The sequence below is a fragment of the Erythrolamprus reginae genome, chromosome Z (assembly GCF_031021105.1).
Source record: "Erythrolamprus reginae isolate rEryReg1 chromosome Z, rEryReg1.hap1, whole genome shotgun sequence".
NCBI classification, from domain to species: domain Eukaryota; kingdom Metazoa; phylum Chordata; class Lepidosauria; order Squamata; family Dipsadidae; genus Erythrolamprus; species Erythrolamprus reginae.
The window spans coordinates 4,154,861-4,226,949 of NC_091963.1; the positions used below are offsets into that span (position 1 = coordinate 4,154,861).

The following is a 72,089-nucleotide window of genomic DNA, read 5'->3' on the forward strand; positions in this document are numbered from 1 at the left end:
GGACCGTCATAAGTTGCCAAGTGTGTGAATTCAGATCACATGACTATTGTGATGCTATGACAGTGATAAGCGTAAAAAATAACATTAAGTCATTATTTTTCGGTGCTGTGGTTACAGTGGGCATAATTCAAGGACTGCCTGTACTACAGTTCATTTATTTATTATTTATTAATTTAATTTATATGCCGGCCAAATCCCTAAGAACTCTGAGCGGCAAATTTGTTTGTTTGTTTGTTTGTTTGTCCGTGACCACATAAATAATGGGTTTTCCTGAGACTGAATAGTAAATTCATTTGTAATTTGAGGATCAGAGCAGGCTACTTGAATTGCATCTGCATGAACAGTTTGTATTTTTCCATGACAAGCAAACTAAGACATGACAACGAGTGTTAAATTTGTATGCCGCCTCAAGTCTTCGGAGAAGGGCAGCATACAAATCCAATCCAATCCAATCAATAGAAACATAGAAACATAGAAGATTGGTGGCAGAAAAAACTCCTGGTCCATCTACTCTGCCCTTATACTATTTCCTGTATTTTATCTTAGAATGGATGGATGTTTATCCCAGGCATGTTTAAATTTAGTTCCTGTGGATTTACCAACCATGTCTGCTGGACGTTTGTTCCAAGCGTCTACTACTCTTTCAGTCAAATAATATTTTCTCACGTTACTTCTAATCTTTCCCCCAACTAACATCATATTGTTCCCCTTGTTCTTGTGCTCACTTTCCTATTAAAAACACTTCCCTCCTGAACCTTATTGAACCCTTTAACATATTTAAATGTTTTGATCGTGTCCCCCCTTTTCCTTCTGTCCCCCAGACTATACAGATGGAGTCCATGAAGTCTTTCCTGATAAGTTTTATGCTTAAGACCTTCCACCATTTTTGTAGCCTGTCTTTGGACGCATTCAATTTTGTCAATATCTTTTTGATCGATCAATCAATCAATCAATCAATCAATGCACTGATGTATATCTCCAAATGCTTTAAAACAATGCATGTGCTACGAACCAAACGTGTGCTATTTTTATTTTATTTTGTGGAATTTTTATTTTATTTTATTTGTTTTGTCAAGTATGTACAGTGGTACCTCAAAATACGAACCCCTCGTCTTACGAACAACTCGTGATACGAACCCGGGGTTCAGAAAAATTTTGCCTCTTCTTACGAACTTTTTTCGAGTTACGAACTGGCGTTCGGAGACTGCTGGGAAGCCGCCCGGCTGTTTTAAAAGGTGACAGCCGGGCGGCGGGGCTTCCCAGAAGCCTCCCGAACGCCGGTTCGTAACTCGAATAAAGTTCGTAAGAAGAGGCAAAATTTTGCTGAACCCCGGGTTCGGTTCGGGAGGTTGCTGGGAAGCCCCCCAGGCCGGCTGCGACCTTTTAAAACACCCGCGCCGCTTCCCAACTGTCTCCCGAAGCCGAACGCTAAAGCCGAACTTCCGCGTTCGGCTTCGGGAGATAGCTGGGAAGCGGCGCGGCTGTTTTAAAAGGTTGCAGCCGGCCTGGGGTGCTGGCAAGCCCCCCAGGCCGTCTGTCACCTTTTAAAACAGCCGCGCGGCTTCCCAGCAGTCGCCGAAAGCCGTTTTTTTGCGGGGGGGGGTTTTTTTTGGTTGCACGGATTAATTGACTTTACATTGTTTCCTATGGGAAACAATGTTTCGTCTTACGAACCTTTCGTCTTACGAACCTCCTCCTTGCACCAATTAAGTTCGTATCATGAGGTATTACTGTATTTGTAATATACACAGATATAACATTGTTTATATACTGTACATAAGATGGGTACTGATAAGAAGGAACGATTGGACAGGGGACGGTAGGCACACTGGTGCACTTAGCACGCCCATTACTGACCTCTTAGGAATCCGGTAAGGTCAACAGTGGATACTTTAAGGGTAAAGTTTTGGGGATTTGGTGATGAAACCACAGAGTCAGGTAGTGAGTTCCAGGCATTATCAGGTTTGGGGTGGTTCACTTTGAATTTGTATCTGTTGTGCGCTTATATATTGTTGTGGCTGAAGTAGTCGTTGACATGTAGGATGTTGTAGCAGATAATTTTATGAGCTATATTTAGGTCATGCCAAAGTTCTAAACTTTCTAAGCCCAGGATTTCAAGTCCAGATTCCTAAGGGGTCAGTAAGGGGCGTGCATAAGTGCCTCCCATCCCCAGTCCTATTGTCTCTCCTATATCTTCTATATCTTTTCTTCTATTCCTATATCTCTCCTTCTATTCTTTCATTGATATATTCTACTACGAGTATATCCTCTGTAACTTTCATTGGACAAAATAAATAAATAAAATAAATAAATATTACTGGAGCAGAAGCTACATAGGATTAGCTTAACAACTCTTGAAGCCTTTTTGGCAATATTGTTGCAGTGGACTTTGGTGCTTAGGTCATTTGATATTAGTAGTCCAAGTTCTTTGACAGAGTGAGGGTCATCTGCAAGGTCTTGTTTATTCAGCTTGTATTTGGTGTTCTGATTCTTTTTGCCAATTTGCAGGACAGAGCACTTGTTGATTGAGATTTGGAGTTGCCAGATGTTTGACCATTCTGACAAAGAGTCAAGATCTTTTTGAAGGGTAGCAGTGTTGTCAGTGGTTTTGAAGAGTTTTACATCATCGATTAAGAGAATGCAATCTCTTGTAATGTGATCACAAGGGTCATTTATATAGAGTATAAAGAGTGTTGGTCAAGTATGCTGCCTTGGAGTACACCATTGTTAACAGGAATGGGATTAGATAGGACACTCCCTATTTTCACCACTTGTTGTCTGTTGACAGGAACATAGTTATCCAGTCATGTAGGAGTCTAGGATTTCAGTTTCAGAAATACAGTAATTTATCATGAAACACTGAGTCGAAGGCTTTACAGAAGTTTATGTAAATTGCATCTATTGTTTTGCCTGGGTCAAGTTTTGAAGTTCATATGTTTTGCAATGTATAGTTGTAGATTGCAGGATAACTTTTTCCTGAAATAGATTTGTTTGTTTGAAAGTAGGTTGTTAGTTTCTATGCAGAGGGTAATGGATTGGTTTATGATTGATTCCATGACTTTGCACAAGAAGCAGCATAGAGAGATTGGTCTATAGTTTTCGACTAGACTGGGATCTCCCTTTTTGAAGATGGGGATGACTATGGCTAGTGACCATAGTTTGGTAGGGAACTGATCCCATAGGGTTTTTCAAAGATTATGCTTAGTGGTTCAGCTACGGCTGTAGAGAGCTTTTTTAGGAAGTATGCACATAGTCCATGAGGTCCAATTGACAGATTGACAGAGAAAGTTTTAGGCTGCGCAATGGTTTTTCAACATTGTCTTCATGAAGTCTATTTGTGTTCAATCGTTGTGAGTATTTGTGGTACATCTAGGGAATTATGTGCATGAGCCGTTGCTGTTTACAAAGACTGAATCAAATAATGTGTTGAAGAGGTTAGCTTTGACTCTTTCATTGTAGCATTCTTTGTTCTTGGGTCCTTTTAATGGTGGAGGGGTCTCATGAGCTTGAGTTTGTAATTTACAAAGTTGTAGAAGGGACGGTTGGATTTTGTGCACAGAAAGTTTTCCTCTTGTTTGGTGTGATACTTGGAGCATTCCATTTTTATTTAGTGACATATTTTTGTAGCAGTTATTGAAGTTAGTTATATAGCCTGCTTTTTTTTTTCGCCAGAGGGATTTTTTAAAATTGTAGTTTCCTTATTGATAAGGGTAGTTTTGTTTTTCTTGGTTATGGCAGTTATTAGTGGTACATGTAGTCTGATAGTTCTTTTGACTTCAAGCAAGAAGATGTTGTACAGGTCATTAGCAGTGTTATAGCCAAGAATAGAGTTTTCCAGACAAGAGTTGAAAGGTCGGTGTCTATGAGTTCATAATTAGCTTTGTACTTGGATGTCCCCTTATTAAGGTGATTCTTGCAATGGTGAAGTCTAATCAACAAAGAAGATTAGGTGGCTGAGGGCTAAAACACGTAGAACAATTGCAAGATTTGGGTATGGCAAGTCTAACAAAGAGAAGGATTAAGGGTTAAATGACATCAGCCTTCCAATATTAGAAGGGCTGCCACAGAGAAAAGGGAGTCAAGCTCTTTTCCAAAGCACCTGAAGGCTGGACAAGAAGCAATGGATGGAAACTAATCAAGGAGAGAAGCAACATGCAACTAAGGAGGAATTTTAATAATTAGTCTAGTTGCAGCTCCCTGATGCTCAAAATATACGTTACAACTGCCAATGTGCAACATCTCCACCACATGATTTATTGAGGTTTTTGACCCATCTATTTTTTTTCGGAGTTCAAAATGTTTTTGTTGCATGTAAAAATGAAAATCTGTATTCTCTGCAGCAGTTTATTGATTTTATAAATGTAACACATTATAGATTTTTTATACATATGAAGGTAAAAAAAATAATATATGTAGTCCTATTTTCATTTTAAATGTCAAAAGTGTTTTGTGACTCCCAGTGTTTTCTTTTTGGTAGGAGATGGATCCAAATGGCTCTTTGAGTGTTTAAGGTTGCTGACCCCTGGTCTAGTAGAATGGCTTCCTTTGTGGATGTTCCATCCCTGGTGGCCTTTAAGAAGAGATCAGACAGTCATTTGTCTGAAATGGTAGAAGGTCTCCTGCTTGAGTGGAGGGTTGGACCAGAAGACCTCCAGGGTCCCTTCCAGCTCTATTCTGATTGAGAACAATTAATCAGTAGAATAGTTGTGGTACACCATCACTTGGAAGTTTTCAATGATAGTTTTCAAGCATTTGACTGGGATGGTATACTATAAAAAGTCTCCTGCTTTTATAAGGGGTTGACTAGAAGATCTCTAAGGTTCCTTCTGGCCTCTAAAGTTCCACTTCAAAACTGGTATGTGAAACCACAACCCCACGCTGAAGGCTCACCTTTCTGGGTGTGGTATGGCTTGTGGTTTTTTTTCATGTAACTGCTACAACTGCAATCTTGTAGGCCAATGTCCTAGGGTTAATATAGGGCAAACATTTCTACCTTGTATATTTATCTGACATTGCATGGAATTGTGGAGTCTTTACATGGCATGGAATTCTGGGCATGCCAGCAGCCATGCTTCCAATTTTGTTTCAATGGTTTCTAGGGTTGTTTGTTGGGTCTTTGTGGTTGCTTCTAAGGTATGGGTCCTGTCAGACATAGCAATGAAGTTGTCTAGTTTTGTTGAGCAGGATGGGCATGTGTAGAAAAATGAAGGAGTTTTTTGGAGAAAGTTGTTTACCTGCTTGGTTATTTTTAGGCAGGAGTGGTGAGCAGATTTGATGCAAATGTGGCATTTCTTGGAAGCATCATGTTCGCTGATGGTAACATTGCATTTATATAGCATGTGCTGGGGTCACTTAGGGTCTTTGGTTTGGGGTTGTTTTTGGAGTTTTTGCCTGGTATGGTTGTTGATTACTTTGTATTTTATTTATTTATTTATTGGATTTGTATGCCGCCCCTCTCCATGGACTCAGGGCAGCTAACAACAGTGATAAAAACAGCATGTGACAATCCAATATTAAACAACTAAAAACCCTTGTTATAAAACCAATCATACATAGAAACATACCATGCCTAAATTGTAGAAGCCTAGGGGGAAAGAATATCTCAGTTCCCCCATGCCTGACGGCAGAGGTGGGTTTTTAGGAGCTTACGAAAGACAAGGAGGGCGGTGGAGGCTATTTTAATCTCTGGGGGGAGTTGGTTCCAAAGGGCCGGGGCCTCCACAGAGAAGGCTCTTCCCCTGGGTCCCGCCAAACGACATTGTTTAGTTGACTGGACCCGGAGAAGGCCCACTCTGTGGGACCTAACTTGTGGCTGGGATTCGTGCGGCAGAAGGCGGTCCTGGAGATAATCTGGCCCGGTGCCATGAAGGGCTTTATAGGTCATAACCAACACTTTGAATTGTGACCGGAAACTGATCGGCAACCAGTGCAGACTGCAGAGTGTTGGTGTGACATGGGCATATTTTGGGAAGCCCATGATTGCTCTCGCAGCTGCATTCTGCACGATCTGGAGTTTCCGAACACTCTTCAAAGGTAGCCCCATGTAGAGAGCGTTACAGTAGTCAAGCCTCGAGGTGATGAGGGCATGAGTGACTGTGAGCAGTGACTCCCGGTCCAGGTAGGGCCGCAACTGGTGCACCAGGCGAACCTGGGCAAACGCCCCCCTCCCCACAGCTGAAAGATGTTTTTGATACCCAATACAATAAGTTCTGTCCAATAAGTATGTAAAAATGAATAAAATTACTCAATGTGTGAATCGTTAATATTACTTAACCAATCCAGTAGCCAATAGAATTACTATTGCAGTTAATTAGTGTATAATTAATTGATAATATGTAAACAATCATATGATAAATCAGATTTATCAAATTATCCAGTAATATAATCAATCTGTAACTGATCATTTGACTGGGATGGTATACTATATACACTCTCCTGCTTTGACAGGGGGTTGGAATAGAAGATTTCTGAGGTTCCTTCTGGGTTCTAAAGTTATACTTCAAAGGTGATATGTGAAACCACAACTCGACCCTGATTTCCAAGAACAAAAGGTTCACCTTTCTGGGTGTGGTGTGGCTTGTGGTTTTTCCACACAGTTGCTGCAACAGCAATCTTGTAGGTCAATGTCCTAGGGTTAATATAGGGCAAACATTTCTACCTTGTCTATTTATCTTATATTGCATGGAATTGTGGAGTCTTTGTAATAATACCAGTACAGGCAATCCTCAACTTACAACTACCACTGAGCCCAAAGTTTCTGTTGCTAAGTGAGATAGTTGGTTGAGTGAATTTTGCCCCATTTTACCACCTTTCTTAGCAGATTTTTTTAAAAAAACAGATTAACAGAGTTGGAAGTTGAGCAGAGTTGCCCAAGCAGAAAACCCTATATCTGCCATAACAACAAAAACAACAACAATAATAACAATAACAACTACTACAACTAACCTTAACACAATGTGGATTGAATATAAAAAAGCTTTTGACTCACTTCCACACAGTTGAATCATCAAGTGCATAGACACCATTGGGATCTGCAAAACTGTTGGTGTTTTCATTGAAAACATGAAACATGAAGCACTGGAGAATTGAACTATTAGTTGGAAATGAAAACTGCAAATTTGTCAACATCAAAAGAGGAAATTTCCAAGAGATTCATTGTCGCATTGCTTTTCATCATTGCCATGATTCTGTTATTAACAATTTTGCAAAAAAACATATTTACTATCAAATATCCAAGAAATGCAATCAGTTTTCACATCTGCTATACATGGATGACCTGAAGCTGTATGGAAAAATTGAAAATGAAATCCACTCTCTGACCAAAACTGTCCGAATCTTTAGCATGGATATCAGCATGGTTTGGACAAATGTGCCTAGGGTTAATATAGGGCAAACATTTCTAACTTGTATATTTATCTTAGCACTGAAGAAGGGCAAAATCACTGAAAGCATGGATATAAACATGCCTAATGGTCAAGCCATAAATTATCATCAGCCAGAGGTCTATATATACCTGGGCATACTACAATTGGACAACATCAAACATGGGCATGTGAAAAATGTGATCAGCAAAGAATACACACAAAGAGAAAAATTCTCAAAAGCGAGCTCAGTGGAGGCAATACCATCAAGGCCATAAACCCATGGGTTATGGCCGTCATAAGATACACCGCTGGCATAATGAAATGGACATAGGCTGCACTGGACAATTTGGACAGAAAAACAAGAAAACTCATGGCCATTCACTATTCACTTCACCCTCGTAGTGATTCAACAGACTATATCTGCCCAGAAAATCTGATGGCAGAGGACTTTTACAAATAAAACAAACAATAGTACAAGAACATGCTTTGGCAGAATACGTCAAAGAAAGTGAAGAACCTGCATTGATTGAAGTAAACAACCAGAAGCTTCTGAAAGCACAGCAGACAAAGAATCAATAGAAGAAAACTGCAACAGAAACCAGAGCCAACAGCTGGCACAATAAAGCTTTGCATGGGCTGTTCCTCTACAAGATTGAAGGAAAAGTTGATAAGGAGAAGACCTGGTTATGGCTCACTAATGGAACACTGAAGGAGGAGACAGGATTCTTGCAGCCCAGGAGCAAGCAATTAGAACAAATGCAATCAAGGCCAGGATCGAAAAATCAGCTGATGACTCAAAATGCAGACTTTGAAAGGAAGCTGATGAAAAAAAATGAGAAGTCCAACTCTGTGGGACCTAACCAATCACTGAGATTCAGGTGGCAGAATGCAGAGAGTACATTGTAATGTATGATTTTATGAACAACAGTTAAATGAATGAATGAATGAATGAATGAATGAATGAATGAATGAATGAACGAGCAAACAAATAAATAAACAAGCAAAGACAAGACATAAAGGTGAGTTTAAGGTGTGACTTTTCTCCACTGATAGCAGATAGCAATTTGTACCAGCAGCCCAGGGACGTCTCCATATCAGTGAATTTACAGAAGTTGCAAATCTAGTTCTACAGCTCAGTTTTTTTCCCTTCCCTCTCAGCCTAAATCTCTCACAACACAAGAATTTCACCCTCCTTACTGTTTTATCGGAAGGTTGGAAGTTGCAATATCAACTTGTGAAGTGCACTTGCAAGAATCTATACCATTCTTGGTTCATCTTCAGTGGTGTTTTTGTTTTTGTTATGTCCTGAGAAGCTGGGAAGTTTTCACTCCGACCAAGAACTCAAGCAGGTAAATTCTGATTGGCTCCTGAGTTAAAGGTTTCCCTATTTAAACCCCTGTCTATAGCAGGACCTCGCAGATGTTTGCTCGCTATGACCAATAAAGAGCTGAAATCACTAAACTGTCTCCTGCCTCTTCAGTAGAAGGACTTAACATCTGGCGACAAGGATGGGATGCTGAATGAAATTTTGAACTAATTTCAAAGTCCCAGGGGATTGGGTGGCATATAAACAAACAAATAAACCAAGGCAGTCCAGCTCAGCTGGAAGGAAGCGACGAACTACGAGGGACCAAATTCAAAAGCTGAACAAAAGAAATAAATCCTCGCCATGTCGCTTTACCATCCACCGACCCAGTGATGGGCTACCAAAATTTTTACTACGACACTGTGGGCATGGCTTATGGATTTTCTTTCAACTTCTTTGGGTGGAGCTCCATTTACGCTACCGCACTGCGTCCCCTCACATCCAGGCAGTACCCCACCCAGTAATGGGCAGCCAAAAATTTTACTGCCACACTGTGGGTGTGGCTTATTTTGTGGGTGTGGCTTAATGGTCATGTGACTGGGTAGGAGTGGCTTGCCAGTCATGTGAACTGGTGGGAGTGACTTGAACGATAATCATCATTCAAGTGAACTGTTAAGTCCTTGACTTACAACCTTACCAGTGTCGCTCGTTGGGGTGACAATTTGCTTCGCGTTTCCCATGCTCTTCTTCCTGGGTTGACCCCCCACCTCAGGCTGGGTAGCTAGGTGAACGGGTGCTGCCAGAAGCATAAATTCTGCCAGCGCCACTTCCACCCAAGCCTTCTGCTTGCAGCTCAGGCGTGAAGTGGCCGCGTGAGGCTGGAGGGGAGCCAGGCAGGAGAGAGGGAAGATCGTCCGAGGCCAGGAAGGAGGAAAGAGGACGAAAGCAAGGAGCGCAGACGCAGCAGCAGAGGGGGAAAGGAGAGCTGAGCCAAGACCAGCAATCCAGGAAGTGACAGCTGCCAATCAGCTGGAGCTGCACATGCATCTTCATTTCCGCTGGTGGAACTGTGTTCCACCCCATCCTGCCTGCTGCCCACCGTTGAGTCCACCCCTGCAGTGACCCCATTTGATGCAGAAAACGAGACCTGGGGCAACTAAATGGCAAGATTTTGTTGCTTGCTGGGGGCAAATGATGTGAAAGATCTTCCCAACAACTGGAAAAGAGACACGCTTCTCAGCCATTGCGGGCCAACGTTTTTCAATAGGACTGTCGCTTTAATGGAGCCCAAAACAATAAAAAAAGTCACTTGGATGAAATTTCAAGAGGAGCTCCAGAGGCACTATGATCCGGCACCGTCAAAATTTGTAAGCCGGTAGGAGTTCATCAAACGCCTGCAACAAAATGGCGAAGGCATAAACGGTTTCCTGGCTGAATTGAGAAAAGCCGCAACGCAATGTGAGTTTCAAAACCTCGATGAAGCGTTACTTTTCCAGCTCGTTAGAGCGGTGTGAGACAACATAGCGGTGGAAGAAACCAGGGCAGCTGAAACATCTAACAAGGTGGTTAAAGCATTGCACCGGAAGCACCCCGGAGTCCTAACAAGGGGGATGCCAAAGTGTATGCGATCCAAAGTGGTAAAAGTAAGACTGTGGCAGAACCACGTGACCATGGAGAAGATGAGGAAGAGGTGTTCCAGTTGAACCAGAAAAGAGAGGCGTGAAAAGCAGGGCCAGGAGTTTGCGGCGGTTGTGGGGGACACCACCCCGGAGGAAACGGCAAATGTTGTGATGCTGTGTGCCGATTTCTTTGTTAACTTTAATTTCCTGCTTTTCCGTCAAGGAACTTGTGGCAACGTAGCGTGAAGCATTGATCTCCATTCCAAAGCGTTGAAAATGAAGAAGTATTTTTAATGCCACAAAGATTCATGCTTTCCATATACAGTGGAACCTCGACATACGAGCAGCTCTACTTACGAGCTACTCGAGATAAGAGCTGGGAGGGGAGCAACATTTTTGTTCGCCTCCCGAGCTCACATTCGGGATATGAGCGCCAAGGAGCTGTCTCCTGAAGCCGAACGCTAACTTCCGCGTTCGGCTTCAGGAGACAGCTCCTTGGCGCTCATATCCCGCGTGTTTTAAAAGGTTGCAGCCGGCCTGGGGGGCTCGGGGGGGTGCTGGCAAGCCCCCCAGGCCGGCTGCAACCTTTTAAAACACGCCCGCCGCTTCGCAGCTGTCTCCTGAAGCCGAACGCTAACTTTCGCGTTCGGCGGCAGCGGTTTTTTTTTGTTGTTGCACGGATTAATTGACTTTACATTGTTTCCTATGGGAAACAATGTTTCGTCATACTAGCGTTCCGACTTACGAGCCTCCTTCCGGAACCAATTAGTCTCGTAAGTCGGGGTTCTACTGTACTGTATATATATAAAAACAATTTACTTAACAACGGAGGCAAGAAAGCAGTAAAGGGATGCAAAAAAAATTTCCTACCATACTGTGGCCGTGGCTTATTTTGTGGGTGTGGCTTGCCAGCCATGTAATCAGGCAGGGGTGGCTTGATGATCATGTGATCAGTGAGTTTAAAGGTCATGAGACTGGTTTAAAGGTGGCCAACTTGACGTCACTCACGTCAAACGGTAGGGCATCTCAAAGAGATACAATTTCCCTATCTATTTACTATTACCGAACACCCCAAATATACTATTTAATTCTTTGTATATATGCCGTAAGAAAAACCTATAGAGGATAGGGCCTAAATATATTATGTACCATATATTTTAGATAGAAAAGTGAACTTTTAAACCTTGGCATGCATAACCAGTTAGGAAATTGTACAAGACAGTGAAAAACAGGTTTATTAAGAAAAAGACTGCTGACAGTGTAGGTTTCGGGCCAAAGAACTTTCATAGAGGAAGAAAACAAGTATGATCCATGGTTCCGAGGAAAATGAAGCAATAGGAAGCTGGGCTTGAATAACATGCCCAAATATAGACAATAGAAAAAGGGTGGTCGATGTCATATTCAATACAATGGTACCTCGGTTCTCGAACGCCTTGGTTTTCGTACATTTCGGATACCGAACAAAATTTTCGGCAAAAATTTGCTTTGGTATCCAAACAAAAATTCAGATACTGAACAGCCACAGAAAATTTTATTATCCGAAATGATCGATGTCTATGCCTCCTGCATGTTACACCCCCTCTCTGCAACATGGGGTGGGGGCTTAGTCCAATGAGTCCCAGGGCGACTTGGCAAAGCAGCTGCCACAAGATCTGAATGGACAGGGTGAGACGGAATGGGAGTCGGAATCCAACACGCCCGTTCTGGCCGCCCGCTTAACAGCCTCCCAGTCTCTTTAGTCTAACCGTTCCAAGCTGCAGGAAGGGTGGGGGTGGCTGCAATACTGGCAGCTTCAGGGGGCTCCTTTCCTCAGTGCTTCGTCTTGTTACCTGCAGGCAGCTGCACCAACTTTCTCCTTCCCGGCGGCAGCGGTGGCGACGGTGGCGGCTTCCCTTCGAGGAGCAGCAGCGCTTGGAACATCACGTGATGAAGGGAAGCCGCCGGAGCCATCTCAGCAGTTGCCGCCACTCCAGAGGCTTCCCTTCATTATGTGACTTCCCGGCACTGCTGCTCTTCGAAAGGAAGCCACCGCCGCTGCCGCCGGGAAGGAGAAAGTTGGTGCAGCTGTCTACAGGTAACAAGACGAAGCACTGAGGAAAGGAGCCCCCCGAAGCTGCCGGTATTGCAGCCACCCCCACCCTTCCTACAGCTTGGAGCGGTAGAGCTCCTCAGATTTTTATCCCATAGGAAATAAAGAAAATAGATTTAATTGGTTCCCAGCGAGTCAACAGGGGCTGGGAAGCAATTCAATCCATTTCCATTATTTCCTATGGGATAAATTAATTCGGTACTCGACCAAATCGGTTCTCGACCACACTTCTGGAACGAATTGCGGTCGAGAACCGAGGTACCACTGTACTATAAATATATCATTGTACTCATTTGTAGGGTATCGCAGTTTTAGCTTGCGATCCCATATATGTATACATATCTGGTTAATAGACATACTTTTTGTCTACTGTTTTTTCCCCCTAAATAAATTTTTGATTATTATAACAGAGCCCTGTTTGGTTCTTGGATTTTTCTACCATATGCCATGTGTATATGCATATTACACCCAGGCACACCAAAATATACATTATTTACTACGTGAGCTGTATGTGTATGTACACACACACGCACGCACACACGCACAGCTCTTCTAAAATTACACACATTCAACCTCATTTACTGCAATAGGAAAAACACACCCAGAGCCCAGAAGGGGGAAAAAGAAAAAAAAAATCAAAATTTTTCTACCGGTTCTGCATGACTGTACAGTGATACCTTGTCTTACAAACTTAATTGGTTCCGGGATGAGGTTCTTAAGGTGAAAAGTTTGTAAGACGAAACAATTTTTCCCATAGGAATCAATGGAAAAGCGATTAATGCGTGCAAGCCCCAAATTCACCCCTTTTGCCAGCCGAAGCGCCCGTTTTTGCGCTGTTGGGATTTCTCTGAGGCTCCCCTCCATGGGAAAGCCCACCTCTGTGCGATACTGCAGGGGAATCCCAACATCGCAAAAACGAGCACTTCGCTGGCAATGGAAGTCCAGAGGTGGGGTTTCCCAGCGAAGGGAGTTTTAGTGAAATCGCAGCATCGCAAAAACACCGAAGTCCTTGAAACCCCACCTCGGGACCTCTGTGTTTTTGCAATGCTGCGATTTCACTGAGGCTCCCCTCGCTGGGAATCCCCACCTCTGGACTTCCTTTGCCAGCGAAGCACCCATTTTTGCGCTGCTGGGATTCCCCTGCAGCATCACAAAAACACGGAAGTCCGGAGGTGGGGTTTCCCATGGAGGGGAGCCTCAGGGGAATCCCAGCAGCACTAAAACTGGTGCTTCACTGGCTATGGAAGTCCGGAGGCGGGGCATCCCAGCGGTGGTGGTGGGTTTGTAAGGTGAAAATAGTTTGTAAGAAGAGGCAAAAAAATCTTAAACCCCGGGTTTGTATCTCGAAAAGTTTGTATGATGAGACGTTTGTAAGACGAGGTATCACTGTATCTGTAGGAGCCCATCTCTGCAAGAAAGAGCTAAGTGTGAATGGAGCTAAACGTGATAAATATCTCACTTAACAGCCAAAATGTTGGTTCCAGCTGTGGTCATAAATCAGGACAACCTGTATCAGCAAAACTTAATGGCACTCCCAGTTAATCCCTGACATTAAAGAAGCCTGAACTGACTTCACAACATATTTCCTAAGTACTTTGTTGAAATACAAAGCAACTTCATTAAAAGATTAATTGCCTCAACCAGTAGTTAGCAATCATGACCCGAAGGAAGTTTTCTTATTTCATGATTCATTGAAGCTACCCAGCTGATAGGGCTCCAGGCGTTTTTTTTGGATGATAAAATTATCTCTGCCTTTATGTAAAACGTGTTGTGTAGAGCACAATCACGGTTAATTATAGTCAGCAGAATTTAATTCACACACAACTGAAGCTTCTTTTAATGTTATCCTGATTTAGTAACATGTTCAATAAGTTAGTTGGGGGAAAGATCAAAAGCAACATGAGAAAATATTATTTCACTGAAAGAGTAGTAGATCCTTGGAACAAACTTCCAGCAGACGGGGTTGGTAAATCCACAGGAACTGAATTTAAACATGCCTGGGATAAACATAGATCCATCCTAAGATAAAATACAGAAAATAGTATAAGGGCAGACTAGATGGACCAGGAGGTCTTTTTCTGCCGTCAGACATGTTTCTATGTTAGTTTGTTTATTTATTTATTTATTTATTATTTAGATTTGTATGCCGCCCCTCTCCGCGGACTCCGCGGACTAGTTATTTTTCGATGTTTTAGCTGAGGATAGGATGGAATCTGATAGGAATGGGATAAGGTGGGATGGAATAGGGTAGAGTAAGGTAATGATAGTGTAGTGTTGAATAGGCCTTGAAAGCTTAGAACCACGATGCCTTAAACATGATCTAAGTATTGCCCACAAGATCATATGCTGCAATGTCCTGCCTGTCGGCGACTACTTCAGCTTCAACCGCAACAACACAAGAGCACACAGCAGATTCAAGCTTAATATTAACCGCTCCAAACTTGACTGTAAAAAATACGACTTTAGTAATCGAGTTGTTGAAGCGTGGAACTCATTACCGGACTCCGTAGTATCATCCCCTAACCCCCAACACTTTACCCTTAGACTATCCACGGTTGACCTCTCCAGATTCCTAAGAGGTCAGTAAGGGGCTTATATAAGCGCACTAGAGTGCCTTCCGTCCCCTGTCCTATAGTCTCTCCTATATCTCATATATCTTCTCTACTATATCTCTGTAAGCTTCATTGTATATTATTCTGTATTGGACAAAATAAATGAATGAATAAATGAATGAATGAATGAATGAATGAATGAATGAATGAATGAATGAATGAACAGAATGGAACAGAGCAGAGCAAGAATGGGCTTGAAGAAGTTGGAATGGAATGGAGTGAGAATAGAACAGGACAGGATAGGATTCAAAGAGACCTTAGAGATAGTAACTGTGAGAGGGATCTTGGAGTCTTAGTGGACAACCATTTAAATATGAGCCAGCCGTGTGCAGCAGCTGCCAAAAAAAAGCCAACACAGTTCTAAGCTGCATTAACAGAGGGATAGAATCAAGATCATGCAAAGTGATAATACCACTTTATAAGGCCACACTTGGAATACAACATTCAGTTTTGATCGCCATGATGCAAAAAATATGTTGAGACTCTGTAAAAAGTGCAGAGAAGAGCGACAAAGAGGATTAGGGGACTGGAGGTTAAAACATATGAAGAACGTTTGCAAGAACTGGGCATGGCTAGTTTAATGAAAAGAAGGACCTGGGGAGACATGATAGCAGTCTTCCAGTATCTCAGGGGTTGCCACAAAGAAGAGGGAGTCAGGCTATTCTCCAAAGCACCTGAGGGTAGAAGAAGAAGCAATGGATGGAAATTAAACAAGGAAAGAAGCAACTTAGAACTAAGGAGAAATTTACTGACTGTTAGAACAATTAATCAGTGGAACAGCTTGCCTGCAGAAGCTGTGAATGCTCCAACACTGGAAGTTTTTAAGAAGATGTTGGATGACCATCTGTCTGAAGTAGTGGAGGGTTTCCTGCCTGGGCAGGGGGTTGGACTAGAAGACCTCCAAGGTCCCTTTTATTATATTTATTTATTTATTGGATTTGTATGCCGCCCCTCTCTGTGGACTCGGGGCGGCTAACAACAGTGATAAAAACAATATGTAGCAATCCAATAATAAAACAACTAAAAACCCTTATTATAAAAACCAGACATACATACTGACATACCATGCATAAACTGTAGAGGCCCAGGGGGAAAGAACATCTCAGTTCCCCCATGCCTGACGGCAGAGGTGGGTTTTAAGGAGCTTACGAAAGGCGAGGAGGGTGGGGGCAATTCTGATCTCTGGAGGGAGTTGGTTCCAGAGGGTCGGGGTCGCCACAGAGAAGGCTCTTCCCCTGGGTCCCGCCAAACGACATTGTTTAGTTGACGGGACCCGGAGAAGGCTCCCTTCCAACTCTATTGTTGTTGTTATTATTATTATTATTGGTTTTCTAGTTCAACCCTTTGCTCGAGTATTAATTTTAACTCTATTAGCGGCAGTATTCCCGATTGCGTCATTACATCATCTCAATGTTTTTATTTTTGTTTCTTAAATCCGCTAATGATGTTTGTTTAAAAAACAGCTACCTGTAGGTTAAGTATGGATCTCTCTTCATTTTGCTTTGTAATGTAATTACACTCCTTTAAGACTCATTTTCTAGCCTGTATTTAATGCGCAGTAATTGAAAAAAATAGATTTAATTCTTTTTTAAGTCAGTTTTGAGTTTTGGCAACTGCTTAAGTCCCTGCAATTTTAAGGGCAACAATTTTTGGAAGTGGTTTTAGCATTTAGCATTTTGTATCTAAGGCAGGACTAAATTAATCAAACTGTTTAGTGGAGACCGGAACAGGCAGTTTCTGCAGCTTTGATTAAAAACAAAGAGAAATCCCTGCAATATTTCTAGGCTCCTTAATAAATCCATAAACTCTATACTGTTTACAGGAGATTTAGATTTACAACTATTCATTCGTGACTGTTTGAAGTTACAATGGCTATGAAAAAAGTGGCTTATGCCCATTTTTCACATAGCAACATCTGGGATCATGTGATCGAAATTCAGAGCGTTGGCTACTGGCATGTACTTATGGCAGTTGCAATAACCCACGGTCACGGGATCCTCTTTTGTGACCTCCTGATCACCAAAGCCAATGGGGCAGTCCAATTCACTTTACAACCACGTCAATTAGCCACTGCAGGGATTCATTTAACAAGTGTGCCAAGGAAAATGGAGCCCAACTCACCCAAGCCCTGTCTTGCATAGCAACGGAAAAAATGGGTTGTAGGTTGAGGATATCCTCTTCATAAGTATTCTGAAACCATCTAATGTGACCTTAAAAGCCATGAGTGAAATGCTTTGAAGTGATTAAAAACCAGAAGTTTCTATCTTTCCAATCATTTATTAATCCACTCCCAAGTGAGAATCTAATCTATCTATCTATCTATCTATCTATCTATCTATCTATCTATCTATCTATCTATTTTTCTATCTATCTATCTATCTATTTTTCTATCTATCTATCATCCATCCATCTATCATCTATTTATCTACCTACCTGCCTATCATCTTTCTCTCTCTCATCTATCTATCTATCTATCTATCTATCTATCTATCTATTTTTCTATCTATCTATCTATCTATCCATCCATCTATCTCTTCTTTCTTTCTCTTCTTTCCTTTCCTTTCCTTCTTTACTTCTATCTCCTTCCTACTTCTCCTTTTCTATCGTCTTCCTTCCTCCCTCCCTCCCTCCTATCCTTCCTTCCATCCTTCCTTCTAGACATCCATCCATCTACCTACCTATCATCTATCAATCAATCAATCAATCAATCAATCATCTATCTATACAGTATTCTTTCTTTCTTTCTTTTTCTTTCTTTCCTTCCTTCTTTCTCTTCCCTCCTTCCTTTCTTTTCCTTTCTTTCTTCTCCTTCACTTCTATCTCCTTCCTACTTTTCTTTTCCTCCCACCCTCCTGCTCTCCCTCCCTCCTTCCCTCCCTTCTTTCCCTCCTATTTCTAAAGCCGCACAATTCAGCAAACGTTTCCGGGTGGATCACAATTGAAAAATATATATTACAATAAAAAAAATTTAAACATTTTATTTTATTTTATTTATTTTATTAATAGAGTTGAAAGGGACCGTTAGGTCATCGAGTCCAACCCCCTGCCTGAGCAGGAAACCCTACAGCACCCCAGCCCAATGGAAGTCCAATCTCCTCTTGAAGGTGTCCAGAGTTGGGGAGTTCACCACCTCCCCTGGCAGGCAGTTCCATTGGTTGATCGCTCTGACCATCAGGAAGTTCTTCCTTATTTCCAGGTTGAATCTCTCCTTGGTCAGCTTCCAACCGTTGTTCCTCGTCCGGCCCTCTGGTGCCCTGGGGAATAAAGAGACCCCCTCCTCACCGTGGCAACCCCTCAAGTATCTGTAAACTGCTATCATGTCCCCTCTAGACCTTCTTTTTCCTAGGCTGTCCATGCCCAGTTCTCTCAATCTCTCTTCGTAAGTCTTGGTTTCAAGTCCCCTAATCATTTTGGTTGCTCTTTTTTGCACCTTCTCCAGAGTTTCGATGTCTTTTTTGTAGTGAGGTGACCAAAATTGGATGCAGTACTCCAGGTGGGGTCTGACCAGGGCATAGTAGAGTGGTATTAGTACTTCCCTGGTCTTGGAGCGTATTCCTCTGTTGATGCAGCTTTAAAAACATTAAAACAATGTTTTTGGAAAAACAGCAACCCCTCCCCCCCCCCCCAAAACAACAACAACAACAACATTCGTTTAGCGGTCTTCCACCCAGTCTCACCTAAACTTAGCTTTGCAAAATCAACGTAGGCCTCTCCCTGTTAGGACGCCGGCAGCCTTGCCTCCAAACTTCCAACCCTCCCAGAATCCCCTCCCCTGCCTTGCGTTGAGACTAGCGCCCTCTGGAGGGAAAGTAGGTCTTAGCGGCCTGGACTCCAATCCGGGCTGCTTTCGCCTCTGTGGCTCCCCGCCCAATCCCAGCGCAGCAGCACCTGCAGGGACGCCCCCTCCCCCTCCCTCCCTTTCTTGCCAGGCGAGCCCGGGCTTCTCCCTGGCGACGGTTGCCACGGCGACCGCGTCCATAGCAACGCGCCCTGCCTCCGCAGCGCCTTAGCCGGGGAGTTGCTCCGCCCCGGGGCTGTCCGGCCAAAGGAGGAGGGCGCCGGACCCGGAGGCGGCTGTGGGTGAGTGGGGCTGCCGCGGTGGGCAGAGAGCGGTGGGTTTCCGCGCACCCCGTTAGGGGGTTTCTGGCGGGGGCAACACATCCGAAGTCCTCCCCCACACTTCCCCTTGGGATCCTCTCCGAGCCTGTTCTGTTTCTTTCAAAGTTGCAAAAGGGGGAATCCCCCCAGAGACACGCGCCTCCCCCCCCCCATTCCGCGCTTTCAACTCCGCTCTCGAAACCCCCTCTCCCACGCCCCCAGGTCTGTGCCAAGTTCTCCCCAAAGTATCGAAGGCGCGAAGATCTCGGGATGTCAAAGCGAAGTTGGAGCCAGGCGGGAAAGGAGCGATTGAACCAACTTTCGGTTTCAAGGTGCCTTGCGTGAGTCTGAGAAAGGTAAGACCACGAGAGTAGGGCGGCCCCGGCTGGGAATCTTGAGAGAGAAGGGGAGGGGGAGGGAGAAGGAGAGGACGGATAGACGACATAGTAGGATAGATAAAATAGATAAGAGAGAGAGAGAGAGATCACAGAGGGGTAGGTAGATAGACAGATAGATGTAGATGGACGGACGGACAGACACAGATATCTAGATGGTAGGTATTTAGTAGGTAGATAGATGGGTTGGTGGGTGGGTAGGTATGTAGGTAGATTAGAGAGAGAGAGAGAGAGAAGGTAGGTAGGTAGATTAGATATATAGGTAAGTAGATAGGTAGGTAGATAATGAATGGGTGGATAGAGAGAGAGAGAGAGAGATTAGGTAGGTAGGTAGATTAGATATATAAGTAAGTAGATAGGTAGGTAGATAATGAATGGGTGGATAGAGAGAGAGAGAGAGATTAGGTAGGTAGGTAGATTAGATATATAGGTAAGTAGTTAGGTAGGTAGATAATGAATGGGTGGATAGATAGATAGATAGATAGATAGATAGATAGATAGATAGATAAGATTAGATAGATAGATAGGTAGGTAGGTAGGTAGGTAGGTAGATGGGTAGGTAGGTAGGTAGATAGATAGGATAGATAGATAGATAGATAGATAGATAGATAGATAGATAGATAGATAGATAGATAGATGATAGATAGATAGATAGATAGATAGATAGATAGATAGATAGATAGATAGATAGATTTGTTTGTTGATTTGTTTGTTTGTTTGTTTGTTCGTTCGTTCGTTCGTCCGTCCATCCATTCATTCATTCATTCATTCATTCATTCATTCATTTATTTATTTATTTATTTATTACATTTGTATGCTGCCCCTCTCCGAAGACTCGGGGCAGCTAACAACAATTAAAAAAAGACAGTGTAAACAAATCTAATATAGATAGATATAACAATGATAGATTAATTGAGATACACAAAGAGAAAGTAGAGTGGGGGGGAGAAGACAGATTAGGAGGATGGACATAGAGGGAGATGAAAGTAGATCATAGAGAGATAGAGAGAATGATGTATGAGAGAGGGAGATGGGACAGAAATAGATGATACCTGTAGATAGTGGAGGGAGAGAGAGACAGTAGAGATGGGGGATGGAGGGATAGATAAATAAATAGGGGATGGGGGAGAGAGAAAGTAGCTAAAAAGAGGGATGGGTAGAGGGATGAATACTATAATAGAGACAGATGGATGGGTGGATGGATGGATTCAAGAAAACAACCAAACTCAGAGAGATTCTGGCTAGGGAATTCTGGGAGTCGAAGTCTGTCTTAAAGTCCTTAAAGGCTGAAAACCACCACTGTTGTTGCTTTGCCCTGTAAATTTGGATTTACTGTATTTATTTATTTTCCTGACAGAGCAACTACCCGAAGATCTTTGGACGTCTTGATTTCCCTTTCCAAAGGTCGCCATGGAGGCTGACGAAGCTGTCAACGAAAACCTAAAAATGCAGTTCAAGGCTCTCCAGGAGCAGCAACAGAAACGGATGAAAAACATGATGGAGAAGAGGAAGGAATTTCAACACAGCCCAAAACAGGACAACAAGGAGAATCAAGACAAGGCCTTCGGGATCCCAGAGGGTCTCGGCTTTTCGCTCTTGCCACACGAGGCGTCCGATTCAGACATGGATACGAAGTAAGGGGGGGAACTGGTTGAATTCACATGGCTGAGATTTTTCACGCTTTTGCAGGGAAACAAACCAGCATTTCATTCTGGTTTCCTACAAAACAAAACAAACCCAAACCCATTTCAGTCCCTTAACCATTGCCACAAAAATGTTGTAAAATCAAGGGAGTCTTATGGATGCCTTGATGTACGACCTACACAATGAAAATTTCGGCCTAAATCTTAATCTTAATTAATTTCAATCATATTACCTAGATCATTGTTTCCCAAACTTTTGACATAGGTGTACCCCTTCTATAATTTTCCTAACACTTAGTACCCCTCGTCAAAAAAAAGTATGTATTTTAATAACAATCAAAATCTGACCTCATTCGCTTAAGAACCATGTAGTGGTTTACTTAACAACGGTGGCATGAAAGGTCATAAAATGAGGAAAGACTCATTTAACAGCCGGTAGACTTAGTAATGGATGTTTTGGGCTCAGTTATGGTCGTAAGTCAAGGACTAACTAATTAAAGGGGAAGAAATGCAAAAGTCTATGCTGCCCAAATCCCTCCCTCCTTCCTTCCTTCCTTCCTTCCTTTTTTCTTTCTTTCTTTCTTTCTTTCTGTCTGTCTGTCTGTCTGTCTGACTGTCTGTCTGTCTGTCTGTCCTCGGCCCTTCTGCTCTGGGGATGAGTTGCAACCACAGACTAGATCAAGCTGCCTGTTTCTCTTCTAGATTGCTGGAAACCGAAAACGAGCAGCTGCAGCACCAACTCCGGGAGCTGATGGATGAGAACGGACGTTTGTACAAACTCTTGAAGGAAAGAGATTTGGAAATAAAGCAGCTCCACAAGAAGATTGAGGAGGAACGGCTGGCTCTGTTGGGTGAGCAAAAGGCCTGATGAAATAAATCCTCCCCCCTCCATCACTTCTGCAATTCCCTTTTCCCAGAATGCTTTGCTTGCCTGCCTGCCTTCTTTCTTTCTTCCATTTTTTCTCTTTCTTTTCTCTTTCTTTTTCTTTCTCTCTCTCTCTCTTTCTTTCTTTCTTTCTTTCTATGTGTTCCTTTTTCTTTTTCTTCCTTGTTTCTTTTTCTTTTTTTCCTTCTTCCTGTTTCTTTTTCTTTCTCTTTATTTTTCTTTCTTTCTCTTTCTTTACTTCTTTCTTCTTTCTGTTTCTTTTTCTTTCTTTCTTTTTTCTTTCTGTTTCCTTCCATCCTTCTCCTTCTTTCTTTCTTTCTTTCTTTCTCTCTTTCCTTCTGTTTCCTTTTTTTTTTCCCTTTCTTTCTTTTTCTCTTTTTCAAGGACTTTAGTATAGGGAACGGTTTTAGAAACTTCATCGAAGTGTAGATTGGCCCAGCAAAATCCTTTTCTTTTTTTCCTGGTGTGAAAGAGAACAATTATCATTTATTGAAGAGCCGTGGTGTCACAGTGGTTAAGAGCGCAGCACTGCAGGCTACTTTTGCTAACTGCTAGCTGTAGTTCAGCAGTTCAAATCTCACCAGCAGCTCAAGGTTGACTCAACCTTCCATCCTTCCGAGGGGGTCAAATGAGGACCTGGATCTTTGGGGACGTTATGTTGATTCTGTAAACTGCTTAGAGAGGGCTGTAAAAGTACTGTGAAGCGAGTCAAAATGCTATTGCTATTGCTATTCCTATCACAGAAGGTGGGAAATTGAGGCAGTTTAGTATAGAAATGAAGGCACTAGCCTGGAAACCAGGTGATGGTGAGTCCTAGTTCCTCATTAGTCGTGATAGCTGGCTGGATGACTTGGGACCAATTAGCAGAAGACAGTGAATTTTAGCCCCACCTTAGCCAGCTTAGTAATTTTGGGCAAATCCCTAGGCAACGGTGAGTTCTAGTTCCGCCTTAGCCATGAAACCTGGCTGGGTGAGTTTGGGCCGATCCCTCTCTCTCAGTCCATCCCATTTCAAAGGGTGGTTGTTGTGGAAAAATAGAAGGAACAAGGATTATTATTATTATTATTATTATTATTATTATTAATTAGATTTGTATGCCGCCCCTTTCCACAGACTCGGGGTGGCTCACAACATCAAAACAATACAAATCCAATGATAAAACGATTTAAAACCCTTAATATAAAAACAACCATACATCTCATACAAACTATACATAAAATGGAAACAGCCCAGGGGAATCAATTTCCCCATGCCTGACGACAGAGGTGAGTTTTAAGGAGTTTGCGAAAGGCAAGGAAGGTGGGGACAGTCCTAATCTCTGGGGGGAGTTGATTCCAGAGGGTTGGGGCTGCCACAGAGAAGGCTCTTCCCCTGGGTCCCGCCAGACGGAGAAGGCCAACTCTGTGGGACCTAACCGATTGCTGGGATTCGTGCGACAGAAAGCGGTCCCGGAGATATTCTGGTCCAATTATGTATGTTTGCTTCCATGAGTTGCTTAAAATAGTAATACAGGTGGGATAAATCTAAATAATAATAAATAATAATAATAATAATAATAATAATAATAATAATATATTAGATTTGTATGCCGCCCCTCTCCGAAGACTCAGGGCGGCTCGCAACAACGATAAAAACAATATTATAATGGCACAAATCTAATATTAAAAAACTAAAAACCCTATCATAATTAATAACAATACCTATATAAATTGCAGCCTCCTCCTCCTTGTCCTCCTCTCTGCAAATCCCTTCTGGCACTGATGATGTTCTCTAGTTGGGTCGTGAAATGCCTGAAAGAAAATAACAAAACTCAAGAGACCACCGAGCACTCCTCAGTCCAATCCTAAGCTATACATGTATCTCTGGAGACACCCAGTTTTTTTTCTTTTCAGCTACCATTTCCTCTCCCCCCCCCTCACTTGTTTTTTTAATTTTATTTTTAGGGACCGCTGGTTTAGCAGGGGATGTCGCAGCTTCTAAAATTGTGGAACTGGCCAAGCAGAACCGGCACATCACGGCTGAGATGGAAAGGGAGAAAACCCGAACAAAGCAGCTAAACAACCGGGTCAAACAACTGGAAAAAGATGTGAGTGTTAGCACAGGATTCGGATAATGTCATGGCTTAAGGATTGGTAGCTTTAGATCAGTCACCAGGAACCTGGGAGTTCTAGTCTCCTTTGGGCATGAAAACTGCTTGGGTGACTTTGGGCCGATCACTAGGAGACTCTGAGTTTTAGTTCTGAGTTAGACATGAAAGCCAGCTGGGTGATTTGGGCCAATCACCAGGAGACAGGGAGTTCTAGTTCCGCCTTAAGCATGAAAGCTGGCTGGGTGACTTTGGGCCAATCACTAGAAGACTGTGAGTTCTAGTTCTACATTAGACATGAAAGCTGGCTGGGTGACTTTGGGCCAATCACTAGGAGACTGTGAGTTCTAGTTCTGCATTAGACATGAAAGCTGGCTGGGTGACTTTGGGCCAATCACTAGGAGACTGTGAGTTCTAGTTCTGCATTAGACATGAAAGCTGGCTGGGTGACTTTGAGCCGATCACTAAGATACTGTGAATTCTAGTTCTGCATTAGACATGAAAGCTGGCTAGGTGATTTGGGCCAACCACCAGGAGACAGGGAGTTCTAGTTCCGCCTTAGGCATGGAAGCTGGCTGGGTGACTTTTGGCCAATTACTAGGACACTGGGAATTCTAATCCCCTTTTAGGCCAACTAGGTTGGGACCAACACATCTCACAGGGTTGTTATTACAGGGAAAATAATAGGAGGAAGGGTGTTTAATCATGTTCACCACCTTGAGCTAAGATTCATCCATCTATCAAAAAAAGGTGTGATAAAAAAATCTAACAACAACAGCAATAAATAAGCAAATTATCCCAACTCTTTAAAAATAGCTTGATTAAGTTTCAGAAAAATAACAAAACACAAATTTACATAAAGGTAAAGGGAAGAAAAAGGAAACGTTAAAAAGTGACAAAAATACACTTTGGCATTCATATCATAGTAGAGGCTCCAAATATAAATATATTTTATTTATCTCTAAAGATATTTTATCTATCAGCCAGCCAGACAACCACCAATTGTTTCTAAAAGAGATTTCCACCCCTTTTTTAAGATTTTATGTTTGTGACAATGGCTTAATTTTAATTTAGTTGGTTGAGGGAAAACATAACCAAACTCTGGGCGCGATACTTTTTTTTTTTCACTTGCCTTTAGAAGTTGTGCTTGCTCCACCACTGGAGGTTTTTAAGAAGATATTGGAAAGTTACTTTCCTGGAATGGCCACCTCCTGTTTGAGTAGGGGGGCTGAGCTAGATAACCTCCAAGATCCCTTCCAACTCCGTTATTCTGTAGTCTTATCTCTCTTCATTTAGCATTTTGTACATAAGCCGTATTATTATTTTTTTCAGCTACAAATGTCAACCGCCAAGTTGCAATCACACGGTGATAGCCCAGCTTTCCGTAAAAAGACAGAAAGCACTATGGTAAGAGTTAAGCTCCATAAAATTGTTCTTTTAAGATACATTTTTTCTCAATTTAACTTCCCTTGTTTGCAAAGCCTTCTCTGTTTATCTTTCGTGGGATGACTGTGTTTAATAAGAATAGAATAGAATAGAATAGAATAGAATTCTTTATTGGCCAAGTGTGACTGGACACACAAGGAATTTGTCTTGTCTAATTTGTCTAATTGATCGAATGTTTAGGTTCTTCCATCGGTGCAAAATGGTGAGGGGAGCTTGGAGAGAAACATTTTTTCAATACAAGTTTTATTAAAACTTTTAGAAAGAACAAAGGAGGAGGGGAAGGGTGAAGGAGAAGGTCCTTGGTGCTTTCTGAGCTTGGTTGGTTTATTGCAGGTATTTCATGACCCAACTAGGTAACATCATCAGTATTATGGCAAATACATGAACTTGTGCATTTCAAATGTTAAGGCCAAGTCTACCAAACCTGTTAGTACTGTGTCGAAACAGTTGGGTTGGTAACATACTGTATAAACAACCAACAATGTATGGTTGTATGGATTGATGTAATATTTATGCATGGTATGTTTGTGTGTGTGCTTGTTAGTAAATGGGGTTCTTTTTAAACTTTTTAAAATATTTTAAATTTATTTGGATTTGTTACGATTTGTTATATTTTGCTGTGAGCCGCCCCGAGTCCGCAGAGAGGGGCGGCATACAAATCTAAATAATAAATAAATAAATAAATAAATAAATAAATAAATAAATAAATAAATAAATAAATAAATAAATAAATAAATAAATAGCTTTAAAATGTATGCTGTTTCTGATTGGCTGTAGTATTGCACGTTGCCATAAGAGGGAGCTAGAGACCCTGGCTTATTCTCTCTGTTGTTTCATTCTGATTGACTCTTTGACTTTGTAGTGATCTCTGTGTTATGCTCTGTTATTCTCTCTAATATTCTGATGTGTTTGTAAACTGTAATATCTTTGCTGAATGTATATGACAAAGACAATATGGTAGGAAGATTATTGTACTTCTAGAGATTGACTGAGTTGAACGTGTATGACCTGGACTGTTTATTTGGACTGTTCTGTTTCTTAAAAGTAAACACCGCATGCATTTTAACGTATCTCTGAGGGGGAATGGATATTTACTCATATCTACTGCAATACCCCGTTTCTACGTGCATATCCTTGATAACAAAAGGGTTGCTCTGCATACACCTTAAAACAGCCATTCAAAGACAGTTGGGTTGGTAACATACTGTATAAACAACCAACAATGTATGGTTGTATGGAATGATGTAATATAGCTTTAAAATGTATGCTGTTTCTGATTGGCTGTAGTATTGCAAGTTGCCATAAGAGGGAGCTAGAGACCATGGCTATGTTGAAAAAAAATCAGACATTGGACCAGTGTGAGCTTTTGATGGACACTCAGACACAATGTGGTGGATATTTTGTCGAGGAGCACATAGTCACACAAGGGTAAAGCCAAGACCCCACTTTGGTTGGATGTAGCTCTGTGACAGTGTGGTGGTCTTTTATGTATAGTGCAACTCCACCTCCTTTCTTGTGTGACGTATTTTCTTGAAAAGTTTCTGTCCCTTTAACTGCATGTTCCAGACGTTGTGTTTCGTCCCACCAGGTTTCCGTTATATTATTATTATTATTATTATTATTATTATTATTATTATTATTTATTATTTATTGGATTTGAATGCCGCCCCTCTCCGCAGACTCGGGGCAGCTGACAACAATGATAAAAAACAACATGTAACAATCCAATTTAATAAAACAACTAAAAACCCTTATTATAAAAACCAAACATACACACAAGCATACCATACATAACTTGTAATGGCCTAGGGGGAAGGAATATCCTAACTCCCCCATGCCTGGCGACAAAGGTGGGTCTTGAGTAATTTGCGAAAGACAAGAAGGGTGAGGGCAATTCTAATCTCTGGGGGGAGTTGATTCCAGAGGGCCGGGGCTGCCACAGAGAAGGCTCCTCCCCTGGGGCCCGCCAAATGACATTGTTTGGTCGATGAGACCTGGAGAAGGCCAACTCTGTGGGACCTGATCGGCTGCTGGGATTCGTGCGGTAGAAGGCGGTTCCGGATGTATTCTGGCCCAATTCCATGTAGGGCTTTAAAGGTCATTACCAACACTTTGAATTGTGACCGGAAACCGATCGGCAGCCAGTGCATTAGTATTAGTATAACAATTACATCGTATTCACCCTCATGCATTAGTACAGTATTTCTGGTTCGTCCTGTTTGTTCCCCAAGCTTTGTGCATTTGTGTGTCTGATTCTGGGTGGACATTTTTTATCCTCCAGTAGATTTGTAGGCGTCACTTGCTCTCCCTCCTTATTTTGTTCGTTATTCAGTCTCTTAGATTGGCCACCTACCCTCTTTCAGTCCAAGTTTAAAGCCCTCCTGATAAGTTGGGCTAGTCGATTTCCTAGGGGGACACGATCGAAACACTTAAATACGTTAAAGGGTTAAAGAAGGTTCAGGAGGGAAGTGTTTTTAATAGGAAAATGAACGCAATTATAAGGGGGCACAATCTGAAGTTAGTTGGGGGAAAGATCAGAAGCAACGTGAAAAAATGTTATTTTACTGAAAGAGTAGTAGATGCTTGGAACAAACCTCCAGCAGATGTGATTGGTAAATCCACAGGAACGGAATTTAAACATGCCTGGGAGAAACATAGATCCATTCTAAGATAAAATACAGGAAATAGTATAAGGGCAGACTACATGGACCATGAGGTCTTTTTCTGCAGTCAATCATCCATGTTTTTGTGTTTGTATGAAAAAGAATAGGAGGAGAAGGAGGAGGAATAGGAAGAAGACTGTGAGGTCGCTGCATGGTCTCTACGCTTGGTAGTTTTCTTACAGGCCTTTCATTAACCAACGAGGCAACGCCATCAGTGTGAAATGGCTTGCAAAACGCAGAGTTGGATTTCTTTAGGTATTTGGGTGATGTGATGCCACTCTTTTAGGCTCTCTTGGTTTCCTCGAAAATGATGCTGGTAACTAACACCTGCCTTTTGTTTTCTGTTCTTCTCTGACCACCACAACAATTGTCTAAAACAGAGCCCGGAAGTGAAAGCTTTGCAGGACAAATTGTCTGCCGTGAATCTCAAAGCGTCTGAATATCGCAACCAGCTACAGTCCACAAAGCAGGAACTTAAAATGACGCAAAAGGTAGGGTGAATGTTTATGTGCTTGTGGGTGGGTGTGAGATATGGGCAAGAGTGGCCCAAGGGTCAAATTTCCATCTGGTTTTGCTTTTCTCCCCCTCATTTTCAGCTTCTCAGCCACGAAGTGGGTGAAGACGTCAGTGTACCAAACCTTTTGTCCAATCCCGGGAGCTGGCGGGGACGGGCCCAGCAAATTCTTGTCCTGCAAGGCAGAGTGAGTCCATGTTTTCAAGTGTATTTCCATTGGCAGGTTCTGCGAACAATGGTTGCCCTAACCTTAACCCAGGAGTCTCAAACTCTGCCACTTTAAGACTTGTGGACTTCAATTCCCAGAATTCCTTCCATGTCAACCAGGTACAGTCCCAGCTAGGCTGCCTGAGGAATTCTGGGAGTTGAAGTCCACAAATCTTAAAGTGACTGAGTTTGGAGACTCCTGCCCTAACATCATCGACTTTAAGCTGCGTGGACTTCAACTCCCAGAATTCCTCAGGCAGCCTAGCTGTACCGGGTTGACATGGAAGGGATTTGTAGCCCGCAGTGGCTGGCTTTGCTGGTGGCACCCCATAAAACCACAGCATAAGAGAATGTGTGAACCAGGCTCAAATATTTATTAGGTATTTTAGCTCGCCTTTATTGATTTGTAAGTAACCCTAGCAGTGAAGGGCAGGAAAAAATTTTACTGCCACACTGTGGGCATGGGTTATTTTGTGGGTGTGGCTTGCCGGCCATGTGAGCAGGTGGGAGTGGCTTGACGATCATGTGACCGGAGTTGGGGTCTTAAAGGTCATGTGACTGGCTTAAAGGTGACCAACTTGACGTCACTCAGGTCAAGGGTTTGGGTTAGGGTGCCTGGCCTCTCCTCGCCTCAGAGACAATTTCCCTAATTTACTATTACTGAACATCCAAAATATACTTCTTTGTATATATGCCACACAAAAATATACATTTTCTACTACATAAACTTTATGTGTAGAATTACACACATTCAACCTCATTTACTATGGATTTACCTACCATGTCTGCTGGAAGTTTGTTCCAAGCATCTACTACTCTTTCAGTAAAATAATATTTTCTCACGTTGCTTTTGATCTTTCCCCCAACTAACTTCAGATTGTGTCCCCTTGTTCTTGTGTTCACTTTCCTATTAAAAACGCTTCCCTCCTGGACCTTATTTAACCCTTTAACGTATCTAAATGTTTCGATCATGTCCCCCCTTTTCCTTCTGTCCTCCAGACTATACAGATTGAGTTCATTCAGTCTTTCCTGATACGTTTTATGCTTGAGACCTTCCACCATTCTTGTAGCCCGTCTTTGGACCCGTTCAATTTTGTCAATCTCTTTTTGTAAGTGAGGTCTCCAGAACTGAACACAGTATTATTCCAAGTGGGGTCTCACCAGCGGTCTATACAGCGGGATCACAATCTCCCTCTTCCTGCTTGTTATACCTCTAGCTTTGCAGCCAAGCATCCTACTTGCTTTCCCTACCGCCTGACTGCACTGTTCACCCATTTTGATACTTTGCAGAGAAGCAAAAAACATGGGGCTACCGGACAACTGGTTCATGGGCGCAGCAGGCCTGGGTCGCTACCAGTTCTAGCACCCCAGACCGCCAAGTTACTGCCAGTTCTATAGAACAGATCCAAGCTTGGAGTAACCCACCTCTGGTCCAAAATCCCCCAGTTGGTTTTCATACTTTCATACAGGATTAGAACTCACTGTTTACCGGTGAAACACATAGTCGGCTTTCATGCCTAATGTGGGGCTAGAACTCGTAGCCTTCTGGTGATTGGCCTGTCACCAGCCAGTTTCTGTGCCTAAGGCTTGACCAAAAATCTCCAACTCCTGGTGATCGGCCCAAAGTCGCCCAGCAGGTGGGGGTTGCAATTTACCGCCATTATCGGTGCTGATGTGCACGTAGCTCCGTGTGACCAAGGGGCGTGCACATATGACTGGTATGCGCAGGCGTGCATCAGAGCAAGATTTGGCATCTGCACATGCGCAGGGAGCAAATTTCGCAAGGAGACGCATGGGTGCGCGAGATTTCGGTGATTTTTTTTCTTGCATGGAAGCAAACAAATCACCGAAAATCATGTGCACATGTTCTCTTGCAAGATTTTGTTTCCTGCGCATGTGCAAAAGCCAAATTTTGCTCCGACACATGTGCCCACCCGCTGGCCACCTGGAACTGGACACACGGCTTAAGGTAGGACTAGAACTGACCGCTTCTCGAGGATTGGCGGGAAGGAATTCTTCAAAGCTTATTAACTAGGACTGTTGGATATTCCAACGCGGGTTTTCTATATCCTCTAATGAAGAAATAATGCGTACCCTATAAATCAGTTTTAGGCCTTCTGCTTTTACAGGTACGGGACTTAGAAACCCAACTGAATTGTCACAAAAGCAAATTACCGGAGAATGATTCCAACGAAGACCCGTTAAGCTTTGCCGACCCCAGGAAGTCCTCAGCCCAAGTGAAGAACCAGCTGCGAATTCGAACCTTGGAAAGGGAGAAGAAAGAAGCTTTGGAAGTAAGGGGCTGTTTTCTGCATGAATCTAGGAAAGGTAGCATTTCTCAGAGTATGAGACGCACCTCAGTTTTCGAGGAGGAAAATGGGGTGGGGGGACAGAGGGAAATCTGCCTACCAGGTGTTCATCTGGCTAGTTTGGTCAGTTTCGGCACATTATTTTATCCCTTGATTTGGGCTGGGGAAAAAAACTTTTTTCAGAGGGTGTAGGAATGAAAAGAAGCCTGCAAAGACTTTGGGCTGGAAAAAACTATTTTATTTTATTTTATTTTACTTTATTTTACTTTACTTTACTTTACTTTACTTTACTTTACTTTACTTTACTTTACTTTACTTTACTTTACTTTACTTTACTTTACTTTACTTTACTTTACTTTACTTTTTTACTTTACTTTTTTACTTTACTTTACTTTCCTTCACTTTACTTTTTACTTTACTTTACTTTACTACTTTACTTTACTTTACTTCACTTCACTTCACTTTACTTTACTTTTTTACTTTACTTTTCTTTACTTTTTACTTTACTTTACTTTTTACTTTACTTTACTTTACTTTACTTTACTTTACTTTACTTTACTTTACTTTACTTTACTTTACTCATTTATTAGATTTGTATGCCACCCCTCTCAATAGACTCGGGGCGGCTAACAACAATAATGAAACAATATGTAACAAATCTAATATTTAAATTAATTTAAAAGACCCTTATTTAAGAAACCAAACATACACACAGCCATACCATGCATAAATTTTATAGGCCTAGGGGGAAGGGAATATCTCAATTCCCCCATGCCTGACGACAGAGGTGGGTTTTAAGGAGCTTACGAAAGGCGGAGGGAGTAGGAATAGAAAAAATGCTGCAAGCCAGGAAGATTAATCACATTTTTTGCACTAATACATAACTATAATACCTCCGGGACCGTCTTCTGCCGCACGAATCCCACCGGCCGATAAGGTCCCACGGAGTTGGCCTTCTCTGGGTCCCGTTGACTAAACAATGTTGTCTGACGGGCCCCAGGGGAAGAGCCTTCTCTGTGGCGGCCCCGGCCCTCTGGAATCAACTCCCCTCAGGGATTAGAACTGCCCCCACTCTCCTTGTCTTTCGCAAACTACTTAAGACCCACCTAGATCGCCAGGCATGGGGGAATTGAGACATCTCCCCCAGGCTTATATAGTTTTATAGCATTTTTTCTATTTGTATGCTTGTGTTGTATGGTTTTTAAAAGATGGGTTTTTAGATGCTTTCTTTTAAATATTAGATTTGTTACATTGTCACATTGTTATTATTATTGTTGTGAGCCGCCCCGAGTCTGCGGCATACAAATCTAATAAATTATTATTAATTATTATTATTACAATAGAGAGCAATTGCAGAGTAAACCTAACAGTGAGTAGCTATTAACAGTGAGCATCCAGACAAAGAGAAACAGAGAGGGTGACTCAGAGAAATAAGCGATAAACTCTAGCTCCCTCTTGTGGCAGTCTGCAACGCCTGCAGCCAATATATTGCCAACCTAACAGTTATGGACAAAGCTAACAGGGGGTGTAGCAGAAAATAATTGAGAAGCATTGATCTAAGGCGTCGTGGGTCATCACAAAAATAATTTTGGGGTCCTTTAATCCTCGCTCTTAGCGCCCCCTTCTTCTCTTTCCCGATGGCAGAAGCTCATGAACCAGTACCAAGTCCTTCAAAAGGATCACGAGGACGTGAAGAAGAAGCTGGATGGGTCCAAAGCCAGGAACAAGGTCTTGTCCAACGAGGTGAAGACCCTGAAGGAGCAGATTTCGACGCTGATGGAGAAAGGGAAGCACGACAACGAACTGGTGGACGCGCTCGTGGTACGATCTGGTCGAGAGGCCCAGGCCGGGCTGGTAGAGGTAGTCCTAGGCTTACAGGCCGCAAACTGAGCCCCAGATTTAAATGCGGCAGTTGGTAAGTGAGCTTTGCCCCGCTTTACGACCTTTCCTGCCACAGGTTGTTAAGTGAATCACTGCAGTTGTTAAGTTAGTAGCCTGGTTGTTAAGTGAATCTGGCCTCCAGGTAGATTTTGTTTGTCGGAAGGTCACAAGAGTGGATCATGTGGCCTTGGGAGACTGTGACCGTCATAATTATGAGTCAATTGCCTAGGGCTGTGATGGCAAAACTTTGGCACTCGTGCTACAGGTGGCACATGGAGCCACATCTGCTGGCACAACTAGCATTGCACATGTGGGCACCCACCAACTGGCGGTTGGCTCCCATGGAGGCTCTGGGAGGGCTTTTTTGGCCGCCGGAAGGCCTCCAGAGGGCATGGGGAAGGATGAAAAATGGGCCTACCTATCCCCCTGGAAGTCAGGAAATGAGAGAATGGGGGCAGTGGAGAGGTATTGAATATGGGTGTGGGCATGTGATGGTGTGCAATAGCGCACACTTGCACTATTTTGGCACCGTCACTGGCCTAGGGTCTGAATTTTGACCACAGGGAAGCCTTAGTGGTCCTAACTGTAGAAAATGTTCTTAAGTCATTTTTTTCAAGGCAGTTGTAACTTGTGCGGTCATTAAATGAACTGTTGTAAATCGAGGAGTTCTGACCAGTTCTGGCGAACCTTTAAAGGAAATTTTGAGTAGTTCGGAGAACCGCTAAATACCACCTCTAACTGGCTCTTTCCTCCATCTATTTCCTGCCTCCCGAGTCCCAGGGGATTGGGAGGGATTGGGAATTTTGCAGTGGCCTTCCCCTGCCACGCCCACCAAGCCACGCCCACAGAATCAGTTGTCAAGGTTCCGATTTATTTCGAGAGCCATTCTACACAGGGGAACGTGATTCTGAGCTTCCCACCCAGTTGAACGTTCACCCTTGTTTTCCCCCAACCCCAAACTTGTCACATTCGCCACTCAGATTGTGCCAGCGTTGCATGTCATCCCTCTGCTTCCGCCCAGGTGGTTGGGCATAGGATGGCCTTGAACCTCTCAAAAGAATGCTTTGTGGCTGCATCTGTTCCTTCAAATCACCCCTCCCGAATTCCCATCAACATCAGGCCTTCTACAGATAGTGTGGCAAGCTGTTGATTTATCACCAACGTCTACACCGGCTTGACCCCAGTAGTAAAAAAATTTGAATCCCACCCCTCCGGAGATTAGAACTGCCCCCACCCTCCTTGTCTGACTTCAGGTCCCAGAATTCCCTAGCCACCGTACATGGACTTCAACTCCCAGAATTCCTCATTCAGCATGCACGGACTTCAAATAGCAGAGTCATTGAATGAACAAATGAAATTAATAAAATTCCCAGAATTGCCCAGCTAGTATGTGTGAACTTCAACTCCCAGAATGTCCTAGCCAGCATACTGGTGGTGCAAGTACCGCCTTCTGCTGCATGAATCCCAGCGACCAGTTAGGTCCCACAGAGTGGGCCTTCTCCGGGTCCCGTCAACTAAACAATGTCGCTTGGCAGGACCCAGGGGAAGAGCCTTCTTTGTGGTGGCCCCGACCCTCTGGAACCAACTCACCCCAGAGATTAGAATTGTCCCCACCCTCCTCGCCTTTCGTAAGCTCCTTAAAACCCACCTCTGCTGCCAGGCATGGGGGAACTGAGATACTCTTTCCCCCTAGGCCTTTACAATTGTATGCATGGTATGTCTGTATGTATGTTTGGTTTTTATATTAATGGGTTTTTAACTGTTTTTAGTATTGGATTATTATTATATGCTGTTTTATTACTGCTGTTAGCCGCCCCAAGTCTCCGGGGAGGGGCGGCATATAAATCCAATAAATGAATGAATGAATGAATGAATAAATACATGAATGAATGAATGAATGAATGAATGAATAAATACATGAATGAATGAATGAATAAATGAATGAATGAATGAATGAATGAATGAATGAATGAATGAATGAATGAATGAATGAATGAATGAATGAATGAATGCTGGATGAGGATTATGCGCAGAGCGTCTGTAATGATGTCCAGCTGGGTGGGCGAAGCCTCCCACTGCCGCTGCTACCGATACCCCTAAACAGGGGTGAACCAGTAGAAACCCATCACTTGACCTTCTGACAGGAACCAACCACGTTACTAACTTAACAACTGTAGTGATTCACTTAACCGTGGCATGAAAGTTTGCAAAATGAGACAAAACTCACTTGTGTCTCACCTAGCAACAGAAATATGGGACACAGCTGTGGTTGTGAGTCAAGGCTTATTTGATTATTTGTTATTGGAATTGCTGTTAATTGTAGCACTGCTAACATCAAACTTAACTTAACTTTTAAGTCCATTTAAAACATAAAACATAGAAAAATAGGGTTGGAAGCGACCTCGGAGACCTTCTCGTCCATGGGGGGTCAACCTGAAGGTCTGGGGACCAGATCTGGCCCATGGGGTACTTTGATCTGGCCCGTGGGCAGGGGTGGGCTACTGCTATGGTGGGGGGCAATGCAGTGGGGTAGCGAAAATGGAGCTCCACCCCAGAGCACCCAATTTGCACTGAAAGATGTTGAAAGAAAATGCAGGGTGTCCTGCATAAGCCACACCCACAGTGTGGTAGTAAAAATTTTGGTTGCCCTTTACTGCCCGGGGGTACTTAGATCTGGCCCAGCGGGGTATTTATATCTGGCCTGCAGGGTACTTATATCTGGCCCATAGGGTACTTCAATTTGGCCCATGGGGTACTTTGATCTGGCCTGCAGGGTACTTCGATCTGGCCTGCAGGGTACTTCGATCTGGCCTGCAGGGTACTTCGATCTGGCCTGCAGGGTACTTCGATCTGGCCTGCAGTGTACTTCGATCTGGCCTGCAGGGTACTTCGATCTGGCCTGCAGGGTACTTCGATCTGGCCTGCAGGGTACTTCGATCTGGCCTGCAGGGTACTTCGATCTGGCCCGCGGGGTACTTCAATCTGGCCTGCAGGGTACTTCGATCTGGCCTGCAGGGTACTTCGATCTGGCCTGCAGGGTACTTCGATCTGGCCTGCAGTGTACTTCGATCTGGCCTGCAGGGTACTTCGATCTGGCCTGCAGGGTACTTCGATCTGGCCTGCAGGGTACTTCGATCTGGCCTGCAGTGTACTTCGATCTGGCCTGCAGGGTACTTCGATCTGGCCCGTGGGGTACTTCGATCTGGCCTGCGGGGTACTTCGATCTGGCCTGCGGCATATGTAGCAGCGAATTATGTTTGCTGATCCCAGTAAAGCGGCTTTTTGCAATTGACAGATGGAGATTTTGTCAATTCCGATGGTTTTCAAATGTCCGCTGAGATCCTTTGGCACTGCGCCCAGCCTGCCAAGTACCACTGGGACCACTTTCACTGGCTTATGCCAGAGTCGTTGCAGCTCGATTTTTAGATCTTCGTATTTCACTAATCTCTCTAGCTGCTTCTCCTCAATTCTGCTGTCCCCTGGGATTGCGATGTCGATGATCCATACTTTCTTTTTCTCCACAATCAGGATGTCTGGTGTGTTATGCTTCAGAATTCGGTCAGTCTGAAGTCGGAAGTCCCGCAGTAGTTTTGCTTGCTCATTTTCGACCACTTTTTCGGGCTTATGATCCCACCAGTTCTTTGCCACTGGTAAATGGTAGTTCCGGCACAAGTTCCAGTGGATCATCTATGCCACAGCATCATGTCTATGCTTGTAGTCAGTCTGTGCGATCTTTTTGCAGCAGCTGAGTATGTGATCGATTGTTTCATCTGTTTCTTTACAGAGTCTGCACTTTGGATCGTCTGTTGATTTTTCAATTCTGGCTTTGACAGCATTTGTTCTAATGACCTGTTCTTGTGCCGCCAGTATTAGTCCTTCTGTCTCCTTTTTGAGTGTTCCACTTGTAAGCCATGACCAGGTCTTTTCTTTATCTACTTTGCCTTCAATCTTCTCCAAGAACTGGCCATGCAATGCTTTGTTCCACCAACTGTCCATACGACATTGAGTTACAGTTTTTCTATACTGGTCCTTGGTTTGCTTCACCTTGAGAAGCTTCCTATTGTTGACCTCCATCCACGCTGACTCCTTGCTCTCATTCACATAGTCAGCTAATGCGTGCTTCTCTTCTTTCACTGTCTGCTTCACTTGCAAAAGTCCTCTGCCGCCTATTTTGCTTGGTAAATACAGCCTGTCTACGTCACTGGGAGGGTTATTATTATTATTAACTTTTCATGAGAAGGGGAAAAAAAACCGTCCCATGTTTTTCTTTTCCCATCAGAGCCAGCAGAAAGAAATGCAGGGCATCTTAAAAAACCTGAGCCAGCAAGAGGACAGGAACGTGGAAAGCGAGAAGACTCTGGAGAAGAAGCTGAACGTCGAGATCCAGAAGCAAAGCTGCCTCATCGAGCAGCTCAAGCAGATGGTGGCCGAGCGAGAGGCTCAGGTGAAGGACCTGGAAGAAATGGTCAGGCAGCTGAGGTTGCAGGTGAGGCGTCTCGGAGGCGAGAAGCGTGGGGAAACTGCCCAAAAGGACAGCAATTAGATAAGTGGGGCTTAAGCCCTGTGCAAGAAAACAGCTTGAGAAAAGATCTCCTTGAATTCATCAAATGTTCAACTCAATATTAGGGCAAGACTCACTTTGAGAGTCAGTTTGGTGAGGTGGTTAAGAGGCTGGTCTAGAAACCAGGAGGTGGTGAATTCTAGCCCTGCCTTAGGCATGAAAGCTAGCAGGATAACTTTGGGCCAATCATGAGTAGACAGGGAGTTCTAGTCCTTCCTTAGACATGAAAGCCAACTGGGTGGCATGGCGCCAATCCCTGTTCTGTTGGGCTCTCTGGTAGACTCCTCCCAAAAATTCACAGGTACAAATTTCAGACACACACACATTTGAAAATTCAAAACAATGTTCTTTATAATGAAAATTCACTTAAACCAAGCCCTCTTTTGGTATAGCAAAGAGCCCTCGTCTCCAAACAAACTGGTAATTGGTACAAGTCCCTTATCAGTTCTGTGATACTTAGCTTGCAGCTGTGAGGCAATTCACAGTCCTTCTTCTTTCACAAAGTGAAACACACTTTGCTCAGGTTTAGTTTCAAAGCGGGGAAAAATCAGCACACAAAAGGTCAAAGTCAGTAAAGCAGTCACGAAACACAAGGATCAGATAATCCTCCACAATGGCCAAACCCACAGGCTGCTATTTATAGCAGCCTCACTAATCACCCCAGCCCCACCCAACCACAGGTGGCCTCATTTTCTTTGATAATAATCTCTCAGTTGTTGCTGCCTATGCATCGCTCTCCGCATGCGTGGCTGTATCATTAACTCTTGTTCTGAATCCAAGGAGGAGCTAGATAATTGATCTCCTTCTGAGCTGTCTGCCCCACTCTCCTCCTCCCTGTCACTCATGTCTTCTTGGTCAGAGGAGCCTTCATCAGCAGATTCCACCGGGGGCAAAACAGGCCTGCAGCATGTGGATGTCTCCCCCACATCCACCATCCTTGGGGCAGGAGCTGGGCCAGAGCTAACCACAACAATCCCCAGGAGGCGATGAATTCTAGTTCCACAGGCATAAAAGCCAGCTGAGTGTCTTCGGGCACTCCCACCACACAGGGTTATTGTTGTGGAGAAAATAGGAGGAGGAAGGAGCATATATTTGAGTTACTTGTTAAGCAATAAAGTCGGGCTTAGAGTCTAATAAATCCATAAATAAAAGAGAAACCCGGACGTTCAAAAATCTGTTGGCTGATTTCTCGTAGCAGCGCACCGTTCCCCTCCAAGAAGAAAGTGGATTAGATTCGGGTTCCTCGCTGTCTGCAGAGTCTTTGGAAGAGGACAATCAGAATTTAGCCTCCCAGAAGGAAGAATATAGCAGGAATGACAGCGCCGTACGGTAGGGAAGGCGACATTCCGAATCCCCAGTTAAATTAAATTATTTTAAAATGCGTCTCCTTTCATTCTGATCCTCAGTCATGATCTTGATTCCATTTGGGGAACCTCTGTGTGTGTGTGTGTGTGTTTTGTGTCGAATCACCCTGGTGTATTGAAGGAACATCACAGCTCCTTTTTTGCCTCTCGGCCCAACCCAGGGCCATTTCCAAGGCAGTCGATTTATTCATTACAAAATCCTCGTGAACTGTCCAATCAAACTCACATACCTACCACTCAATCACAATTTGTCCATGTCCAGTCAATGAAGCAGTGGAAGTGATGTGCTGGTGTCAACAGACTCAAACTCAACCCGGATAAGACGGAGTGGCTGTGGGTCCTGCCTCCCAAGGACAATTCCATCTGTCCTTCCATTACCCTGGGGGGGGGGGATTATTGACCCCCTCAGAGAGGGTCTGCAACATGGGCGTCCTCCTCGATCCACAGCTCACATTAGAGAAGCATCTTTCAGCTGTGGGGAGGGGGGCGTTTGCCCAGGTTCGCCTGGTGCACCAGTTGCGGCCCTATTTGGACCGGGAGTCACTGCTCACAGTCACTCATGCCCTCATCACCTCGAGGCTCAACTACTGTAATGCTCTCTACATGGGGCTACCTTTGAAGAGTGTTCGGAAACTTCAGATCATGCAGAACGCGGCCGGGAGAGCCATCGTGGGCTTCTCTAAATATGCCCATGTTACACCAACACTCCGCAGTCTGCATTGGTTGCCGATCAGTTTCCGGTCACAATTCAAAGTGTGGGTCATGACCTATAAAGCCCTTCATGGCATCGGGCCAGATTATCTCAGGGACCGCCTTCTGCCACACGAATCCCAGCAACCGATTAGGTCCCACAGAGTGGATCTTCTCCAGATCCTGTCAACTAAACAATGTCGTCTGGTGGGACCCAGGGGAAGAGCCTTCTGTGTGGTGGCTCCGACCCTCTGGAACCAGCTCCCCCCAGAGATTAGGATTGCCCCCACCCTCCTTGCCTTTCAGAAACTCCTTAAAACCCACCTCTGCCGTCAGGCATGGGGGAATTGAAACATCTCCCCCTTGCCCATGTAGTTTTTGTGTATGATTCGATTGTGTGCTTGTTTTTTATATATTGGGGTTTCTTTTTTGGATTTTTTAACTTAAAACTATAATTTAGATTGCGAAATATTAGATTTGTTACTATGTATTGTTTACCATTGTTGTGAGCCGCGTCAAGTCTACAGAGAGGGGCGGCATATAAATCTAATAAATCTAATCTAATCTTATTAGATGTTAGCATTCACGGCCCCCAGGCCTGCCAGGTTTTCATGGCCTTTCTGGAGGCCAGTAGGTGGGGAGCAATACAGACATCAGGGGGGGTAGTTGGTTCCATAGAGACAGGGCAGCCACAGAGAAGGCCCTTCCCCAAGGGTATGCCAACCTGCATTGCTTAGTCAACGGGACCTGGGGAAGGCCGATTCTGTGCGATTTGATTGGTCTCCAGAAGCTATGCGGCAGGAGGCGGTCCAGTAAATAGCCTGGTCCTAAGTCATGTAGGGCTTTATAGTCATAACCAACATCTTTAATTGTGACCGGCAACCTAGTGCAGCAGGTAAAGGGGATTTTCCTGCCTGTTATCCATTCCTGAAGCTCATCACAGACTGAGAGGGAAGGATGGCGGGCAGGAAAATTCCTCATTTTCCTGCCGTTGGTGACAAGGAGTCGCTGAAGGGGGGAGGGGACGATGAGTCGCTCAGCAATGTAAATGATGTTGAGAGGGTCAACCCGCCAAGTCAGATGAACCGCCCCCTCCACCAAGCCACGCCCACCAAGCCACGCCCACAGAAGCTGGTAGGGGAACATTTTGAATTTCACCAGTGGTTTAGATGCAGAAGTGAAAAAAAAAATGTGACAGGTGTTCTGTGTGTTCCAGGACGGTGTCGAAGATGGGACACACCCTTGTGGAATCTGCGACGACGTTACCGCCAGCAACTCCTGGCAGGTTGGTGCAAAATTTACGTGTTGGGTGGCAATGCCTGCATCATTTTTCCTTTCTTTTCCAGAGAAGTCTGCGGGCGGCCTTAATTTATTTATTTGTCCAATGGATTTTGTGAAAGGGTTAGGACAGTGATAGAAACATAGAAGACTGACGGCAGAAAAAGACCTCATGGTCCATCTAGTCTGCCCTTATACTATTTTCTGTATTTTATCTTAGGATGGAGATATGTTTATCCCAGGCATGTTTAAATTCAGTTCCTGTGGATTTATCAACCACGTCTGCTGGAAGTTTGTTCCAAGCATCTACTACTCTTTCAGTAAAATAACATTTTCTCATGTTGCTTTTGATCTTTCCCCCAACTAACTTCAGATTGTGTCGCCTTGTTCTTGTATTCACTTTCCTATTAAAAACACTTCCCTCCTGAACCTTATTTAACCCTTTAACATATTTAAATGTTTCGATCATGTCCCCCCTTTTCCTTCTGTCCTCCAGACTATACAGGTTGAGTTCATGAAGTCTTTCCTGATACGTTTTATGCTTAAGACCTTCCACCATTCTTGTAGCCCGTCTTTGGACCCGTTCAATTTTGTCAATATCTTTTTGTAGGTGAGGTCTCCAGAACTGAACACAGTATTCCAAATGGGGCCTCACCAGCGCTCTATATAGCGGGATCACAATCTCCCTCTTCCTGCTTGTTATACCTCTAGCTATGCAGCCAAGCATCCTACTTGCTTTTCCTACTGCCTGACTGCACTGTTCACCCATTTTGAGACTGTGAGAAATCACTACCCCTAAATCCTGCGATGGTGAACAGAATTGGAAGAGACCTTGGAGGTCTTCTAGTCCAACTCCCTAGTCAAGCAGGAGACCTTACACCAGTGATGGCGAACATTTTTTCCCTTGGGTGCCGAAAGAGCATGTGTGTGTGCTATTGCACAGGCGTGAGTGCTCACACCAATAACTCTGTCCTAAGCCAACTCTATGGTATGGCTACCTAAAACCATAGACCCATAAGGCTAGAAGGGCTCTTGGAGGTCTTCTAATACAACTCCCTGGCCAAAGTCCTTAGACCAGTGATGGCGAACCTTTTTTTCCTCGGGTGCCGTAAGAACGTGTGTGTGTACGATTGCACATGTGCAAGTGCCCACACCCATAATTCAGTGCCTGGGGAGGACGGAAACAGCTTCCCCCACCCCCCGGAGGCCCACTGGAGGTCGGAAATGGCCTCCTTCCCAACTTCTGGTGGGCCCAGTAGGTTTGTGTTTCACCTTCCCCAGGCTCCAAAGGCCCTCCCCTATCCCTCTGGAGGCTCCCTGGAAGCCAAAAATGCACTCCCAGAGCCTCTGTGTGAGCTAAAAATCAGCTATCCGTCACACACATGCATGTTGGAGCTGAGTTACGGCAATGGCTTGCGTTCCAGCAGATGTGGCTCCATGTTCCACCTGTGGCACCCGGGCCATAGGTTCGCCATCACTTGGTTGGGATGAAGAGACCATCAGAAACCTAGGAAAGGAACTAAAAAGGCCCCATTGCTAGCAATTAACCCCTAGAGAAGCAACAGAAAGATTTAAAACCAGATCAACAGCTTCCCATCAGCACGGTCAATGGAGGAATCCAGATTCACCTAACGACTGTGCAACTTTCGTCATATGTCAAGGACTGCCTCTTACGGATAAAACACTGATTTGGCTTTTGATCTTCCTCAGGCTTCTTGAAAAGCTAAGCATCCATCCACCCATCCATCCATCTATCTTTATCTATCTATCTATCTATCTATCTATCTATCTATCTATCTATCTATCTATCTTTATCTATCTATCTGTCTGTCTGTCTGTCTGTCTGTCTGTCTGTCTGTCTGTCTGTCTAATCTATCTATCTATCTATCTATCTAATCTCTGTCTCTCTCTCTCTCTCTCTCTCTAATATACCTACCTACCTACCTACCTATCATCCATCCATCTATCTCATCTATCTATCTATCTATCTATCTATCTATCTTTATCTATCTATCTGTCTGTCTGTCTGTCTGTCTGTCTGTCTAATCTATCTATCTATCTATCTATCTAATCTCTGTCTCTCTCTCTCTCTCTCTCTCTAATATACCTACCTACCTACCTACCTATCATCCATCCATCCATCTATCTCATCTATCTCATCTATCTATCTATCTATCTTTATCTATCTGTCTGTCTGTCTGTCTGTCTGTCTGTCTGTCTAATCTATCTATCTATCTATCTAATCTCTGTGTCTCTCTCTCTCTCTCTCTCTCTCTAATATACCTACCTACCTACCTATCATCCATCCATCCATCTATCTCATCTATCTCATCTATCTATCTATCTATCTATCTATCTATCTATCTATCTATCTATCTATCTATCTATCTTTATCTATCTATCTATCTATCTATCTATCTTTATCTATCTATCTATCTATCTGTCTGTCTGTCTGTCTGTCTGTCTAATCTATCTATCTATCTATCTAATCTCTGTCTCTCTCTCTCTCTCTCTCTCTCTAATATACCTACCTACCTATCATCCATCCATCCATCTATCTCATCTATCTCATCTATCTATCTATCTATCTATCTATCTATCTATCTATCTATCTATCAATATGCTGACTCTCTATAAACAGCTATAATGCTATTGGTATTACTTTTGCAACATGGACCACCACGGATGCCGTAAATTGGGCTTTCGGCTTTTGATTACTTTGCCAAAATCCGTTTCATTTTCGGACCACAGCCAAACCAAGCCGGTCTTCTTTCTGTTTTAGGGTGACAGACCGGAACGAGTTTGGTCTCAAGAACCTGCAAGCGCAGATCACCGAATACAAGACTCTGTGTAAAGCCGCGGAAGTGGAACGCGACCGTTTGATAGAGCTGGTCACCATCCTACAGAAAAGGTATCAGCGGGCGCAAAAATCCCCTGGATTTTCTTGAAACTCAAGAGTCAAAGATGAGCGACAAAGATGATCAGGGGACGGGAGGATACAACGTACTATGTATACAGTTCAGGGCAGGTTCCTTACCTTTTTCTACCGGTGCGCTGTGTACGCCTTGTGATGTTTTGTGCATGCATGTGCATCCCTAGCATGATTTTGCTTCTGTGCATGCGCAGAGAGAGAATTTTCCTTCTGCACATGCTCAGAGTCCAGTGTTCCCTCTAATTTTTTTTTGGGGTGGGTGGAAAAGTATAGTGTCTGAGCGGCAGTCCCTTCGGGACTGGGCGGCACAGAAATAATAAATAAATAAATAAACAAACAAACAAACAAATAAAAAACCCACCCTGTTTTGCCTCAGAGAATTTCAAAATAAAATACTGTCCTGTGTGTCTATAACAGTGAGCTCATAATAAGGCAACTCTATCAATATCAAAATGCCACTTAAATAGTTGAGCTAGTTTCAAACTAGATTTTGATTTTCTTTCTCTCTTCCTTACTCCCATTCTTTTTCTTTCTCTTTTCCTTCCTCTCTTTTTTCTATCTGTTTCTCTCTCTTCCTCTCTCTCTCCTTCCCTCTCACTCTTTCCCTCTCGGCTTCTGGGCAGGTTTGGAAAACTCTGAGTTGATGATGATTTTTAAGTGAGCGATTGCTCACTGCTCAGCTTAGAGGGAACTATGGCTCAGACAGCCAAAAATCAGAGAAAATCATATTAACAAAGATGGCAGTACACACAGACCGGCAAAGACAGACCAGAGCCGTTACGCCAGAATTGTACAATTGGTGGGCTGCTAACGGTGCAGCGTATCGGACCGTTGCGGTAGGAACCCACCACTAGAACAATTGCAGGAGTGACATGATAGCAGTCTATCGGTGGGGCTGCTACAAAGAAGAGGGACTCAAGCTATTCTCCAAAGTACTTGTGGCAGAAGAAGAAGAGGAAGGGAAACTTATCAGAATGGGATCACTAAAATAGCAGCCAGCCGTGTGCGGCAGCTACCAAAAAAAGGCAACAAAGTTCTAGGCTGCATTAACAGAGGGACAGAATCAAAATCACGCGAAGTGTTAATACCACTTTATAGGGCCTTTTTGGTAAGGCCACACTTGGAAAATTGCATCAGGTTTTGATTGACGTATTTTTATTCATTTATAAAATAAATAAATAAATAAATAAATAAATAAATAAATAAATAAATAAGTTAAAAATTATTTATATTTATTTCTCTATTTTTTTATAATTTATATATTTTTTAAAAATTCTATAATTTCTAATCAATTTATTAAAAATAAATTGGTTAACGATTATAGGAATTGGTCAAGACTTTTTTTAAAAAAACAACATCCCTGTTAATCCAACCCTGTCTTTTGAACCCTTAAAGTTATTTATTTTTATTTCTTTTTTTTATATAAATTCTATATTTAAAATAATTTCTAGCCAATTTATTAAAAATTATAGAAATTGGTTAAGATTTTTTTTTAAAGAAACATCCCTGTCAATCCAAACTTGCCTCTTGAACTCTGAAAATTATTTATTTTTATTTCTATATTTTTTTTATAAATTACATTTTTAAAATAATTTCCAACCAATTTATTAAATATAAATTGGTTAAGAATTATAGAAATTGATTAAGATTATTTTTTTTAAAAAGCATCCCTGTCAATCCAACCCTGCCTCTTGAACCCTGAAAATTATTTATTTTTTATTTCTATATTTTTTTAATAAATTATATATTTAAAATAATTTCAATAATTTCTAATCAATTTATTAAAATTAATTGGTTAAAAATTATAGAAATTGGTTAAAATTATTTTTTAAAAAAAACAACGTCCCTGTCAATCCAACCCTGCCTCTTGGACTTCTTAGTGGTCTCCCATCCACCTATGCCCAAAGCCAGTACAGTGTTCCCTCAATTTTCGCGGGGGATGCGTTCCGAGACCGCCCGCGAAAGTCGAATTTCCGCGAAGTAGAGATGCGGAAGTAAATACACTATTTTTGGCTATGAACAGTATCCCAAGCCTCCCCTTAACACTTTAAACCCCTATATTGCAATTTCCCATTCCCTTAGCAACCATTTAGATCATTACTCACCATTTGTTTATTTAGTAAAGTTTATTTTAAAAAATGTTTTTTAAAGGCAGACGAAAGTTTGGCCATGACATATGACGTCATCGGGCGGGAAAAACCGTGGTATAGGGGGGGAAACTGTGAAGTATTTTTTAATTAATATTTTTGAAAAACCGTGGTATAGACGTTCCGCGAAGTTCGAACCCGCGAAAATTGAGGGAACACTGTATCTACATCTTTGGAGAAACACTGACAATCCTCTCTTGGCTGTTGAGTGGTTGCCATTCATGGAGTTACAGGTGTGTCTGCCGTTCTGACGATGCGTACATGCATTGTTTGTGTCTCCAGGGTGGACGAGAGCATCACGAAAGTTTGGGAAGCGGAGAAGAAATTTCACGAACAACAACACAAGTACGTCGCTCTTGAGCAGCAGTTTGCAAAGCTGAAAATGGAATCCGGGAAGACAGTCGCGGCCCCCAAGGTTCATCTTAAGGCTAAAGCAGGTATATCTTAACTGTTCAAAAGTTATGACTAATTTCCCCAGAAGAACTTGCGAAGCCATTTCGAAGTTCCAATGGCCCCTCCCCTTTCCCTCATGGTCACATGACCAATATGGGGCACTTGGCCACCACCCTTCATTGATGGCTATTTGCAATTTTCCCATGACTGCAATTTTGGGCCGTTTTCCCTCCCCAAAAAACGACACTTACTTTTGGCTACCAGGCAAAAACGGTCATTGGATATTGTTAGAATGTCTAGGTAATATCAATAGATTGTGCACCACACAGCATATCAACACAAATACTTACTCATTTTTATATCAATTCTTATATTTTCTTTTTTTACATACAACACATTTACTACATTATACATATACACCCTCTACCTTTTTTTTTTACATAATGTCGTATCACCTAAAAACGTCTGCGCTATACGCAGATTTACCTTCTTCCATGTTTTTTTTCCTTCCCTTTTTCGTTCTCAAACTCTAAATTTCTTTATTTATATCACTTACTTAAATAAACTTCAAATCTTTCTAACTCCTTCGCTCTTAGTTTCCTCTTTTATAAATCATCTTTATTTATCTTTTATTAACTATTTATATATATATATATATATATATATATATATATATATATATATATATATATATATATATATATATATATATATGTAGATTGTTCTGAGTTCGGGTTTTGCCCTGTGTAATGTTTTGCATGTCTATGCGACGTTTCGGTAAAATCACATTTACCATCATCAGGCTGGAGTTCCAATCTCTGTGTTTTTGCAAATGAATATTAGCAACTGACATTCCTTCTTAGCATGTAGTGTGGGGGTGGAGATTTGCTTTGAATGTAGCAAATAGATTGGGTGACTATGCTTCCGTGATCTGATTGGTTGGTGTAATCATGGTTATAGAAGGAATGGTATGAAGATTATGAAGTGTTTTGTTTAAGTCTGATTTCCAAATATTCCAACTAACCGAAGAGTGAGCCAGCGCATGGCAGAACATATGAATGCAGTCAAGAAACAGGAGAAGACCTCCTCCCTTGTCCAGCACATTAAAAGAACAGGGCACGAAATTGACTTTGAAAAAACTAAATTACTCCACAAAACAGAGAATTTATATAAAAGAATCTCTCTAGAAGCTATTGAAATTGAAAAAAGATCTTTTTGTTTAAATAAACGGGATGATACCTCACGTCTGCCAGAGATTTGGAAACCAGCCTTAAACAAAATAAAAACTTCATTATAATCAATATGTCAATCCTTTAATTATTATGATTTTAGAATTTTATATTTGGAAATCAGACTTAAACAAAACACTTCATAATCTTCATACCATTCCTTCTATAACCATGATTACACCAACCAATCAGATCACGGAAGCATAGTCACCCAATCTATTTGCTACATTCAAAGCAAATCTCCACCCCCACACTACATGCTAAGAAGGAATGTCAGTTGCTAATATTCATTTGCAAAAACACAGAGATTGGAACTCCAGCCTGATGATGGTAAATGTGATTTTACCGAAACGTCGCATAGACATGCAAAACATTACACAGGGCAAAACCCGAACTCAGAACAATCTACATACATATACCCGTGAAAATTTACGAAAACATATATATATATATATATATATATATATATATATATATATATATATATATATATATATATATATATATATATATATATGTAGATTGTTCTGAGTTCGGGTTTTGCCCTGTGTAATGTTTTGCATGTCTATGCGACGTTTCGGCGAAATCACATTCACCATCATCAGGCTGGAGTTCCAATCTTTGTGTTTTTGCAAATGAATATTAGCAACTGACATTTCTTCTTAGCATGTAGTGTGGGGGTGGAGATTTGCTTTGAATGTAGCAAATAGATTGGGTGACTATGCTTCCGTGATCTGATTGGTTGGTGTAATCATGGTTATAGAAGGAATGGCATGAAGATTATGAAGTGTTTTGTTTAAGTCTGATTTCCAAATATAAAATTCTAAAATCATAATAATTAAAGGATTGACATATTGATTATAATGAAGTGTTTATTTTGTTTAAGGCTGGTTTCCAAATCTCTGGCAGGCGCAAGGTATCATCCCTTTTATTTAAACAAAAAGATCTTTTTTCAATTTCGATAGCTTCTAGAGAGATTCTTTTATATAAATTCTCTGTTTTGTGGAGTAATTTAGTTTTTTCATATATAAAATATATATAAAATGCTTAATAAAAGATAAATATATATATTTGTTTTCGTAGATTTTCACGGGTATATGTATGTAGATTGTTCTGAGTTCGGATTTTGCCCCGTGTAATATATTATATGTAACTATATTTACAGCAGCACGAAGCTTATAACTTCAGCCTGATGATGGTGAATGTGATTTCACCGAAACGTTGCATAGACACTCAAAATATTACACGGGGCAAAACCCGAACTCAGAACAATCTACATACATACATACATACATATATATACATGTATTAGAAATTGGAAATTAATTGGAAACTAGATGTAAGACTTATCACTAAAATATATGATATAAATGGTAATAATAAGGATACTTTGTATTTACATAGCTTGAGAAATATAATATTAATACAAAGAATTTTATGTATTACTATGTATAACACTACCATTTTTTCAAATTCCGTGATTTTGTATCCTCTTCCCATACCCTTTTTCTCTTTCTGTTCATACTTCCCTCCCCCCCTCCTTTTTGTATTCATAAATAAATTATATTTAAAAAATTAAAATTAAAATTAAAAAAAAGAAAGAATGTCTAGGTAATATAATAAACCTTCAACAAACTTTAAGCAGAGTGTAGCAATGTGGGTTAGTTAGTCAATGAATCAGACTTAGTATAAAATAGAACAATATTATTATATACAAATAGGCAAATAAACAATAGTAGTTGCACAGTCCAAATGTCATACGCATATAATCCTAATAATGGTTTACAAACCAGGTTATTGCACACAGCAAAATATAAATCTCTCTAGTATAAACTCCCCAAAGGGAAACATCGTTGGCTCCCTCTTATGGTCAACCAGCAAATGACACTTAAAGGTACAGTCATAAACTTACATTGTTAGCTTCTGTATTGCAACACCCAACATACTTACATACAGTATAGTAACAGGTATAATGTGTTCACTTAATGACCATTGGGTTCGTTTAACAACCACTGCAAAATAGGTCACAAAATCAGGTGCTGTATGGTGACCTGCTTGAAAACACCATGACTGATGAACATGATTCCAGGCTCAGTTGCAGTCGTAATTCGAGGAAGACACATAGGTACATTTTCTCCAAAGCATGGCATTTACTTTGGTTTCTGGAAGTTTTTAAAAAAGAGGATTTGCTTAATGATTGCAGTGTTTGCTTTACAACTATGGAGTTCGCTTAATATCAGCAGTATTCACTTAATGACCCCTGCAAAAGTAAAATCTCATAAAATCAGGTCCAGTCATAGGATCATTCCCTGAATATCCATCATGACTTATGCACCAAAGGTGGCTTCCTCTTACATTCCTACCGGTACACTGTTTGCGCATTGCGACATTTCACACGCACATCCCTAGCACAATTTTGCTTCTGGACATTTGCAGAGGGATGGTTTTCCTTCTGCACATGCTCAGAGAGCCCAAAAAAATGCCGAAAATTGTTTTAAGAGATTGTGGCATGCACGGACTGGCAAAGACAGCACCAGAGCTGTCACATTCAAATTGCGCAATTGGCGGGCCACTACCGGAGAGGCGAACCAGACCACACTGGTAGGAACCCACCCCTGCATTACAACCTTAATAACAAAGTTCAATTACGGTGGTATGTCAAGAGCTACGTGTACAGTGGTACCTCTACCTAAGAACGCCTCTACTTACGAACTTTTCTAGATAAGAACCAGGTGTTCAAGATTTTTTTGCCTTTTCTCAAGAACCATTTTCCACTTACAAACCCGAGCCTCTGGAACTGTAACTGGAAAAGAAGCCTCTCTGGGCCTCTCTAGGAATCTTCTGAGAGGAAACAGGGCCGGAAAAGGTGGGGAGAAGCCTCTCTGGGACCTCTCTAGGAATCTCCTGGGAGGAAACAGGGCTGGAAAAGGCAGGGAAAAGCCTCTGTGGGGCCCCTCTATAAATCTCCCAGGAAGGAACAGGGATGGAAAAGGCGGGGAGAAGCCTCTGTGGGGCCTCTTTAGGACTCTCCTGGGAGGAAACAGGGCCGGAAAAGGCAGGGAGAAGCCTCTGTGGGGCCTCTCTATAAATCTCCCAGGAGTGAACAGGGATGGAAAAGGTGGGAAGAAGCCTCTGTGGGACCTCTCTAGGAATCTCCTGGGCGGAAACAGGGCCAGAAAAGGCAGGGAGAAGCCTCTGTGGGGCCTCTCTATAAATCTCCCGGGAGTGAACAGGGATGGAAAAGGTGGGAAGAAGCCTCTGTGGGACCTCTCTAGGAATCTCCTGGGCGGAAACAGGGCCAGAAAAGGCAGGGAGAAGCCTCTGTGGGGCCTCTCTATAAATCTCCCGGGAGTGAACAGGGATGGAAAAGGTGGGAAGAAGCCTCTGTGGGGCCTCTCTAAGAATCTCCTCGGAGAAAACAGGGCCTCCGCCCTCCCTGTGGTTTCCCCAATCACACACATTATTTGCTTTTACATTGATTTCTATGGGAAAAATTGCTGCTTCTTACAAACTTTTCTACTTAAGAACCTGGTCACGGAACGAATTAATTTCTTAAGTAGAGGTACCACTGTATTTTTCAATCTTGGCGACTTTAGGATATGTGGACTTCAACTCTCCCAATTCCCCAACCAGCCATGCTTGCTGAGGAATTCTAAATTGTGATGTTTTTCAGGAAAGTTTAGAATTTGGTGGAATTGTGGGCAGCCTTCAGGATCAGTATTGGGTGAGAGCCGCACACCGATAGCTTCTGTTCTCCAGAGTGTGCGCATCCCAGTGTATTAATTAATTAATATTAATTAATTGATAATTAATTTCCGGTCACAATTCAAAGTGTTGGTTATGACCTTTAAAGCTCTTCGTGGCACTGGACCAGAATATCTCCGAGACCGCCTACTGCCGCACGAATCCCAGCGACCAATTAGGTCCCACAGAGTGGGCCTTCTCCGGGTCCCGTCAACTAAACAATGTCGGTTGGCGGGCCCCAGGGGAAGAGCCTTCTCTGTGGCGGTACCGACTCTCTGGAACCAACTCCCCCCGGAGATTAGAACTGCCCCTACTCTCCCTGCCTTCCGTAAACTCCTTAAAACCCACCTCTGCCGTCAGGCATGGGGGAACTGAAACACCTCCCCCGGGCATGTTTAATTTATGCATGGTATGTTTGTGTGTGCGTCTGTTAGTTTATGGGGTTCTTTTAAAGCTTGTATAAATTTTAAAGTTTTCTGATTATTTATGATTTGTTCTATTCTGTTGTGAGCCGCCCCGAGTCTTCGGAGAGGGGCGGCATACAAATCTAAATAATAAATAAATAATTAATAAATAAATAAATAAATAATTGATTGATATTAAATAATTAATTGATTGATATTAAATAATTAATTGATTGATATTAAATAAGTAATTAATTGATATTAATTAATTAATTAATATGAATTAATTAATATGAATTAATTAATGTATTCATTTATTCATTTACTTACTTACTTATTTATTTGATTGGTATTCTGCCTACTCCCGAAGGACTCAGGGTAGCATGTAAATGCGCTGGTAGCAAAATCTCGCGAGAAGGCGCACACGAGAGAGATATTTCGGTGATTGTTTTGCTTTTGGACCTGCGCGGAAGCAAACCCCCCCCCCCCGCCAATATATCTTGCGCATGTACATCCCCTCATGAGATTTCCTGCACATGCGCCAAAGCAAAAACAAGCTGGGGTGCGCACACGCATACACACACAGGAGAATTGAAGCTGCACACGCAGCACAGTGGTAGCGGCAGGAATGGGAATCCACCCCTGATCGTTATCCCTGTTTCATGACGCATCTTGTCTCAACAGCTCCGCCACTCAGCAACGCCAAAATGAGCTGGAACGCCGGGGATAAAAAGGACCTGCCCTCCGTCCAATTTTCCGAAGTGCCCCTGGAGTCTCAGTTAGAGGAACTTGCCACGCAGTGAGATGTTTAATCTAACTTTTTTTTTTAAAGCTCAAAACTTTAAATATTTAAGAAGGAATACAGGGACAGTGGAGGGACAATTTCTGCTAATACAGGTAGTCCTCAACTTATGACCACAGTTAAACACCAAATTTATTTTGCTATGCAAAGCAGTGAGTTTTGTCCCATTTTATAATCTTTCTTGCCAAGGTTTGTTAAGTGAATCACTACAGTTGTTATGTTGGTGGCACAACTGTTAAGCGAATTTGGCTTCTCTGTTGAGAAGCTTGACAGATGACCCCGGGACACTGCAACCGTCATAAACATGAATCAGTTGCCAAGCATCCAAATTTTGACCACATGACCATAAAGATGCTGCAATGGTCATAAAGTGTGAACATTTGTCCCTTTTTCAATGCCATTGTAATTTTGAATGGTCACTAAACGAATGGTTATAACTCGAGGACGGCCTGCACAAGTGGTTCTCAATGTATCTGTGATTATAAGCCATTATTATTATTATTATTATTATTATTATTATTATAATTATTATTATTAATTAGATTAGATCTAGACTCGGGGCGGCTCACAAGATACAATATAAAACAATGCGTGCAAACAAATCTTATTAATTAAAAACTACATACTAAAAACCCAATATATTAAAATCAGTCAACCAATTCAATCACAACCATACATCACATTTAGTAGTCAGGGAGTCTAGATCTAATTGACCCGTGCGTGGCGACATAAGTGAGTCTTGAGACTCTTGTGGAAGGCGAGATGGGTGGGGGCAGTGCAAATCTCTGGAGGGAGCTGATTCCAGAGGGCCAGGGGCCGCCACAGAGAAGGCTCTTCCCCTAGGCCCCGCCAAATGACACTGTCTAGTTGATGGGACCTGGAGTAGGCCAACTCTGTGGGACCTCACCGGTCGCTGGGATTCATTATGATTATGAGCCCAGAATTATAATCATATGTCCTGACAGTCATTAAGCAAGATAAGATGTGATTGCTCTCGATTTTACAACCTTCTTTATGGCAGGCATTAAGCCGAATAGTGCAGTCTTAAAACAGAGCCATGTTACCCAATGGCTGTTTTTTGCCAGAATGCGGAATTAAACATTTCCATCAAAACAAATGCCATGGTCATACAAAACTTCAAATGTCCGTAAATGCAGGCCAGTTGACCAGCACCCAAAATATAACCGCCTAACTGCAGGGTGTGGGACAGTTGTCAGAATTTTGAATCCAAATCATGACTAGCCCTCATGAGGTTTCTCATAATATCAGGGAATTGCTCAGCTGGTGTCCAAATGGAGTCAGAGATGCTGACACAAACTTGTAGTTTATATATATATAAATATATATTTATGACACGACAAACTAGATTGTCAGGCAAACAGGAGCATCCTGAAGTAAATCAACGCAGCAGGAACATCCTGAGGTAAATCAACACAAGAGCATTGTGAGGTAAATCAATACAGCAGGGATATCCTGAGGTAAATTATACTGCACACAAGGCACACAGATGAAAAAATGGCGGGAAACAAGGACACTCCCCCTTTTTACTCACAGCAACCAATCATACACATTGCCTCATGCTGTGGCCAGCTCTCCTCAGCTAATCAAGCACAACTCTCTGTTTAGGCTGACTGTCCAACCCTTCGCTGCTCTAGCTATTAAATATCTTTAACTCATAACTTCAAACGGTCTCTAGGTGACTGGTTGTAAGTTGAGGACTACCTATATTTTCGGTCAGCTATCAAAGTCCATTTATTTCTTCTAGTTATTTATAAAATTTATTGGCTGCTCATCTTATTTTTTAATTTATTTATTCATTTGTCCAATACACAATACATATGGAAGAGAATAGACATGAAGTAATATATATAAAGATAATATGTAAAAATAGAGAAGATATATGAAAGGAAGAAAATATATATGATATATGAGATAAAGGAAAGACAATTGGACAGGGGACAAAAGGCACACTGGTGCACTTATGTACGCCCCTTACTGACCTCTTAGAAACCTGGAGAGGTCAATCGTGGATAGTCTAAGGGAGAAATGTTGGGGATTAGGGGTTGACACTACTGAGTCTGGTAATGAGTTCCACGCTTCGACAACTCGATTGTTAAAATCATATTTTTTACAGTCAAGTTTGGAGCGATTAATATTAAGTTTGAATCTGTTGTGTGCTCTTGTGTTGTTGCGGTTGAAGCTGAAGTAGTCATTGACAGGTAGGACGGTGCAGCATATGATCTTGTGGGCAATACTTAAATCGTGTTTTAGGCGCCGTAGTTTTAAGCTTTCTAGACCCAGGATAGTTAGTCTATATTCGTAGGATATTCTGTTTTGAGTGGAGGAGTGAAGGGCTCTTCTGGTGAAATATCTTTGGACATTTTCAAGGGTGTTGATGTCCGAGATGCGGTATTGGTTTCAGACAGATGCACTGTATTCAAGGATGGGTCTGGCAAAAGTTTTGTAAGCTCTTGTGAGTCACCTCAAGGTCATCCCGGGCAGCTTAAAATCATAAAAATGTGTTGACTGTTTCCTTCCACGCAGGCTGGCGATCCAGATGGACGAGATCGAAGGCCTGAAGAGTGCTTTGCAAGAGTCCATCCGGACCAAAGAGGAAGACTTCCAGGTGTACCAGGACACCGTGGGACAGGTGAAGGAGATCTTCCTGCACGCTCTGAAGCAGCACACTCAGGAGAAGAACTGAGCTGGCCCCGGTGGTGGGAGGGGGTTAGTCCCGCCGTCCAGATGTGGTCCCTCCGAAGTGACTCTCGTTTAAATACTTACAGGAGGGCGCAGAAGATACAGAAGTCGTTGGTCCTGTAGAAGATGCGGGTGGTCCCCAGCTAGAGGGATCCAGGGGCCAGCTCCTCTCGTCCATTATGATGTACTCATAGCCATATTCACCGGCTCGGTAGTCCGGCACTCATTTTGAACGAGTCTGGAATCTAAGTGGGAAAGGATTTGCTTGGGTATAAATCAAATTTGGATCAACTTTGACATCCCTTGCCGAAAAAAAACCTGTTTTAAAACTTTTCAAGTGTAAATACAGACCCCGTTGTCACTCGGCAAGACCTGGATGAAGTATAATGTCTCGTTTATTTTCTCGAAAGATACGATACACGGCTGCTTTGCTCGCACACTTGTGAATTGCAGGGAAGGCGGTGGGCGAGCTGTTTTTCCTGGATCGCGCATTTACAACCGTGTCTGTATACTTCCCGTGCCTTCTTCCATCTCTGCCCAAGACTTGCTTCACCATCAGTTAATTCCCTTAAGGTCTTCAACTTTGTCTTCGGACGTTTTGTCCTTGTTGAGATGCTCAGGGAGGGCTCAGATTAAATTAGATGAAATATTGATCCAAAAGGAATTCAGCTGGAGTTGAAGATGGTTTGACACCCTGTAGCTATGAAAAGAAAAATAGACAAAAAGATAAATAGATGAGAGACAAAGAGAGCGAGATGGATGGATAAAGACAGAGAGAAACCGGGGGAGAGAGAGAGAGGGATGAATGGATGGATGGAAGGAAGGAAGGAAGGATGGATGGTAGGTAGGTAGATGATAGGGAGATAGAGAGATCGAGTAGAGAGAGACAGAGATTACATAGATTAGATAGGTAGATAGGCGATAGATAGATGATACATAGATAGATAGATAGATAGATAGATAGATAGATAGATAGATAGATAGATAGATAGATAGATAGATAGATTAGATAGGTAGATAGATAGATAGATAGATAGATAGATAGATAGATAGATAGATAGATAGATAGATAGATAGATTAGATAGGTAGATAGGTGATAGAGAGATGATAGATAGATAGATAGATAGATAGATAGATAGATAGATAGATAGATTAGATAGGTAGATAGATTAGATAGGTAGATAGGCGCTAGAGAGAGAGAGAGAGAGGCAGTTAGGTACAGAAATATTTGTGAATAAGTAAGTAGGGCCATGGTGGTTCAGTGGTTAGAATGGGGTATTGCAGGCTGGCTCTGCCCACTGCCAGCAGTTCGATCCTGATGGGTTCAAGGTTGACTCAGCCTTCCATCCTCCCAGGGTCAGTAAATGAGGACACAGATGGGGGCAACGTGCTGACTCTGTAAACCACTTAGGGAGGGATGTAAAGCACTGTGAAGTGGCATATAAGTCTAAGTGCTTTTGCCGTAGCTATGAGCCAGCAGTGCTGCAGCCACCAAAAAAGCCAAGGATGGATTGATAGAGGGAAGAATCAAGATCACTTGGAGTGGTAGAGCATTCCGATGGCTGTGGACCCTAGAAAGGCTGATGGCCATGACGGTATATTTGGCCGAGTGTTTAAAGATAGTTCTGATCTGTTGGCTGGACTCTTCACCAGGAATCTTCAATCGGTCTTTTATCCCAGCCCACTATTCCATCTTGTTTGAACGCTTCCACCGTCGTTCCGCTGCCAAAGAAGTTCCTTAATCAATAACCTCAACGATTACAGACCCGTGGGGCTCACTTCTGTTATCATGAAGTGCGTTGTGAAATTGGTCTGTCGGCACATCGCTCTCCGAGTCCCGTCGACGAAACAATGTCGTTTGGCGGGACCTAGGAGAAGAGCCTTCTCTGTGGCGGCCCTGACCCTCTGGAACCAGCTCCCCCCGGAGATCAGAACTGCCCCCACCTTCCTCGCCTTTCGTAAAGTTCTTAAGACCCATCTCTGCCGTCAGGCATGGGGGAACTGAGACATCTCCCCCGGGCCTATACAATTTATACATGGTATGTTTGTGTGTACGCTTGCTTTTAATAATGGGGTTTTTAGTGTTTTTTAAATTATTAGATTTGTTCTTACATTGTCTTTGTTATTGTTGTGAGCTACGGAGAGGGGCGGCATACAAATCTAATCAATCAATCAATCAATCCATACATACATATATACATACATAATAAATGAATGAATGAATGAATGAATATGATAAAACACCAGTTTGCATTCAGAAGGAGTAGATCCACAGAGGAGGCTATAGCCATAACACTGCTGTGTCTCATTTGGAACAGGGGGGTGGCGTGGGAGCTATGTGAGGATGCCTTTTATAGATTTTAGCTCTGCATTTAACTCAATTCTTCCACATAGTGTCTAAACTTACGGGTCTTGGGCTTTCTTATTTAATCTGCCTTTGGATTATGAATTTCCTGTCTGGCCATTCTCAGAGGGTCAGATTGGGTAATCATACTTCCTTGGCCCTTATTCTTAACACTGGTATACCACATTGTTGTGTGTTGGGTCCCTTACTCTATACCAATGATGATGAACCTTTTTTGATGCCAAAGAAGTGTGTTTGTGTGTGTGTGTTTGTGTGTGTGTGTATGCTAGCACATGTGCATATGCCTGCACCCATTCCCTCCCCCCACGCATGATAACTCCCCTGCACTTCCCTTGTGCATGCACACAACCTCCCCGCCTGTGTCCCTATGTATGTGCACAGCGTGAAAAAACAGCCTAACTGGCAAACAGGAAGTTCAGAAAAACGGACTTCCGGTTTGCCCATTGTGCTGTTTTTCCCACTTCGCAGCCTTCGGGGAAGCTTCCTGAAGCCCCGGAGTGTGAAAAACAGCAAGAAAGTGGAAGTCCGTTTTTCCAAACTTCCGGTTTGCTCATTTGGCCTTTTTTTGCACTCTTGGGCTTCTCTGAAGCCTCTTGAGGGCAAAACGGCCTTCCCCAAGGCTAGCGTGAACCTGTGGGCTGGAGCTGACATAGGGCAATGCCTCGTGTGCCGTGTGATATGGATCCACATACCATAGGTTCGTCATCTTGGGCACACTTTTTTTTTTTAACTATTACCATCTGGCAGACGGTACAGGATAATAAAAACAAGGACAAATAGACTGAAAAGCAGCTTCTGTTCCAGAGCAGTAACTATATTGAATTCTACTGTATAGAGCAGTGATGACAAACCTTTTTTTTTTCACTCCGGTGCCAGTGTGGGTGTGGGTGCCAACACCCATAATGCAATGCCCTCTCTTATGCATGCACAGAACCCCTGCACTGCCCCCATGCATTTGCAAAAGAGCCAGGGTGGCGCAGCAGGTAGAGTGCTGTACTGCAGGCCACTGAAGCTGACTGTAGATCTAATGGTCAGCGGTCCAAATCTCATCACCGGCTCAAGGTTGACTCAGCCTTCCATCCTTCCGAGGTGGGTAAAATGAGGAGCCAGATTGTGGGGGCAATAGGCTGGCTCTGTTAAAAAAGTGCTATTGCTAACATGTTGTAAGCCGCCCTGAGTCTAAGGAGAAGGGCGGCATAAAAATCGAATGAATGAGTGAATGAATGAATAAATAAATAAATAAATAATCCCCCCACGCATGCGCACTGGTCTCACTGAAGCCTCATGACTTTTGGTAGGCCCATTGGGCTGTTTTTCACCATCCCCAGGGAGAGCAAAAACAGCTGAAAAGAAGGCTGAAAATCAGCTGACTAACACACTGGAACTGACGTAGGGCAGCACCTCGCATGCCCTCGGATATGGCTCCACGTGCCACCTGTGGCATCCGTGCCATAGGTTCGCCATCACTGGTATAGAGTAATATTGATGCAAGATCAAGGGTTTTCAATTCAATTTCCTCTAAGGTAGTCCACTGGCACGAATTCCACCAGCGGATGAAATGCGAGGGGGAATCGATCAACCAATATCTCGCAGCACTCATCTGCGATTTGGATGATGTCCTGTTGGACCAAGTGATATGCATGGTGCAAGACATCCAATTACACTGGAGACTCCTCACAAAGGGTAGCGTTTCCTTGCAAACTCTGTTAGATGAGTCCAGAGCTACCGAGTCATGGAACAAGGGCACAGAATCGCTGCACCCCTGGAGCACAACAACTCCTAAGAGACCAATGTCTGAAGTACCTGAAAACCAGCTCCAGCAGTGAAAATGGAGCCGTGGGCAGAGCATGTCCAAGTGAGATTTTGCTTCTGCGCCTCCGTGTGAGAGATTTTTTTTGCTTTCATGCATGCTGAATCACTGAAACCTCACACATGCATGGGTCCTCTCATGAGATTTTCCTTCCTGTGCAGGCGGAGCGCCCCTGGAGCTGCGCGCGGAGCACATCAGTAGCGCCAGTAAGTAGAACTCCCCGCCTGGGTGCGATGTATTAAGGTTTGAATGGTTTAAACTGAATGAACCTGTTCACTCTGCGAAGCGGGAAAACAAAGAGAGCTGGTTGGTTGAACCAGCCAGCAGTCCTCTATTTAAAGAGGGAGCTGGTTCCTTTGTTGAATTTATGACGTCTACAATAAAGAGCTGTTGAATACTACTGTCTACGAGTTTCTTCTGTACCAGAATTTAACATTGGCAACGAAGGTGGGATGGTGAATTACTCAAGCAGGGAGTTGGACTAGAAGACCTTCTAAAAACCTTCCAGCTCCATGATTCTGCTATCTCCAAAGGATACATTTTCAGATATATTAATATTAATGTTGATATTGATGTTAATGTTAATATTAATATTAGAATATGTAGAATACTAATATTATTGATATTGATATTAATATTGATGATAATAATAATATAATAATAATAATAATAATAATAATAATAATAAGAAGAAGAAGAAGAAGAACAACAACAACAACAACAACAACACAACAACAACAACAACAGAGTTGGAAGGGGCCTTGGAGGTCTTCTAGTCCAACCCCCTGCTTAGGCAGGAAATCCTACACTACTTCAGACAGGTGGTTATCCAACGTCTGCTTAAAAACTTCCAGTGTTGGAGCATTCACAACTTCTGGAGGCAAGCTGTTCCACGGATTAATTGTTCTCACTGTCAGGAAGGTTCTCCTTAGTTCTAAGTTGCTTCTTTCCTTGTTTAATTTCCATCCATTGCTTCTTTTTCTACCCTCAGGTGCTTTGGAGAATAGCCTGACTCCCTCTTCTTGCAATCACTCTTTTAGTAATACTTGATCAAGATAGAGCCAAGGAATAATAGATAAACAATTTTTTTTGAATCCTCTTGTATGGGTGGTGGGGGTGATGGGGGGGTGTTGTTGTTAGGTGATGGGCACATGCACTGTGCACTGTTATATGTTTGTTTTATGTAAACTTTTAAAAATCAATAAAAATTTATTTTTTTTAAAAAAAGGAAGGTTCTCCTTAGTTCTAAGTTACTTCTCTCCTTGTTTAGTTTCCACTGATTGCTTCTTTGAGATTGGCTCAACGTCATCTCACAGCCTTCAAACCCTCTGTTCTCTTCTTGTACACGACTTCCCATGGAGTGTGCAGCGATATTAAATCCTATTAATTAAATTTTTATTCTATCTACACCGTCCGCAAACAACCAGCAGGTGGAGTCTCAACCATCATCGGCTGATTTCTCAGCAACCCTGGAGAGTCTAATTTCCTCTGTTAGTGCAAAACCTTCCCAGTTGAACTTTCCAATATTTCTGGCTTGTTTGGAACAGGTTTTCCCATCCTTCCTTTTCTCATCCATTTTCCCAAGAAACCCTCATGAAAAGACAGTGTCAGGATGCATCCCGAATGGCCAGCAAGAATAGACAGGCCAGCATTAATTCATTAATTCAAAATATTTTTTCCCCCTTTCGATTTTATTTTATTCGGAAGATTAAAATACAGGTGGTCCTCGGTTTACAACCAGAGCATTTCTGTCGCTAAGCAACTTTGTCCCGTTTTACGGCCTTTGTTGCCACCGTTGTTAAGTGAATAACTGCAGTTGTTAAATTAGTAAGACGGTTGTTAAATGAAACTGGGCTTCCCTATTGATTTTAGCAAAAGGGGATCACATGATCGCGGGACACTGCAACCGTCATAAATACGAGACAGTTGCCACGTGTCTGAATTCTGATCATGTGATCAGATTTTTATTTTCATTTTTTCAAATATGAGTCAGAGCAGGTGAGATTTCCCGTTGTACACAGCTACAACTTTGTGTGGTTTGTATATGGAACAGAACAGAACAGAATGGAACAGAACAAAATAGAATTCTTTATTGGCCAAGTGTGATTGGACACACATGGAATTTGCCCTAATGTCATAGGTTACAAATAATCAATCAAGAAACAATATTAATATAAATCTTAAGGATACAAGCAACAAGTTACAGACATAAGTGGGATAAAATGGGTGATAGGAACGATAAGAAGACTATTAATAATAGTAATGCAATCTTAGTGAATATTTTTATATTGTTGAGGAAATTATTTTTTAGCAGAGTAATGGCATTCAGGAAAAAACTGTTCTTATATCTACAGTGATCCCCTGTTATTGCGTTCCCGACCATTGCGAACAGGCTAATTTGCGATTTTTCAACCCGGAAGTCAAAACACCATCTGCGCATGCACGGCCTTTTTTTCTATGGCCACGCATGTGTAGATGGCGCCGGGCAGATCAGCTGCTGGGCAGCTTCCCTGGGTCTTCCCCCTCTTGCTGGCGGGAGGGCGAGAAGCCCCCCCCAGCACCCCGCTCGCCCGCTGTTCGCCGCTCGCCCGCCCTTCGCCCGGCCACCCGCCGTTCGCTCGCTGCTCGCCCAGCCACCCGGGTTCGTTTGGCTTGAGGGCTCAGTTGGGAAGGCGCGCGGGTGTTTTAAAACGTCGCCGCCGACATGGGGGGCTCGCTAGCACCCCCCCAAACCCGGGTTGGGGGTTCAGGGGGGGTGCTAGCGAGCCCCCCATGTCGGCGGCGACGTTTTAAAACACCCGCGCGCCTTCCCAACTGAGCCCTCAAGCCAAGCGCAGAAGTTCGCCTTTGGCGCTTGGCTTGAGGGCTCAGTTGGGAAGCCGCGTGGGTGCTTTAAAACGTCGCCGCCGGCATGGGGGGCTTCCTAGCAGCCCCCGGACCCCCAACCTTGGAACGGCGGGCGCGGCAGCAGCGAGGAGTTTGCGTGGGCAGCGGGGAAACCCCAATCTTCGGCTCCTCGCTGCTGCGGCGGAAGTAAAAACACCATCTGCGCATGCGCAGATGGTGTTTTTACTTCCGCAGCGCTACTTCGCGAAAACCCGCTCGTTGCGGGGGGTCCTGGAACGGAACCCTCGCAATGATCGGGGGATCACTGTAGTTGTTTTGTTGTGCGGTGCTCTATAGCGACATTTTGAGGGTAGGAGTTGAAACAGTTTGTGTCCAGGATGCGAGGGGTCAGTAAATATTTTCCCCTCCCTCTTTTTGACTCATGCAGTATTTAGGTTCTCAGTGGTTGGGTGCAATTGTTTTTTCCTGCAGTTCTGATTCTCCTCTGAAGTCTGTATAAGTCTTGTTGGGTTGCAGAACCGAACCAGACAGTTATAGAGGTGCAGATGACAAGACTCAATGATTCCTCTGTAGAACTGAATCAGCAGCTCCTTGGGCAGTTTGAGCTTCCTGAGCTGGCGCAGAAAGAACATTCTTTGTTGTGCTTTTTTGATGATGTTTTTGATGTTAGGTGACCATTTTAGGTCTTGAGATATGATAGAACCTAGAAATTTGAAGGTCTCTACTGTTGATACTGTGTTGTCTAGTATTGTGAGAGGTGGAAGGGTGGAAGGGTTTCTCCTAAAGTGTACCACCATTTCTACGGTTTTGAGTGTGTCCAGTTCCAGATTGTTCTGGTCACATTGCGAGGCTAGTTGTTGAATCTCCCATCTGTATGTGGTTTCATCGTTGTCTCGAATGAGATCAATCACTGTTGTATCATCTGTTTGTTATCAGATATTTGTTGTTCTTGCTTGTTGTTCCCTGGCAGGAATAACCAACAGCAACACAAAAGCTACACTTGTAAATTAAGTTCTGACAATGCCAAGCGTCCAGCTGTATTTGTCTCTTCTTTCCTTTTGGCTACGATGACCCTAGCAGATAGTCTAGTGAGTTATGACCACGACATGTGGGTGGGTGGGGGGGGGAAGCATGACCATTGTTAAGCAAGTTGGTGGTTAAGCAAGTTGTGCCTGATCGTACACAGAAACATAGAAGATTGAGGGCAGAAAAAGACATCATAATCCATCTAATCTGCCCTTATACTATTTCCTGTATTTTATCATACAATGGATATATGTTACTCCCAGGCATGTTTAAATTCAGTTACTGTGGATTTACCAACCATGTCTACTGGAAGTTTGTTCCAAGCATCTACTACTCTTTCAGTAAAATAATATTTTCTCATGTTGCTTCTGATCTTCCCCCCAACTAATCTCAGATTGTGCCCCCTTGTTCTTTCCTGTTAAAAACACTTCCCTCATGAACCTCATTTAACCCTTTGACATATTTAAATGTTTCGATCATGTCCCCCCTTTCCCTTCTGTCCTCCAGACTCTACAGGTTGAGTTCATTAAGTCTTGGGGCTTTTTAAAAACAAATTTGTGTCCCTGGTCCCAAAAAACCTCACCCACTTCCCCAACCTAACCCTTTCCAAAATATTCCTTCCCCATTAGAGGGGGAAAAAAGAGAATCCACTTTGCCAAAGTTTGCCAATGCTGGAATTTCAAACAAAAGGCGGAATTCGCATTGTTGCTGCTGACATTTGACTCACACGAAAGAACACGCCAAGAATCAGCTCATCTGCCTGGAACCCACACCACATCTCAGACATCAACACTCTCGAAAACGTCCAAAGATACTTCACCAGAAGAGCCCTCCACTCCTCCACTCGAAACAGAAGACCCTACGAAAACAGACTAAACATCCTGGGCCTTGAAAGCCTAGAACTACGGCGTCTAAAACACGATCTAAGTATTGCCTACAAGATCATACGCTGCAACGTCCTTCCGGTCAACGACTACTTCAGCTTCAACAGCAACAACACAAGAGCACACAACAGATTCAAACTTAATATTAATCGCTCCAAACTTGACTGCAAAAAATACGACTTTAACAATCGAGTTGTCGAAGCGTGGAACTCATTACCGGACTCAATAGTGTCAACCCCCAATCCCCTACACTTCTCCATTAAACTCTCCACGATTGACCTCTCCCAATTCCTCAGAGGCCAGTAAGGGGCGTACATAAGTGCACTGATGTGCCTATCGTCCCCTGTCCAATTCTCTTTTCTTACCCCTTTTATCTTATATATTCTCTCCTCTATATATATTCTCTTCCTATCCACTTCCCTTCTTTTTATTTCCTATCTTTATATATATATTCCTAATGTATATTCTCTCTCATATGTATTGTATATTGGACAAAGAATAAATAAATAAATAAATAAATAGTGGTCACCCCGACCGACAGATCGTGCTCCAAAGTCTGTTTCCATTTGCGACGTCAAAACATTAGACGGCAACGGTGGTGTTGGGACCACAAAAGACCACGCATCCCATCCAGGGACGGGTTTCTGCATAGTCTTCTCCTGAGCAACACACTTTGAAATGCGACACCCGCTGCGGCTTTGCAGGAAAGAATGTCCAGACTGCCCAGCGACAGGTGGTCGAAACCAGATTTGGCTTGCAACCCCAGATCCTGAGAGTGAGCTCGCCTGGATATTTATACCTGCCGCTTCTCGGCAAACTAGGCCAGGGTAGAAAAACAGAACAGCAGGATGATAACAGTGTTAGCGGAATTGGGAGGGACCTCGGAGGTCATCTAGTGGTCCAATTCCCCTGCTCAAACAGAAGGGCCAGATCCTGACAGTGAGCGGATTTGAACCTGTAGCGTTCTGCATGCAAGGCAGGATATCTGCTGCACGAATCCCAGCGACCAGTTAAGTCCCACAGAGTGGGTCTTCTCTGGGTCCCGTCAACTAAACAATGTCGCTTGGTGGGACCCAGGGGAAGAGCCTTCTCTGTGGCGGCCCCGGCCCTCTGGAACCAACTTCCCCCAGAGATTAGAATTGCCCCCACCCTCCTTGCCTTTCGTAAGCTGCTTAAAACCCACCTCTGCTGCCAGGAATGGGGGAACTGAGATACTCTTTCCCCCTAGGCCTTTACAATTTTATGCATGGTATGTTTGTTTGTCTGTATGTTTGGTTTTTATAATAATGGGTTTTTAACTGTTTTTAGTATTGGATTATTATTATATGCTGTTTTATTATTGCTGTTAGCCACCCCGAGTCTCTGGAGAGGGATGGCATACAAATCCAATAAATAAATAAATAAATAAATGAATGAATAAGTAAGTAAGTAAGTAAGTAAGTAAGTAAGTAAGTAAGTAAGTAAGTAAGTAAGTAAGTAAGTAAGTAGATAAATAAATAAACAAACAAACAAACAAACAAACAAACCTCTGAGCTACAGGCTCGTCTCCGAATCAGCTTTTACCAGGGAAGAGCCATATGGTTGATTTTCTGTCGAAATAACCCTGGTATCCCCAAATATGGAGAACAAGAGAAGAGGAAAGGAAAGGAAAGAAGGAAAGGAAAGGAAAGGAAGAGAGGAGAGAAGAGGAGGGGAAGGGAGGAGAGGGGAGGAGAGCAACTTTGCTTTCCTTTTGTCAATCAGCCCTACGCAGGGGCCATTCCAAGGCCGATAAATTGTTTTATAGTCGACAAACTATAATTTACATGGTTACATATTTCTGCTGATAAGTGAAAGTGATAAGGCAAAAGTAAGGCGCCCCAAATAAATTATGAGTTAGCAAAGACCACAAAATAGCGTTTACAGTATTTGAAAGAAGAGTAAGAATACGTTACCTAGCTGGGTCATGAAATATATGCAAGAAAGCAACCAAGCTCAGAGAGCATCAAGGACCCCCTAGCCCTCCTCCTCTTCCTCCTCTTCCTTTTTCTCCTCTTCCTCCTCTTCCTTTCTGCAGTAAACACCTTCTAGCATTGATGATATTCCCCAGTTGGGTTATGAAATGTCTTCAAAAAAACAAGAACACCAAGCACAGAGAGCATCAAGGACCTCATAGCCCTCCTCGTCCTCTTCCTCTTCCTTTTCCTCCTGCTCCTCCTCTTCCTCGTCCTCTTCCTTTTCCTCCTGCTCCTCCTCTTCCTCGTCCTCTTCCTTTTCCTCCTGCTCCTCCTCTTCCTCGTCCTCTTCCTTTTCCTCCTGCTCCTCCTCTTCCTCTTCCTCTTCCTTTTCCTCCTGCTCCTCCTCTTCCTCTTCCTCTTCCTTTTCCTCCTGCTCCTCCTCTTCCTCTTCCTCTTCCTTTTCCTCCTGCTCCTCCTCTTCCTCGTCCTCTTCCTCTTCCTTTTCCTCCTGCTCCTCCTCTTCCTCGTCCTCTTCCTCTTCCTTTTCCTCCTGCTCCTCCTCTTCCTCATCCTCTTCCTCTTCCTTTTCCTCCTGCTCCTCCTCTTCCTCATCCTCTTCCTCTTCCTTTTCCTCCTGCTCCTCCTCTTCCTCGTCCTCTTCCTCTTCCTTTTCCTCCTGCTCCTCCTCTTCCTCGTCCTCTTCCTCTTCCTTTTCCTCCTGCTCCTCCTCTTCCTCGTCCTCTTCCTCTTCCTTTTCCTCCTGCTCCTCCTCTTCCTCGTCCTCTTCCTCCTCCTCTTCTTCCTCTTCCTTTCTGTAGTACACACCTTCTAGCACTGATGATATTCCCCAGTTGGGTTATGAAATGTCTTCAAAAAAACAACACCAACACCAAGCACAGAGAACATCAAGGACCTCATAGCCCTCCTCCTCCTCCTCCTCCTCCTCCTCCTCCTCCTCCTCCTCTTCTTTTCTGAAGTACGCCCTCCCTTCTAGCATAGGTGATATTCCCCATTTGGGTTATGAAACACCTACAAGAGAACCAAGTTCAGGGAGTATCAAGGACACCTTGAAAACTTTCCAAGTTGCCTGGGTCCAATTCCGTTGTGATGCTCCTGAGCCCTCTGTTCAACAGAATAGCAAAACTACTTTTGTGAAGGCAAATAAGAGCTCTTTGTACTTACTCTTTCAAAAACAATCTAATTTGCACCAATCCTCCAGGATAGTCTTTTCATTTCTGTATCACTTACGCTATTGACTGTTTCTCGTTGTATTACCTTCTTGTTCTCGCTCACAACGTCCCCTTTTGTGCTTTCTGGCTGGAGATAATCAGATTTGTTGCATTGCAGCAAAAATCGCTCTGTTTCTATTTCTCTTTAATTTCTCGGTGTATTTCTTAAATTCGTTTATGCTCCCATCATCCATCTGCTATAAAGTTCCACTACAAATGTAATCCCCCTTCAAATATTTGGAACAAAGAGAAATTTTATCATCCCACCCACGCAGGTTTTCCTTACAGACTCCGATTATTATTATTATTATCATTATTATTATTTATTGCATTTGTATGCTGCCCCTCTCCGTAGACTCGAGGCACCTAACATCAATGATAAAACCAGCATGTAACAATCTAATACTAAAACAACTAAAAACCCTTATTATAAAACCAAACATACACACAAACATACCATGCATAAATTGTAATGTACCTTTGTTACTCACTTTGAGTAACAAAGGTGATAAGGGCATGAGTGGCCGTGAGCTAAGGCTCCCTGTCCAAATAGGGCCGCAATTGGTGCACCAGGCGAACCTGGGCAAACGACCCCCTCACCACACCCAGAAGATGGTGTTCTAAAGTCAGCTGTGGGTCGAGGAGAATGCCCAAGTTGCGGACCCTCTCTGAGGGGGTCAAAAGTCCCCCCCCCCAGGTAATGGACGGATAAATGGAAGTGTACTAGGGAGGCAGCACCCACAGCCACTCCATCTTGTCGGGATTGAGTTTGAGCATGGGTTCAGTACAAAACCTTAAAATGTTATTGTGCTCCTCAACAAATAATGCTGTCTATCATTTGTCCTTTTTGTGGCTATTCAAATAATGTGACGGTCAACTGAAAAAGAGTCCAAGCATCTATTTAAAATTTATCTTGGTTGGTAAGCCACTCCTACCCAGTCACATGACCTTTAAGCCACCCACTGGGCCACATGATTGTCAGGCCACTCCCACTGGTCACATGACCAGCAAGCCACTCCTACCCGGCCACATGACCATCAAACCGCACCCACAAAATAAGCCATACCCATGGTGTGGCAGTAAAACTTTTGGTGCCTCATCACCGCTTGTATACCAGCAATATATACTTGACAAAACAAACAAATAAGTAAATACCTTATCTAGGTGACTTTGGACCAGTATTCCCGCTCACCCCAACCTGCCTTGCCGGTTGGTTTTTGCGAAAGAAATAGGAAGAGGAAAAATAATTAGGTGTGTTTGCCACTTTGAGATGTTTGCAAAACAAAGAACAATGGGCAGGAAAAAAATAAATAAACCACACTTCTGAACTCAAATTAAGGAAGAGTAGTTTAGAAAGTAGATCAGAAATTTGGATTGACAAGTAATATATGTAAAATATGGACTGGGTCACTCTAAGATTGAAGCACCACTTTGGAGATTCAGATGGAAGTGTGAGATGACTCAGTATCTTCCGGTCAACGACTACTTCACCTTCAACCGCAACAACACAAGAGCACGCAACAGATTCAAACTTAATATTAACCGCTGCAAACTTGACTGTAAAAAATATGACTTTAACAATCGAGTTGTCGATGCGTGGAACTCATTACCGGACTCTATAGTGTCAACTCCCAACCCTCAACATTTCTCCCTTAGACCCTCCATGATTGACCTCTCCAGGTTCCTAAGAGGTCAGTAAGGGGCGTACATAAGTGCACTGATGTGCCTTTCGTCCCCTGTCCAATTATCTTTCCTTATCTCATATATCTTATATATTCTCTCCCTCTCATCTACTTCTCTTCTTTTTTACTTACTATCCCTATATATACCACTTAATGTCTATTTTCTTCCCTATGTATTGTATATTGGACAAAGAATAAATAAAACAAATAAATAAATAAAAGTATTTTCCAAAAATCAACCCAGAAAATAATTTAATAATCTAAGTGTAGATTACCGGATGACCTTATTAAATGTCAACTAATGTAGCTAATCCTAAAGTCAATAAATATTCCAATTTTTATTTTATTTTCAATGCTGAGTAGGAAGCCAAATCAGAAAACTTTTCAGTCTTCCTTCTCACCCCACCCACCTCGCAGCTAGTTTGCTGTGAAAGAAATAGGATATTTTAAGGATATTTTTAAACTTTACACTCTTTAAAATTCTGGCCTAGAGGATTGTGGGTATGGTGAAATCCATGCATCTTATAGTAGTCGAAGTTTGCTATAATATAGTTAACAATATGTTAAAACATTGCCAAGGCTGGGAGATTCTGGGAGTTGAAATACAGAAATCTGAAGCTTGCTGAAATTGAGAAATCGTGGTTTAGCCTCATACCAAACTACATTTAATCTAGTCCTGTATGGAATTTTTTTCTCTCAAACTGGAAAGGAATGGGAATTTCAGAGCCAAAAAAACCCATTTTACTGCTAGAAATTCTTTTGCAGGATTTCTGTGTGGCCTCCACTCCACCTGCTGTTTTCCTTAGGCACCCCAACCCCTGATTCCAGTTCTTCCTTTCCAAAAAAACCAGATGGGAAAATTATGCACTTTCTGGGTCATTATTTGGAAATTCTCAGAGTTTACTAAGTAAAGGTATCCTTTAGTGGGGTGCTTGGCTGCATAGCTAGAGGTATAACAAGCAGGAAGAGGGAGATTGTGATCCCCTTATACAGAGCGCTGGTGAGACCACATTTGGAATACTGTGTTCAGTTCTGGAGACCTCACCTACAAAAAGATATTGACAAAATTGAACGGGTCCAAAGATGGGCTACAAGAATGGTGGAAGGTCTTAAGCATAAAACGTATCAGGAAAGACTTAATGAACTCCATCTGTATAGTCTGGAGGACAGAAGGAAAAGGGGGGGACATGATCGAAACATTTAAATATGTTAAAGGGTTAAATAAGGTCCAGGAGGGAAGTGTTTTTAATAGGAAAGTGAACACAAGAACAAGGGGACACAATCTGAAGTTAGTTAGTTAGTTAGTTAGTTAGTTAGTTAGTTAGTTAGTTAGTTAGTTAGTTAGTTAGTTAGTTTGTTTGTTTGTTTGTTTGTTTGTTTATTTATTTATTTATTTATTTATTTATTTATTTATTTATTAATTAATTATTTGGATTTGTATGCCGCCCCTCTCTGAAGACTCGGGGCAGCTCACAACAAGTGAAAACAAATCATAAATAATCCAATTAATTAAAATATTTAAAGATTTAAAAAACCCCATATACTAACAGACACACACACAAGCATACCATGTATAAATTAAACGTGCCCAGGGGGAGATGTTTAATTTCCCCATGCCTGGCGGCAAAGGTGGGTTTTGAGGAGTTTACGGAAGGCAGGAAGAGTAGGGGCAGTTCTAGTTGGGGGGAAGATCAAAAGCAACGTGAGAAAATATTATTTCACTGATAGAGTAGTAGATGCTTGGAACAAACTTCCAGCAGATGTGGTTGGTAAATCCACAGTAACTGAATTTAAACATGCCTGGGATAAACATATATCCATTGTAAGATAAAATACAGGAAATAGTATAAGGGCAGACTAGATGGACCAGGAGGTCTTTTTCTGCCGTCAGTCTTCTATGTTTCTATGTTTCTAGTTAACCTCAAAGAACAGAATATTTAATTTCATAAATAATTACAAAACGGCTCTTTTTAGATGCTGAGACAACCTTACTTTATGCTGAAGCAAAAAATAATAAAAAATAGATAAAATAAAGAAATCCCAGGAGAATACAAATTCAAAAGACTACCGACACAGACCTCAACCACAGAAATGAATTTTGATAATGTTTCCGCATCACTAACATTACAGTGGCTTTATTTATTTATGATCTGTGCACCGTTACATTAAATACAGAGGGAGGCTTTCCATTCATGTGGTTATTCATTTACTTATTTGACTCACGGCCTTATTAGTTTTTACAAACAACTCAATGTGGCGAATGTAGCTAATGGTCTTTCCTCCTCCTATTTTCCCCACAACAACAACCCAGTAAGGTAGGTGGGTCTGAGAGAGAGGGACTGATTTAAAGTCACCTAAATAGCTTTCATGTTGAAGTGGAACTAGATCTCTCTGTCTCCTGGTGATTGGCCAAAAATCGCCTAGGTAGCATTCATGCCTAAGCGGAACTATAACTCACCATTACCTGGTGATTGGCCCAAAGTCACCCAGATGGCTTTCATGCCTAAGGTGGAATTAGATATTCCTGGAGGGGTCTGTAATATGGTAAATGATTTAGCTTTACTAGATAAATGGTCAAAGCAATGGAAACGGCAGTTTAATGTTTCCAAATGTAAAATAATGCACTTGGGGAAAAGGAATCCTCAATCTGAGTATTGTATGTTCAAAAGTTAAATAAGGTTCAGGAGGGAAGTGTTTTTAATAGAAAAGTGAACACAAGAACAAGGGGACACAATCTAAAGTTAGTTGGGGGAAAGATCAAAAGCAACGTGAGGAAATATTATTTTACTGAAAGAGTAGTAGATGTTTGGAACAAACTTCCAGCAGACGTGGTTGGTAAATCCACAGTAACTGAATTTAAACATGCCTGGGATAAACATATATCCATCCTAAGATAAAATACAGAAAATAGTATAAGGGCAGACTAGATGGACCATGAGGTCTTTT

The 72,089-nt window shown here is 42.7% G+C and overlaps 1 protein-coding gene across 6 annotated transcripts; it reads left to right on the forward strand.

Annotated features, from left to right (window-relative positions):
* Window positions 1–19,005: 19,005 nt before the first annotated feature.
* CCDC13 (coiled-coil domain containing 13) lies at window positions 19,006–55,739 on the forward strand. Of its 6 annotated transcripts, none has more exons than XM_070729549.1 (18): window positions 19,006–19,070; window positions 19,311–19,444; window positions 20,841–21,117; window positions 21,829–21,977; window positions 23,956–24,098; window positions 25,431–25,505; window positions 28,588–28,698; window positions 28,804–28,908; window positions 31,058–31,222; window positions 32,882–33,058; window positions 37,398–37,604; window positions 38,875–39,008; window positions 40,950–41,018; window positions 43,794–43,922; window positions 46,373–46,527; window positions 52,545–52,659; window positions 55,207–55,312; window positions 55,449–55,739. In XM_070729549.1, the coding sequence occupies exons 3-18, from the start codon at window positions 20,894–20,896 to the stop codon at window positions 55,554–55,556; spliced, it is 2,172 nt and encodes a 723-aa protein (XP_070585650.1). In that variant the 5' UTR covers window positions 19,006–19,070; window positions 19,311–19,444; window positions 20,841–20,893; the 3' UTR covers window positions 55,557–55,739. The 6 variants fall into 6 exon arrangements, 5 of the variants coding, with proteins under 5 accessions (XP_070585650.1, XP_070585653.1, XP_070585654.1 ...); XM_070729552.1 differs by having other exon boundaries at window positions 38,878–39,008; XR_011556957.1 differs by lacking the exon at window positions 52,545–52,659.
* Window positions 55,740–72,089: the final 16,350 nt, after the last annotated feature.

Bases quoted from the DNA above. Each gene is read 5' to 3' on its own strand.
- CCDC13 (XM_070729549.1), top strand. From the start codon at position 20,894: ATGGAGGCTGACGAAGCTGTCAACGAAAACCTAAAAATGCAGTTCAAG. The intron at 31,223-32,881 runs GTAAGGGGCTGT...TCCCGATGGCAG, and splicing joins AGAAGAAAGAAGCTTTGGAA to AAGCTCATGAACCAGTACCA. The intron at 39,009-40,949 runs GTAGGGAAGGCG...TGTGTGTTCCAG, and splicing joins AGGAATGACAGCGCCGTACG to GACGGTGTCGAAGATGGGAC.